A 72,089-nucleotide genomic window follows, 5' to 3' on the forward strand; every position below is an offset into this window, starting at 1 on the left:
AAAATTTTAGTCAAGGGAAAGTCAACCAACCTAATTTTCTTTCAGTTAAATAAAATACTTTTTTTTTTTTTTTAACTGAGTTTCAGGTTTCTTTTTGCTTTTGTTCTGAGTTATGGAGGGTCAAATAGTATCCATGGAACTCTGGTGGTGATGGTAGTGGGGCTTCTAATCCTTAATCATTACTACATATTATCTTTTAAATATATGCCTTTCCTGTTGGCTCCAGATGTCGGCAACTGCCTCCTTGGAGTCCACTAAAGACACTCATGATCAGCATCTTTTCTCTGGTTGATCAGGTCTTTGCATGTGTAACTTTTTCACCAAGACACTGTTAAGATAGGTCAACTTTTCTTCACACACATCTGAGGCCCTTCAGGCTAGGCAAGAGAAACTCACATACCCTCCTTACTAGAGTAGTTAGATTCAGCAATTAAAAATGAGTAGAACATTTATAGTCTTCCAGTGAGAATGTCAAGGCTTCTGGACAATTCCTCATGCCCAGCGACTTCTTACTCAACTAAAACCCAGGTGTAGTATAAGTACCTAACAATAAGCTTTTAGGGTTGTAAAGCAAATGCCTGACAGTAGGCTTTGGATTGCAGAGGCATCCATTTCAAAGACACAGATGCCAAACAAACAAATTGCCTGCTGCATGACACAGTTACTAGCTAAAGAACCAGATGAGAAACGAGGCTGCCCCAAGCCATGAAGTTTTCTTTTTAGGAAGTTCTGGGTACCATGTTAGATAAATATATGTTATCTACCTTGTTATTAAATGTTCCTTGAAAAATAAATTATAATGGTTTAATAATTTCTTCTAATGGATGTAATTTATCCAATAGTTCCCTACACTGTTACACTTACAAGTTTTTCTGCTAATATAAATACTGAAAGTAACTTAAATTTTTGAAATCATCTCTGTTTTAGTATAAATTCCTGTGAATAAAACTATTGGATCACTGGAACTTTTAATGCTTTCAAAGTAGCTGTGCTAAAAAGCTCCTCAGAAAAGTTTAGTGAACACAAAGATGGGTGAGGTAGAGGTAAGGGCGTTGAATAGCTCAAAGTATGAAGCAGGGAAAATAGAAATCAAGGAGGCAGAGGTAAAAAGACCTTTCAAGCATGGGGCCTAAGGGATAGGAGATTTTCAGTGGACCATGTTTTCACACCCCTGCACCTTTGCTCATGCTGAAGTATTCATCCCAGACCCTCCAGTGCCCTCTTTCTCTCACCTGTTTCCACAAAATTTTTTTTTTTTTTTTTAAAGATTTATTTATTTATTTATTTGTCAGAGAGAGAGAGAGAGGAGCGAGAGTGAGCACAAGCAGACAGAGTGGCAGGCAGAGGGAGAAGCAGGCTCCCTGCCGAGCAAGGAGCCCGATGTGGGACTCGATCCCAGGACGCTGGGATCATGACCTGAGCCGAAGGCAGCTGCTTAACCAACTGAGCCACCCAGGCGTCCCCACAAAATTGTTTTTATAGTCTATATATCTTTGTAGTCTTTGGCCATGAATTTGTGTTTTGCAAAGCTTTGTATTTTTGAGGACTTGACAATTGCATAAAATAAGTGTGCAATAAATGTTAAGTTGAAACCTTAAAAAGGAAGCAAGCAAGCAAGCTCTGTGTAACCCAGATTACAGATTAATTGAGTGACTCTGCACCCTAATTCCCACTCTTATGTTTTAAATTTACCAATAGAGAGTGAACCCATGAAACCCTAAGCCCCCATCGTAAGTTCCAATAAAAGCAGAATTAAAGGTATGTGCTTTCTTTCTCTTTCTCCCTGCAACCACACCATCTGTCCCCTGGCATGCCTGTACTGTCTAAAACTGGTGAGTAATATCTTTGATTTCTCAAAGTTCCTTCATGGTTGTTGCTTAGATATGTCTTATAATCGTAATGAGAACTGCCAGGGCTAGTCCAGTAAGAACACTGGCTCTAGTTAGAGAAGGTTTTGTGGGGGCTCAGCCATAAGTAGTGGGGGCCCAGGTGAATGCCTCAAGCATTCCTGGCAGGTAGCCTCACTGTGAGTAGGCTGAGACCTTCACGAAACCACAAGCCTAACAGGCCATTAGCCCTAGAGACTGACTACTCCTGCTCCTACTTATCTGTGTTCTCCCATCCTCAGACATCTGAAACTGTATGTATACCCTGATCCTCCATGGCTTCCAGAATCTCCATAAAATGATGTTGGCAACCAGCAAGAGATAGAACAGGTCTTTCTCCAAACTTCTTCTGTGTGAAGCACCCTGCAAATATGGTAGCTGAACTCAATCTCAGAATAAAATTCTGTTTCTCTGGATGAAAATTCTAACAACTTCAGCAGACCCAGTAGGCTGTCTCTGGCTTAAAACAACATTTCATTATTTATCATGATTTGTGAGTCAGGAATTCAAGCAGAATTTGGTTGGCAATTTTTCTACTTACTGTGCCAGTGACTGACTAGCAGTTGCTCATTATTTTCACCTTATGGCTGTGCTCATGTGGATGATTCAAGGCTCCGTTCAAATGCCCAGTACTTTGGCAAGGATGCCTGGAAAGCTGGGTTCAGCTAAGAAGAAGATCCTTTCTCCATGCAGACTCAGGGCCAATCTCCACATATTTGCCTGTTTGTTTTCACCACAGGAAAGGTGGAGTTCTTACATAAAGGCTATCTTTGTGTACATTGTGGATTCTTTTTTGACACAGAAGTTATTTTGAACGCTTAAGTTTCAAACATTTGGGAACTTCAAAATTGTTTTCTGTTAAATTTGTTATGTTGTTTGATTTTTTTTAATCTTTTCTGTGCTCAGAGACATCATCTGTAGGATTTTGATATTTTGAAATTTTTCGAGGTTTGTTTTATTTCCCAGCATATGATTTACTTGTAGTTAAAAACTGATTAAATATAACCTATGGATAGTTAAAAGATCATGTATTCTCACATTGTTCAGTGCATTGTATATATATGTGAATTATTTATATAGTTAATTGTATGTTACTTATACAAAGCTGGGTTATAATTGGCAGTAACGGCATTTGCTTACTTTTGCATTACATATTTCCAAGCTTTGTTATTTGGGGTATAAAAAGTAAATATTGTTTTAGCTTCTTCTTGGATTGGTATTTTCTAACATTAGGAAACTTTCTTCTATCTCTTGATATACACCTTGCCTTAAAGTCTCCTTTGGTGTTAATATCGCCATACCAAATGCCCACTAAGGAGATAGTAACTTAACTCTTAACTGCGTAACTTCTGGCTGAATAGTACCAGTCAAGACAAGTCTTTCTATAATTAAGTGTGGTATATAAAATAGTTCTGATTAATATTGTAAAATATTTTTATTAACCTGAGAGGACCTAACACTAGGTCTAATAATATCTACTAAATATTATTTTGTTGAATGCTAAAGGACTCTGTCACTCTTTTTCCAAAAATATATTACATATTTATATTTAAATTTACTGGTGATCATGCTAATGCAAATCATTAATTCTTTTTTTTTAAGATTTGTATTTATTTATTTGACAGAGAGAGATCACAAGTAGGCAGAGAGGCAGGCAGAGAGAGAAGGGGAAGCAGGCCCTCCGCTAAGCAGAGAGCCCGATGAGGGGCTCGATCCCAGGACCCTGAGACCATGACCTGAGCCGAAGGCAGAGGCTTAACCCACTGAGCCACCCAGGCACCCCAAAAAAATCATTAATTCTTTAAAGTGGCTGCCTATTTTGTGTGCTTTAAGGAATAAAAGTATAAGCATTCTACTGGAATGGGTAAATTTTTAAAAAAATGCAAAATGAAATAAAAGTGCATTCTACCCCCTAAAGTAGCTATTTGAATGTGAGACAAAAATTTACATGTTACTCATTACTTGATTTTTACTTGTTTTGCTTCTTTGTTTTTGTTTTTGTTTCTGCTTGAGTTACCCATGGTTAGAGAATAGTTAAGTTTGGATAAAAGGGACTAAGGAGGTGTTATAAATAAAGACAGTCCACTGTTTCTTAGGACATGGTTCTTGAGGTAAAATCAATAGTCTGAAACTATCACAGTTACAAAGCTTGGTTCACCAAATATTATTTTAGCATAAATACATGAATTACACATCTTTACTATAAGTGTTTAAATACTGCTGTCTTAAAACAGTGTATAAATTCTGTCAAATGAATTAGTTGGGATGCCTGGGTGGCTCAGTCTTAAATGTCTGCCCTTGGCTCAGGTCATGATCCCAGGGTCCTGGGATAAGTGGGGGGCCTGCTTCTTCCTCTGCCTGATGCTCCCACTACTTGTGCTCTCTCTTTCTCTCTCTCTGACAAATAAATTAAATCTTTTTTTAAAAAGAATTAGTTAATTTATAGTAGTTTTCAAAAATCACATATTTTCTTGATCAGAAAACAAACATTAAAAGTGAAATTACTCTCAGATAAGGATTCATGATTTTTATTTTTCCTTTGAAATTACTTCTTAAAATTAAAAAATTAAGAATTACTGGAATGAATGATCTAGTTTTGTCCTCCTACCACAGCCTGATATTTTGAAGTAGAACAATTTTAGAGCCATAAATCTTTAGACTGTATTCCTGTGTAGATATCCACATTGGCATAATTCTTTAAGCTTTGGGGAACTATGGTTTGCCACTTGTGCACTTTACATAAAAGCCCAAGCATAACAAAACATGTCTACTTAATAAAAGATATTTGGTCATGATACTAGAAAAAATACTAAAGAAAGAAGATATAGGGCACCTGGGTGGCTCAGTCATAAAGCGTGTGCCTTCGTCTCAGGTCATGGTTCCAGGGTCCTGGGATCTAGCCCCGCATCAGGCTCCCTGCTCTGTGGGAAGCCTGCTCTTCCTTCTCCCACTCACCCTGCTTGTGTTCCCTCTTTTACTGTCTCTCTGTCAAATAAATAAAGTCTTAAAAAAAAAAAAGGCTTAGGTTAAAATTTTTATTTTGTTTGATTTTTTTTCAAAATCTATGTGAATACTTGTAATTATGATTTTTTAAATAATGCAAATAGAAAAATTTAAGACTGAATAAATTCATTGAAATTGTGTAAAAATCATAACATCATCAAAAACAACAAGAACAAAAAAAAAAACAACAAGAACGATAATAATGTTAATAATGTCTGTTGAATCCCTTTTACATGTGAGGTACCATGCTGAACTTCATATATGCATTACCTCCTTAAATTATCATAATAAATAGATAAAATCAATCATGTTTTCATTCTCACTTTTAGATGAGGAAACTGAGGCATAAAGGTTTTACAAAGTCCATTTAGCCAGTAATCAGGACATTTGATCTTTGAACTTGGAAAGTCTGTCTCCAGGACCTGTTTTCTTATTCATTATCTTTTATTAAACTCTTTAAAGAGGAAATAGTGGAAGATGGAAGGGAGGAGAGGAGGCATACAGGGTGTAAGGCTGACATGCCGACTCATAGGCAAAATCAAGGGACACTATGACTTGGTAAGGAAAAATGAATTTCTTACATTTATAATTCAAGAAAGAGTAAAGTTCCAAGCAAAAGCTTAAACCTCAGAATTTAATTAGTATAATATGTTTCATCAGGAGTAACAATAAAAGATGCAGTAGTACACTATTATAAGCTGAATTCATAATGTTGCCTAGGTTTGTAAGCATGACAGAACTTGCTTAGAAGATCACCTTCAACAGTTTACAGAAAACTGAACAGAAGAAGTAAAACATGTTAGCTTTTATGAAACCAGAATTTTGGTAAAATTTATGCTATGAATTTGATTCAGACCTCACTCGCATTCCATGCATGGAAGTTAAGGGAAGTAGAATTTATCAGTAAACCTCATTTTCATCCAACTCATATCTGAGAGGATCACTGAAAATACCCATACTTTAGAAGCTACTCTTACGGGGGAGGGTTATTAAAAAATAGTTTGTTTCTACAATACTGAGCCCTGAGTGGCTACAAGGAGTTGTAAGCATGTGGCTTACACTCGTATGGACATTGCCTACTCTGAACAACATGCAGAGTGGCTCAGGGACAACAAACCCAGGTCTGTTCCTGTCTTTGCTGTTTTTTTTCTTGGCAATTCTTAACTCCTTTTCCTGCACCCTTCCCCTGATACACTCTAACAAGATGCACATGTTCTTTCTTAGTGAATTAATATAAAACATTCTAAAGTGGAGGTAGTGGATATGCAGTATATTTCAGCAAAGGAACACTACATTATCCTCTTCAAATGCAACTCAAAGTCTGCAGTTCTTCATACAAATACATTAGCATTCTACAGATAAAGAAATATCTTCTCTCTACCCTGACCTCTATTTGCAATCAATTTAAAAGGTTTAAATGATTAAGGCTTGAAATAAATGATTAAATATGCCTGTGACAAAATGTATATAGAATGAATAGATGACAGGCACATATTTTTCCATTGAAAACTGAAACAGAATTATCCTGCTAAAAGGCATAGCCTCAGTAAAGAGGGTATTAATCTACAAAGGGCCTCTATTTTGTACAACTTCAGAAAGCAGCATAAAATAAAATACAAATATCAGCTACTGAAATTGTGCAACATGACAGCTCATGACCTTACTGAAAAGATTCTTCCATTAGAGGACAAAGATCATAGTTAAAATACTTTTTTTTTTAGGTTTTACCATTTTTCCGAGAATTTTTCTGGGACTACATTTTCATGATTCCCAATTACTAAAATGGGCCTAAACTTAAAACAACAACAACAACAACAAAACATTTACCTGTCAGTTTTCTAATGTCCTCCTCCCTCCTTGCCATCTACTCTGCCTAACCAAATGCTATAAAATTTTCTTCTTTCCTTTGTTTCTTTCTTCCTTTCTTTCTTTCTTTTTGATTTTCCAGAGGAAGAGAGAGAGAAAAGAGCAGGGAGGGGCAGAGAGAATAGTAAGCAATACGGGGCTCCCTCTCACAAACCTGAGATCATGATGACTTGAGCCAAAATCTAGAACCTGCTGCTTAACCAACTGAGCTATCCAGGTGCCCCTATAAAAGTTTCTAATGCCAACTCGTCTTAATTCTTCTATGAAGCTGTCCCTTGATAATTCTATACAGTGTTAAACTTATCTGATTCTTATGAATTTCAAAGTGAATTTCAGTCTGAAAATTTTCCCCAAACCACATCTATCTGTTCAGGCTGATCATAAGAAGTCAATTTTCTCACTTAGCATACCAGATTCCAGGTGAAATTAGAGCACTAACCTGAACTATAATTTACTTTGCTGAGTCTTTATTGCTTTGCATAAGTGACATCATTTTTCAAAATAGTAAACAACTTTGATAGAGTTCCAAAAAAGTACATTTTTTCTCTCAATTTCGATAGTAGTTTCCTACCTGAGAAAAATCGGCAACTCTTAATAGCATGCCGAAAATAATTTTTTCCTTAAAGTAAAAAAAAAGATTGATTGATTGATTTGACACAGAGAGAAAGAGTGCACAAGCAGGTAAGTGGCATATAAAAGGAGAGGGAAAAACAAACTCCCCACTGAACAGAGAGTCCGAGTGGGGATGTATCCCAGGACTCTGGGATCATGACCTGAGTTGAACACAGATGCTTAGCTGACTGAGTCACCCAGCGACTCAATAACTTTTTCATCTATAAAAGTGATTTAGATCCTTGGCTCCAATAATTAAAACCATTTCCCATCTACATGATATCTGGTCAGGAATATAAAACAAAGTATAAACAAATAACGTATAAAACAAATATAACAAACAAATATAAAACAAAGTCAAGAACAAGATCATGGAGAGGTTATAATATTTGTAAAAGACTTGAGGATTATCCTTAGGATGATAGGAAACCACTGAAAACATTTAAGCCAAAGAGTAATATGATGACATTATAGTTTAGAAAATATAATTGGTCTACCATGTGCAGAATGAATTGGAGGGAGTTTCCATGGCAAACTGAAGACCTTAATTATCTAGATAAGTGGTGACTTTGATCAGAATGATCTGAAATAAGCTCTTTAGAAATTAGATTCAAGTGAATTTGGAGCTTGGTTCTAAGAAGGTAGAATAGGAGAGGAAAGCATAAAGGATAAATAACCACAGAAAAAACAAGAGAAGGATTAAGATGGAATTTATTCTTACATGTTTCATTTTCCTCTCTATATTTGAACATGTTATCTTTGAAGATATGCCTATCTTTAAAGATTTTTTTGGTTGTTATTTTCTAATTTTCCTTGAAGTTGGTTTATAAGTCATTGGAAGAGGAGACTCCATACACAAAAATTATCTACACAAGAATTTTTATTAATAAACTTACCACTTAAAATGTGATGTGTTCTAACAATAATCTGCGAGTAGTAATTTTTTTCATAAATTCCTATTAATGGAGATCAGCAACGCCCTGCCTTTTTCTCCCAGACTTTGACACTGAATTTTCTCAAGCCAACCAATTTGTAATATTTAAATATTTAACCATTTTTTATCCAATATTCATTTTTTTACTCCTCAGATTGAGGTTACTACGTGCTTTACTTTTACACATATAATGAGATATAAAAATTTAGTTCATAAGATAGCAATTTAAATGCTTAGGGTAAAGTTCTTATACCATATATTTCAAACTTTGGCATATCATAGAATCACCTAGTTTGCTTCTTAAGAAGACAAATTTCTAGGCCTCACATTCAGAATTTCTGATTGAGTAAATCTGGAGGAGAGTTCAGGAATGTGATCTATTTTTTTGTTTATTTACTTATTAATAAGCAACTTAGTTAATATAGGTGGTACTAAGATCACACTCTGATAAACAATGATATTCTATATCCAAGGAATATTTTACTATGTTCTATTCTGTCTCATATACATCAGATAAAATAGAATTAGTTGTTTCCAGGCCTATAAGTATATTAATTCTTGTAACTGTGGTCTATATTTTTCCAGAAAAATAAGTAAAGTTAGGAGATTTTTTTTTCCTATCCCTGGTTTTTCTTTTTTTCTCAAATCCTTATGTGTTAAAAATTAAATAAAGTAACCCAGATTATCCCAATAAATTGAGAATGTTTCTTGGGGTTGGGCTGTGGGGGTTGGTTAGCTAAGGAATGTGTAAGGAATTCAGTAATGCTGAGAGGTAAAAGGAGAAAGTTTCTCAGTTACCCTACTGTGGTAAATTTTGTGTCAGCCTGACTAGGCTAAGTGATGTTCAGATAGCCAGTAACACTTTATTTCTGTGTGTGTCTCTGAGGCTGTTTCTGGAAGAGATTAGATCTATTCTGAATCAATAGACCACTCAGTAAAGCTCCCCCTCACCAACCCAGGTGGGCATCATCCAACCAGCTCAGGGCCAGAATAGAACAAAAATTACTTTGGGAAGACATAACTTATATGAATGTTGATTTTTCATGTGTAAATAAAAGATGATACCTGCCCTATCTCTTGTACAAAGTTGTTGTGGTCAAATAAGAAGTATAAAAGTGATATGACTTAGTAGAGTGCAATCTACAGAAATCTTTAATATTTTATTTTTACTTAAAATATATGAATGAATGTTAATTTTCTGATCATTAATCTATGCACCATATTCAGAATGTTACTATTTCAATTTTATTTTCTTTGGAGTAGAACAAGAACAAAAGCAAACAGAGGAAGGTTGCATTTGTACTCTTTACTTGAGCTAGGATGCCCGTCTTCTCCTGGTCTCAGACATTAGCATTCTTTGTTCTAAAGCCTTCAGATTTTTGGACTGAATTACACCAACAACTTTTCTGGTTCTTCAGTATGATGATGGTAAATTGCGGGACATCTCATCCTCTATAATCAGAAAAACCAATTCCTATAATTGATTAGTTATCTTATTGGTTCTGTTTCTCTGGAGAACCTTGACTAATAGATCTGTGAATCTTACATGTAACCTTCTAAACCAGTCGCTAGTGGTCTGGACATTATTTCTGTGTCACTTCGTGATTGCAGGAACCACCTAGCATGACTAATTTTCAGCGGAAAAAAAAAACCATTTTAAAGTACCTCCTTTATTAAACGTATAGACGATAATTTCCTTTCAATATTTATCATTGAATCAACTTAAACACAATTTTCAATGCACACTTCTTTCCATTTCTTACTGGGTCACTATAATACCCTTAAATTTTTCTTTTTATGGTTCAAGAAGGAAAAGAAAAATCTGCATTTCACTTTTGGCCTTATGTAATCCAACTTTCACAACTCAATACAAGCAAAAATATCTATATGTGGGACCATTTGGAATCAACATAGACACATGGAATTTTTTTTTATTTAAAAAGAGCTTCTAAGGAAGACTTTTATTGGAGAAATGAATATAGAAGTCTGTCTGTCTTCCTTCCTTCCTTCCTTTCTTTCTTTTGGAAGTATTAAAAAAAAAAAGAATATTTATTTGAGACAGTGAGAGAGAGAGAGAATGTGCATGTGAGAGAGCACACGCAGGGGGAGTGGCAGAGAGAAAGGGAGAAGCAGGCTCCTTGCCTAGCAGGTAGCCTGATGCCAGGCTCTATCCTAGGAACCTGAGATCATGACCTAAGCTGAAGGCAGATGCTTAAGTAACTGAGCCACCCAAGTGCTCCAGAAGTATTTCCTTATTAGATGTTTTTTCTTGATTTTTAATAACAGTTTAAATAGTAAAAAGTCATTGTTTCTAGAACCGAGATAGTAGAAAAATAGGTATAGATATTATCTGTTTCCTTCTTTAAAAAGGAACAATGCCATTATAATGGCAAAGTTTTACAATGTCAGAAAAAAATAATTGGTAATTAGATATCTATAATGAGCTAATACTGATAGAAAGCGTACCTGTGATTTCTCACATATATGTCTTAGTAATTGTGTTAGTTTCCTAGGACTGCCATTGCAAATTATCACAAACTTGGTGGCTTAAAATGACAGAAATTTATCGTTAAGGTTTAAGAGTTCAGAAGCCTGAAATCAAGGTGTTGAAAGGATTGGCTCTTTCTGGATCCCCTGAAGGAGAATCTATTTCATGTTTTTCTCCTGACTTTTGGTGTCTCTGTAAATCCTTGGCATTCTTTGGTTTGTGGACACAACACCTCAATCTTTACATCCATCTTCATATGGCTAGCCCTGTGTCTCTGTGTTTTTTTCTTTTCTAAGGAAACCTATTATTGGAATAGGACCACTATAATCCAGAATGACCTTAAATTAGAATCCCTTCCTAATTACACCTGCAAATAGTTAGGTTGTGAGGTTCCAGGGAGACAAATATTTGGGAAAGACACCACTCAACTCACTAGAATAGTGATATTTTATCTCTTATTCTTTTTCATATACATACACTTCATATTCACATAACCAATTTATGCCAAATGAAATTTTCTCCCCAAAGTATTCTACTTAAAAAGAGATAGGAACAAACATTAGACTCCACTTTAAACAACCTGGGTTAAAGTTCCATCTTGGTCACATTCTAAGTGTGGTCTTTGGGAAGACATAACTTATATGAATGTTAATTTTTCATTTGTAAATAAAAGATGATGATACCGGCCCTATCTCTTGCACAAAGTTGTTGTGATCAAGTAAGAATTATAAAAGTGATGTGACTTAGTAGAGTGCAATCTACAGACATCTTTAATATTTTATTTTTACTTAAAATGTATAAATTAATGTTGATTTTCTGATCATTAATCTATGTACCATATTCAGAATGTTACTATTTCAATTTTATTTTCTTTGGAATAGAACAAGAACAAAGATGTTTATGAAGTAATCTGAGATATTTTCCTCAAGTATTTTAAAAATTTAAATATATTTAAAATAAATAGTGTAAAATACCTTAAGTTTTAAACTGAAAACAATTTCAGGGGGAGTCATTTGGCATAAAACTTCCCAGAGATTTCAACTTGATTTTTATAGATAAAATTTTTTCAATAATATTTAATTACATATTATGTAATCACAATAAAAATACTCTTGGTAAAAACAGGTTTGAAAACATACACTTGACCCCTGGTAAGCATTCAGTTCAACTACTGGATGCAGATAGGTATGGCCATTTTTTTTTTAAGATTTATTTATTTATTTATTTATTTGAGAGAGAATGAAAGGGAGATGGAGGAAAAATGAAGGTGGAGGGAGGAGCAAAGGAACAGGTTGAGAGAGAGAAAGAGAGAGAGAGAATCTCAAGCAGACTACACACTGAGCACATAGCCCATCCCAGAACTCAATCTCACAACCTTGAAGTCTTGACTTGAGCTGAAACCAAGAGTCCAACACTTAACCGACTGAGCCACCCAGGCACCCCTACATATGGCCATATTAAAGAGTAGCCTATTTATTAATGTTCAGAATATTTGGGACATTAATTAGTATGACTAATGGGAGAAAGGAGAACTTTGTTCATAAAGATATTTGGTTACCAGAGGAGGGTTTTTACTCCCAGGAAATAATTATTCCTCTTTTCCACCTTCTAAATTGTATAACAATTTATCATACTGCCAAATATTCTTTTTTGCATCTGTTTTGCTCTTTAAGAGAATCCCTTTACATTGTCTACTAGATTAAATGCTCCTTAAGAGAAGAACTGTGTCTTGTTCATCTTTGTATTTTTCTGTTCCTCCTGACATCGTCCTTGTACACATTGAGTTTTGCTGAATAAAGGAACACCACCTTAAAAGAAACAGGAATAGTTTCTTATTATATAAAAACATACCTACATTTTGGTCTTTGCTGTACTTGGAACTTTGGAGAAGTTAGGAAATGTAACTGATGAAAATAATTCATGTGATATGTAGCCCAATTTGTATTTTTTTCACCAGAAGAATGTGAGGTGAAGTAAAATTTTATCTGTGTTTTAGAAAATCTAATGTTGAGATAACTCTTAGACATTATAAATTTGTTATTTGTATTTAAATATCACAAGCTTTTATAACTTTAGTGTTCCTATTCACTACAAATTAGATAAATATATTCTACCAAAAATCTATATTTCTTGCCAAAGGTTTGCCTTTTTGTTTTTAAATAAGTCTGTATTTATGAAGAGAGGTCTTTATTGTTAATTTCAACATAAACACAAAGCAATTATCATGCTAAACTATCATTTAGGTTCATTATCAAGAACAATGAATTATGGATTTAAATCATGATGGTTATTCCAAAGCCAAGGAGATATGAAAATTATATAAAAATTTTATCTGCCTTCTGAGAGAACCATTAAAGCTGGATTTAAATTATCCAGTTCTGCGGTGCCTGGGTGGCTCATTTGGTTAAGTGTCTGCCCTGGGCTCAGGTCATGATTTCAGGGCCCACACTGAGCCCTGCAAGAGGAAGGGGCAGTCCCTGCTCAGTGGGGAGTCTGCTTCTCCCTCTGCCCTTCCCCCCTGCTCATGCTCGCTCTCTCTCTCTCTCTCTCAAATAAATAAAATCTTTTTAAAAAAAATTATCCAGTTCTTTGTGGTAGCTATCTTAGTGCCTGACATATAATAGGAGTAGGTGTTCAACAGATATTTCTAAGTATTGATTGATTGATTGATTGATTTCAACCTTGGTTGTCTTGGATGAACACAAGTTGAATTTAAAACTCTCTTCTTGTCTAAATCAAAACCTATACTATAGGGCATTCCAGAAAGACTGGCTGCTTGTTTAAAATTCCTCCAACCCGAAAATGTCAGTGAAATTTGAGCTAGATTGTATACAAGGAGAGAAAGAAATGCTTGTGGGCTTGGTACCTTCAGTTCAGTTCACTTCAGTGAAAAACAAGAATGCAGCAATGCTCAGGAGGATGTCAGCTTGGTTAAATTTTCACATGGCTTTCTCAGAGATAAGCAAGTGCATTGCTAACAATAGAATACCAAATACTACCTGAGTGTGCGTTTGTAGAGAGAGAGAAAGAAATGATAGATGGGTGGATAGATGATAGGTGATAGACAATAGATATATTAATATATGAATTTAGCATTTCCTAAAATTTCAGTAGAGTTCAGAAGGGAAAGGTGGAGATATTTTACAATGGTGTCAAAGAATGGAGATATAAGTCACTGAATAATAATGTACCTCTAATCACTCTATTTTTTATTCTTTATCTCTTTGTAAAATGTTCTGCAGTGGGGATGCCTGGGTGACTCAGTCGGTAAAGCATCCCACTCTTGGTTTCAGCTCAGGTCATGATCTCAGGGTTGTGAATCAAGTCCTATGTCAGGCTCCATGCTGGGTATGGGGCCCACTTAAGATTCTCTTTCTCCTTGTACCCCTGGCTCTCCCACCCCCGCTTGTGTGCTCTCTGTACTCTCTAAAATAAATTAATAATAATAATAATAATAATAATATATTCTGCAATCATCACATCAGAAGCCACAGACTTCCTTGGTTGTGAAGTCTGTTCTTTCCTACTCTATGGCGATGAATATTCTCAAATCACATTTCAAAAACCAAGAACATAATGTATGTGGTGATCATTGACAATTAAATAAAAATTTATTAATGTAAAACATGTGTTCCTACTTTATCTTGTACATTCCTCCCCTTTAAATTATTTACAGTTTCTGTCTCACTGCTCTCAACACTATGGAGAGAGCAGTGAGACACCACCCGGACCTAATCTGATATATATATATTTTTGTCACCTTTACATACCTGGCGCTGAGCATACTTCCAGGTAGTTAGTAGAGAGTCAGGATGTGTTATATTAATTATAAGTGACAAATGAAAATCAGTACGTATTAAATGAATTATAGGTTACAAAGGAATGGGTGAGTGATGTTAAGAATTCAAAGATGAATTATCCATCTACACTGAAGTAACATGTCCCCTATGTTTTCAAAAGGCAATGAGATATGCAATCCTTTAAAACTGAAAGTAAATCTGTTGATAAATACACTGTATTATTTATAAGCATTTTAGAGAAATATAAGAAAGAGAATGATAAATTCTAGCAGGGGTCAATAAAGTTTTGGGATCAGAAAGATCTTGGCAGAAAAACTGGTAGTTGAGTTTGGAAGGATATATTGCAATTATATCAGGTAGGAAGAAATATGAAGAGAAATTTCAGATAGAAGAAAATCATGAAAACCAAACAAACTCACTAAGGTATGAAGTGTAAGTATGCTCAGTACTTTGGGTTATAACTTTATCATTTATCATCTAAATTTTAATACCTGAGAGCATCTTATTTTCTCTCTTGAGTAAATACTATGATTTTCATCTTCCTTCTTAAAATGCATTGTGGGTAATCCTTGTGTTGATTAGCTTTCCTATAAGGACCCAGTTCACTGTTACAGGGAATCCCACTAAAGTTCACACATTATATCTTAAAAAATTCTGAAGGAGCAGTGTTCCACACTCCCAAATAAACTTAATGAAATATGATATGAAAAGTTACTTAACTACCATAAGAAACACACTATAAATCCACAGCTTTATCAAGGCTCAGAGGAGTTAATTTCTCCTGAAAGATATTAAATTACTTTTTCTGTTTGTTTGTTTACCAAGGGCTGGAAAGCAGTAAACTCTCCATTCTGTGTATCCATGATATTCTGACCTGACTCTCTACAGACAGATATCCCTACAGAAGGCTCATCTTTTTTTTTCCCCTGCCTCAAAAAATGACATTTTTTGGTAAGGCTCATCTTTTATTTCCTCAAAGCAACAGTCTATTTGGGCCCCATGTCATCAGATATCCAGTGACACATCTCAGATATCCACAAAAGACTCTTCTAGTTCTCCCTAGTGCTGCCATCATCTACCATAAACACAGTAATTCTATATCCATGACAGAGTCTCATGGCTGGATGACCAAATCTCCATTTCCTCCTTTACTTTCCCTCAACAACTTTCAGCCAGGGGTGGCTGTATGACTGAGTTCTAGATAATGACAATGACACAAGTAAAATGTGCTGCAGAGTGTCTGGGAAAGTCTTTGTTCTGTCTAACATAAATATTATCTTTTCCTCTGGAACCTCCATCCTCATTCTGTCACAGTTCCCAATGGGGTGGCTGCAGCTGCAACAGTCATCTTGGGACCATGAGGGAAAGGACCTGAGAACAGCCCTGATTTTGCTAAGCTGCTAATTCAATGCCAGTAACTACCTACTTCAACACTTTTCTCATTATATAAAACAAACCATTGTAGTACAGTACAGAATCATCTTTATCATATTTCCACACTCTGCTTATGACTACAGAGGTTCTCTAAGATGAAACAGACTTTCTCTACTGTGCTCCACATTTCTGTCTGAGCCCTCACCAGTATCTCCTTTAATGTCTATATTTCTACCAATAATCTCTTCAAGGCAATCTAGACTTTTTCTATCATGTGTCTCAAAATTTTTCTAGACTCTATTCAGTAACCACATTTTTAGGTGTTTGTTAAGGGAGAACCCCATTTCTCAGTATGAAAATCTATATTGATTTTCTGGAGCTGCTATTATAAATTACCACAAACCTGATAGCAAAAAAAAAAAAAAAAAAAAAGCATAAATTTCTTCTTTTACAGTTCTAGAGGAAAACAGTCTGGAATCAAGTCCTTGACAAGACTGTGCTCCATCCATGGGCTCTGGAAGAGAAAAAGTTATTTGGTTTTTCTAGCTTTTGGTGGCTGCCCAGCATTCCTTGGCATTCTTTGGCTTGTGGCCATATTCCTTCAATCCCTGCCTCAATATTCACACTTGACTCCCAAAGATATATAAAAAGAAGTAGAATCTGAGCTTCTATAGGTTATCACATAAGATAAAAATATGTTTATGTCCAAGAAACACTAGAATTATTGAGTATCTTTTAAATTGAATTTATGTTGTTATTTCCTTTGTCTACAAGTCAATAGAAGTTATATTTTGCGAGATCTCTATTTCTTTTTTAAAGATTTTATTTACTTATTTGACAGAGGGAGACACAACGAGAGAGGCAACACAAACACGGGGAGTGGGAGAGGGAGAAGCAGGCTTACTGCCGAGCAGGGAGCCCTAAGCGGGGCTTGATCCCAGGACCCTGGGATCATGACCTGAGCCAAAGGCAGATGCTTAATGACTGAGCCATCCAGGCACCCAAAGATCTCTATCTTGATATCATCTATGAGAAAAAAGAAAAATAATACACACTGCAAACTAATGGTCACTTCTCAAAGTCATTCAAAAATTGTGTGTAGTTTCCTCAGTGTCTACAGATTTATTTGTAGGAATAACATGATAATACTTTGTTACTTTTTACCAATGACTTTGTCATTTTTAATTGGATTCTTTCACAACAAGGTATTCAAATATTTTATTCCTCATTATGGTCTCTTCCGAAAGAGCCCATGGCCAAGGGACATTATCAGAAAAAAGCAGGACATGATTAAGTGAAAAAGTGACTTTTGTCATTTTGTCATTTTATCAATAGATAAGACTTCTTTTAGGACTGGTAGCAATCTTTGATGCTACCATTTGCCAAAAACAAACTCTAAAGCAAAAAGTCACAGTAAGTTGTGGATCTTCACCAAAGTACAAAATCAGACATTTTATCAAATGTTAGAGTTTTTCAAATGTGCGAAAAGAACAAATTTTTCTAATCACAATTTTGTGGGTTTTTCTTCTGCAGAATAATAAAAAATTTCAAGATATTGGCCATAGTTGATAATAGAAAGGAGCTCACACACTAAGAATTATTCTTTGATGTAGCTAACTAACAAATAACAGATAACAAACATGACTTAGTTGTCCTAAGATATCAGTAGACTTACTCAATTTTATATTGAAGAGATGTGCTTTGTTATTTCATAGATGCTTCAAAATTCTAAGAGATGTTTTAAAGATTTTAAAATAAATAATGAGTTCTTTATAGCGGTACCACTTCAAAGCTCACTTTCTGTTCCAAGTCAAATGTGGCCATTTTGACCCAGATTAACCTGATCATTTTCAGTTACAGGGGTTCAGCATTCACTGTCTCAAAGGAAAGTATTAGGTGAAAAAAATACAATACAAGATAAAAAAAATTAACACTCAAACAAAACACAGAGAAAATACCTCCTCTTGGACTCTGCCTTTCAAAACTTGGACCCCAATAGGAAAATTGAAAGTATCCATGACACATAAGAAAGATCTGAGAAACTCACAAACTGAAATTAAATAAGAACATATCTCCCTTTCCTCGAGTGATTTGCAATACTGCCTCTCTTTATATCCAAGTGAGCTGCATGACAAATCAGCAAGGAAACCAAGGTGTGACCAATAAGATAAAAAAGCAAAAGTACAATGAAAATTCTAAACACTATGTACTTTGTGCATTGTCGTTCATAGCACTTCCATTTGTAATAACCAAAACCTGGAAAGAACACAAACCTTCATAAACAGGTAAGTGGACAAACTGTTATGAAGCCAAATAATGTAATATTCTTCAGCAATAATATAGAATAAACTGCTGATACACACATCAACATGGATAAATCTCACATAATTATGCTGAGTGATAGAAGCCAGACAATGATTATGTACATTGTGTATGTTTCTATTTATATAATATTTTTAAAATACAAACTAACTTACAGTGGCAGAAAGCAGAAAAATGATTTCCTTGGGACAGGGGATGAGGCATGGAGAGGGTCAAGAAGGAATGATTACAAAAGAACTTTTGGGGTAATGAATACATTATCTTGAATGTGGTGATGCATGAAAATATACATATATCAAAATTTATAAGATTATATACTTTTTTGTACAGTTTACTTTATGGAAATTGCACCTCAATAAAACTGATGAAAAACAGACCAAATAAAAGAGTTAAGGCCTAGGGCGCCTGGGTGGCTCAGTGGGTTAAAACCTCTGCCTTTGGCTCAGGTTATGATCTCAGGGTCCTGGGATCGAGCCCCACATCAGGGGCTTCCCCCTCTTCTCTGCCTGCCTGTCTGCCTACTTGTGATCTCTGTCTGTCAAATAAATAAATAAAATCTTAAAAAAAAAAAAAAAAGAGTTAAGGCCTAAGTTGTCAAAACAGCAAATTCTTTTTAAAGTTTGAACTTTTTATTGCACCATTTAAATTATTTCCATCACTTTGGAATTGGAGTTTGTGCTCATCTTTTAATTGCCTAAAAATGTTCCTTACAATCTCTATTCATATAAGCTTGCAGCACACTTAAAAATAATGTGCAAACCAAATTACAGCAAGAACTTTATCATTTGTCAATATCACAACATAAAACATAAAATGCAAGCAGGTGGAAAAGGTGCTAATGGGATTTTAGACAAAACATGTGTAAAAATAACTTTAAAGCTTTGCTATTATCCTGATTATAGAAGTACAAACATTTATACAGCTGTATCAGAATGCAGTCTGTTGTTCATTTACATCTTAACAGTACTGAATATGTTTATATCTTAGTTTAGCCAGCCCAAGAGAACTTTCTGGCACTGTTTCTTTTTTCCATTCATATTAATGTATGGAAATATACATTTAGAATTTCATGTTAAAACCTAAAAATTTTGCACACAAAGCAAACACAAAGCAAAGCAAACTGCAGTCTCCCGAATGAAGCTATGAGGAATATAAGTCACATGACTCTCTTGAAACACGTAACCAGATAGCCAGAGCTATCGGAACACACTACTGAAAACCTTCCTGGTGACCAATCCATTTTTTTGTTTTTTGTTTTTTGTTTTAACGCCAGGTAACTGTGACACTTCAGGAGCTCTAAGCAGCACTTAGTGGTAGATGTCGTGATTCTTTCCCCAATGCCATTTCACTTAGCATGTAAAAAGGAAACAACCCCAAACTCTGACTGCAAAATGAGTAGAGCTCTCTTAAGTTCTGGAGGATTTCAGTTAAAAACATTCTCTCTGAACATCTTTATTAAAATATATTAATATCAGAAATATAGCATGTTTACCCAATATCAGGAGTGCTAGTTCTGTGTCGGGCATTATTCTAAGTGTTATCTGGACATGAATTCTCTCAAGCCTCATAAAAACACTATAACATAGGTAATAGTGTTTTTCCCATTTTAACAGATGTAAAAACTTTGGCTCAGGGAGGATAAGGTAAGAAGTTATTATGTACTGAATGTGTCCCCTGCCTCCAATTCATAAACTGAAGTCTTAACCTCCAACACTTTAGAGTGTAAATTTATTTAGAAATAGAGTTGTTGCAGAATTAATCAGTTATTTTAATATGAGGTCACACTGGAGTAGGGTGAGCCCCTAATCCAATATGATTGGTACCCTTACTAAAAGGGAAATGCTTTTTCCACCCTACCGAGCTATAATTGACAAAATTATAATAATTTAAAGTATACAATGTGGGGCACCTGGGTGGCTCAGTGGGTTAAAGCCTCTGCTTTTGGCTCAGGTCATGGTCCCAGGGTCCTGGGATCGAGCCCCGCACCGGGCTCCCTGCTCAAGCAGGGAGCCTGCTTCCAGCTCTCTCTCTGCCTGTCTTTCTGCCTACTTGTGATCTCTGTCTGTCAAATAAATAAATAAATAAAATCTTTAAAAAAATAAATAAAGTATATAATGCAATGATTTAATGTATATACACAGTATAAAAGGCTTCCCACCTTTAATTTAATCCACACATTAATCACCTCATATATGTACCCTGTCTTATTTGGTTTGGTTTTGTTTTATCAGAACACTTCTGTTCTACTCTCTTAGCAAATTTCAATTATATAGTAGAGTATTATCAGTTATATTCACTGTTCTATATAAGATCCTCAACTTTATTCATCTTGCAACTGAAAATCTGTACCATTTTAAGAGGGTCTCCCTATTTCCCTAGTACCCTGGTAACCACCATCCTATTCTCTGTTTCTAAGAGTTCATTTTTTTTTCAAAGTCCACATATAAATGGTACAATATAGTATTTGTCTTTCTCTGACATATTTCACTTAGCATTATGCCTTACAGCTTCATCCATGTTGTCACAAATGGCAGAAATTCCTTCTTTTTAAAGGCTAAATAATAGTCCAGTGTATGTATGTTATGTATGTATCTATGTATCTATCTATCATCTGTCTATCTCATATTTTATTTTTCCATTCATCCATTGACAGACACTAAAGTATACAGAATATATAAAATATATATAACATATATAAAATATATATAGAAGTATATAAAATATAAAATATAATATATATAAACATATATAAAAGTATATAAAGTATATAAAATAATTTCCATACTATGGTAATTATGAATAATGCTACAATGAATAGATATTTCTCAGAGATAGTGATTTAGTTCCTTTGGATATATACCCAGAAGTGAAATTGCTGGATCATGTGGTGGTTTTAATTTTAATTTCTTGAGGAAACTTTGTACTGTTTTCCATAATGGCTGTACCAGTTTACATTCCCACCAGTAGTGTACAAGGGTTCCCTTTCTCCACATCACTGTCAATGACAGTTATCTTTTGTCTTTTGGATAATAGACTCTGAACAGGTGGGAAGTATTAGCTCATTGCAGTTTCAATTTGCATTTCTTTGATGATTGGCAATGCTGAGCACCTCTTCATGTAACTACTGGGATTTGTATGTCTTCTTGGGAAAATGTCTAGTCAGGTCTTTAGCCCATGTTAATTGGATGAACATTTTTAATTGTTTACTGAGTTGTGTGAGTTCCTTCTGTATTTTGGATGTTAACCCTTTATCAATATGTGGTTTGCAAATATTTTCTCCCATTCCATATATCACCTTTTCATTTTGCTGGTAGTTTCCTTTGCTGTGAAGAGCTTTTCAGTTTGACATGGTCTCACTTACTTATTTTAGCTTTGTTTGCCTTTTGGTGTTAAATTAAAAAAGAAAATCATTGCCAAAACCAATGTCAAGGAGCTTACTCTTAATGTTTTCTTCTAGGAGTTTTATGATTTCAGGTCTTGCATTCAAGTCTATAATCTATTTGGGGTTGATTTTTGTATATGATGTAAGCTAGGGGTCCGGCTTCATTCCTCCGCATGTAGATATCCAGTATTCTCAACACCATTTATTGAAGAGACTATCCTTTCACCATTATATATTCTTGGCTCCTTTGTCATGAATTAACTGATCACATATGAATGGGTTTATTTGACAGCTCTCACTTCTGTTCCATTGGTCAATGTTTATGTCAGTATTACTGTGATTACTATAGTGTTGTAACATAGTCAACAAGTGCAGTGCTTCCAATTTTGTTCTAATTTCTTAGGATTGCCTTAGCTATTTGAGGTCTTTATGGTTCCATATAAATTGACTATAGTATGCTCTCTTTTTTAACTTCCTTAATACAATGCTCAATGGAGAGGTGCCTGGGTGGTTCAGTGGGTTAAGCATCCAACTCTTGATTTTGGCTCAGGTCATGATCCTAGGGTTGAGAGATCAAGCCCTGCACTGGACTTCCCACTTAGCAGGGAGTCTGCTTCTCTCTCTCTCTCTCTCACCCTCTGTATCTCCCCTATCATGCACATGCACCCTCTCTCAAATAAATAAATAACCCTTAAAAAAAATACAATGCCCCATGGAGAGGAGTTATGAAGTCTGACTTGTAGTCTTTCAAAAACAAACTCAATCCAAAATCCTGAATAAACCTTTTCTTTGAACCAAGTATCTGTTCTACTTTTGCATGAAAATTGAAGAACATTGGCACTGTCATCTTTGTTTTCATTGATACCTCGTTGGAGCCGTCTTTAAATAAACATCTTGCTTTAGTTTCTCAAGTTTGTGTATGGTGCTATAATACTAACAAGATGATATATCTAGAACAATAATACCCTGACCATTCTTATTCTCAAGAATCCATAATCCCTAGTGATAATCGATAATGGGTTCCAACTAGGTAATGTAATCCTCTCAAATATCAATGTAAACATATATCTCAAGGTCACTTTAGGCATTCCCTCTCTCCTCCTGCAGTATATGGCCATCCCACCTACCCCCAGGATATTCCTGAGCTAGAACAAGTCCTCAGACCTTACCTCAAACAGGTCTTTTGACCAACAGGTCTTGGGTCCGTGTCCATATTAACACGTTTAAATAATTTATAGAGACTCATTTAAAATTCTTCAAAGCATATTCCATGGACTAGTTTTCCCACAAAGTGCTAGTGGTTTTACTGCTATTGCAATTTTCAACTTCGTTTCCAAGAGCAAATATACTTTGGAAATGAAGTTAAACGAAGTTACATTTTTTTTTTTTACTTCAGATATTATTAAAACCTTTACTATGACACAGAGCAGAATAAGATGCACTTCTTAATTTTACCTTGATTAAAGGAATCAAACTTTCTTGGACACAAAGCTGACAATGGTTTAACCATGAATAAAGGAGAATAGTACCTATACTACTAGCAAATTGTCCAATCTAAAAGTATAGCTCTGCTGTAAATCCTATTTATAGTGTCTTTATTTATAGTGTCTCCTTCCACAGAAAAGAAAAAAAAATATTATTGAGTACAATTTAAGAACTATCTCTCATAGCAGAACAAAAAAAGAGACAGTATGATCAGCTGAAGTTACTTAAAATGCTTTAACCAACTTCCACATTATTGCTGACAGAGAGAACTTTAAGATCCTGAAATATCATAATTATACCAATATACAACCTTTTGTTTGAACTTCTGTTTCTAGTTTTATTTTATACAAAAAGTTTATAAAATGCCATATCTGCTCAATAAGAATAATTCTTAAGCAGACCGACATGTAATTTTTTTTATAAAAAGCTTATCTCTTTTTTAAAGCTCTAAATAATTATTTTTGGTGGCTCCGGATATTGAGGAATTAACTGCTATATTTCAGTAGCCCAAGAGGAATGAAAAAAAAGGAGATTTTATGAAGTGAAATTTTCTAGATAGAAAAACATGTATATGAAAATAGCTGCAAATATAAAATAAATTAAATTCCTATTTGGAATTCCCTAATATATAAATATACAAACAGCTCTTAAAAATTAAACTATCATAAATAATTCCCTCAATACGTGTATTATGGAACATGGTGAGTTAGAGCTAATATTTATTCATGATCAAGTTTTCTGCATTGGACTACACACAGGGAAAATGAGTTTCTTTTTAAGACTATCAGCACATAGATAAAATTACTCACTGAAGTCCTGGTGGAAATGCAGATTAATGAGAATTGGTTTCAAATGTTTCCATATAATGATTACATTAAGTGAATAGAATGTGGATGGTGGGAGTGTTTTAGATACAAAAAAAGAAAAATGAAATAAGAAAATGATCATGAGCAAAATGACAGACATCCATCACTCTAAGCTAGTACAGTTTTGATGAAAAACAACAAAAAATGAAGGTGAGAATAATTAATGTCCCACTTTGCTTTGCAGCATGGGTTCTGTAAGTCTTTGCAGTTATTTTGCTCATATCTATTGGATAATAGAAACTCCAATTCAGGGGCGCCTGGGTGGCTCAGTCCTTAAACATCTACCTTTGGCTCAGATCATGATCCCGGGGTGCTGGGATGGAGCCCCACCTTCGGCTTGCTGCTCAGCGGAAAGTCTGTTTCTCCCTCTCCCACTCCCCTGCTTGTGTTCCCTCTCTCATTGTCTCTCTCTCTCTCTCTCTCTCTCTTAAATAAATAAATAAATTCTAAAAAAAAAGAAAGAAAGAAAGAAAGAAAGAAAGAAAGAAAGAAAGAAAGAAAGAAAGGAAAAGAAACTCTAATTCACAACATATATATTTATCCAAAGGCTGTGGGACGTGACTGCTGGTGAGAAACCCACTACTAATGCTATCGGCAGTACTGAAGTCCAGCAGTCTCCAATAAAAACATAAACGTAAAGTTTTGTTTTAAAATAAGGTTATACATTTAGAAATAAAAATAAAAGATTAAGTAATGATAGAAACTCAGGTCTTGTGAGGTGAACAGAATATAAAACACTCAATTTATTCAGAAAATTTTGTTTCAAATCCCCAATCAGTTAGTTGCTAGATGTGCCTTAGGCAAATCACTAACCTTTCTGTGGTTAACTATGCAAAAATGAGTATAATGTGCTTGCCTGACTGACTTCTTAGTGCCATTAGGATAATCAATGGAGGAAATAAATATAAAGTCACTTAGTAAATTCTAAAGCAATAAAGTGCAAGTTTTTATGAGCTTTGATTAATGCTTTTGATGAGTCAGCAAATTGTTTTCTTCTGCAAAAAGGTCTGAGATATATTTTTAAAACTGACACGACAAGTGAGATGGATCTACATATTTACCCCAGAGATGTCTCAATAAATCAAATGATAAATGTGGAATGATGGAGTCTATTCCAGTGTGACAACAATTTCCTTTAGACTATTGATTTTTTTTTTTCAAGTAATTTCCTACTCTTTAGGTACAAACTAGAGTTGAGAATTTGGAATCATTTTCCTAATGATTCCTCATGAACTTGAACACCAAGTTCATGAGGGTGATACAGTCAGTATAAATAATTTTATTTTCACGTTGTTTCATTTCAAGAGAATTCTTAAAACTTGTGTTACTTTTCTTTAAAAAAATACAAAATAATGGGGCGCCTGGGTGGCTCAGTGGGTTAAGGCCTCTGCCTTTGGCTCGGGTCGTGGTCCCAGGGTCTTGGGATCGAGCCCCGCATCGGGCTCTCTGTTCGGTGGGGAGCCTGCTTCCTCCCCTCTCTCTGCCTGCCTCTCTGCCTACTTGTGATCTCTGTCTGTCAAAAAAAAAAAAAAAAAAAAAAAAAAGATACAAAATAATGGCGGAAATGAAAATAAGACTTAAGTTACATGTAATCTGATTAAGAGTACTTTAACCATTTAGCAGAAATTAGCAAAGCTTTAAAGAAATTTATCTTATATATTCTTTCCCATTAGAATGAGAGGCTTCTAATAAAAAAATGAATTCTCAATATGTATAAACATTTTAAAGTGTTAATGGTAAACTGCTATATTTGAATATTACTTGAAGTGACATTGCAAATGCTATCTTAGCTAAACTATGAAATCTCATACTTGAAATACTTTACAGACATTTTGCCATGACAGGAAAAAAAAAATTAGAAAGAAATCATGGTGATCTTATTGAAAAGTAAATTCTAGAATACCAAATAGTGAAAAAAAATGAATGTAATATCAGACTTTATTTCTTTGTTATACTATTAATCTCCAGCAGTGGCATTTTATGCTGTCACTCATGGCAACTATTATTAATGCAATATATTTAATCGCTTTATTTTTAAAGTATTTATTGCTATGTAAACATTATTCACCCATAGATAATTAATAAAAATATTTAAAATTATGATGTTTTATATGACAGGTTAAAAGAATGTTTAGGGGATTAAACTGAAATAATCAGAAGTACTGTGTTAAAATACATTTAATTCTGAAGAATTTATAAACTTAAAGGAATGCATTTCATGCTTTGAGTAGATATTATCTAAAGCAAATCAGCTATATCTTTACCAGAGAGTATCAAAGGTATCGTTTATTATAACTGGAAGAAAGAGAAGAAAAGGAAGAAGAAAAATTGACTTAGTCCTTCACTGCAAAATTCCTAGAACATAAGCTGAATACTGAAATGTTTTTTCTAAATAGTGTTTATTATTACTTAGAAATATTAAGGCTTGCTTTCCAATGACCTAACCAGTAAACAGAAGTCTTTTGTAAAGCAACAAACTTTTTGCACATAATATTGTATACCTGACCCTATGAAAAAGAATAAGTAAAAAACATGGCTCCTGTACTTCCAATTTTATGTTCCAATATGGACCAAATTAACTTCAATGCCAATGAAAATTTTGTATTAATAACCTAAAAATTAAAGAAATACACAAATATATAAAATCTTTAGAAATTATCGATTTTGGTATATTTATATTCTGTAACTGCTAAGCACCAAATTTCAAATGTGGAGCCAGAGGGTGAGGACAGACAATAGTGGAAACCTCTGGTACAGATATAAAGCCTGTGCCCATGAAGGGATGTTCTTGGGTTGGCATTGCTGGATGCAAGGTGGGTCACCAACAGAAGGATCTCACTCCTATGCTGCTTTATGGTTATAAGAAAATTACAATGAGGCAGGAAGTACCAAATTGGTCATCTAATAATAGGAACTTTGCGTCCAGAGTAGTGGCTCAAGAGGCAAAAGAGCCCTTAGGCAGGACTCCAGTCCTGGGTGAATTCATGCACCAGCACCAGAGTCAGCCAGCAGCTGACTCTAAGCCAACACAATCATGCTAAGTCACCTTCATGACAGGCAGCCTGAGGTGGGGGGTGGGACCATGATCTGGCAATAATTTTAGCCAATAGGGTTTAATTTTTTTTTTAATGAAGAATGATGATAAAATTATGTCACTTCTGAGAAATGGATGCGACCTGAGATTACAAGTCTTGATTTGTAGACTACAGTTCTTCCATCAGGATTTGTAGTAACACACCGAATGCTTACAGACACAAATGGAAAAATAATATGCCCAGTCGGGAGTGACACATCTAAAAATTAAGGACACAGAATACTTAACTTTTAAGCAGAAATTTTTTTGTGGCCCTAAGGACCATTTGGGGTTTTTTGGCAGTTATTTATTTATTTATTCTCTTCCTTCCTTCCTTCCTTCCTTTCTTTATTTCTTTCTAATTTCTTTTCCTGTTAAAATCAACATTTAAAGTACATTTATAGGAGCACATGGGTCACTCACTCAGTTGAAAAAATGGACTCTCGAGTTCAGCTCAGGTCATGATTCTCAGGATCCTGGAATCGAGCCCTGGGTCAGGTTCCCTGCTCAAGGTCTTCTCTCTCCCTTTGCCCCTCCTCCTGTTCAGGCATTCTCTCATTCTCTCTCTCTCTCTCTTAAATAAATAAATAAATAAATATTTAAAAGAACAAAATATATTTGTATTATATTTACTATTTGGTCAGCATATACAAATTATTTTGAAGAATTATAATTTAATTCAGCAAGAAGAAACAGAGTAAATTCATTCTGTCTTGATTCTTCTCTAGACTCTAGAACAAGCCTCTAGCTTCATTCATTCTATCTTCATTCATTTCTAGTATGCATTACCCTTGCACAATCAGAGACTTATGAGCACCAATTTTTTTCAAGCTTGCTCTTTCAAGTTGAGTTGTCAATGACCAATTTGATTCCAATGATAAAGTATATGTCTTTTACTCTCACTGCTTTCTTTTCATTCAAAGAGTAAAAATAAATGTATGCTTTCTATGTTATTTTGTCTATCCTAAACCTTGGGATGTAGTTCCAATGCAAGTCAGTATGCTAGAACACATCAGAACACAAAAATGCAAAAAACGTGATATTGATCTTAAAATACAAGGAATTTAATAAAATCACTTCTTGATTTTGTTAAATGTCACATATTGCAGACTGCCTTTCTACAACCTGCTCAACATACAGAATCCTATATAGACAGAAACAATGAAGCAGCTGTTTGTTCAGCTTGATCACGTATTAAAAGCATGGCATTGCAGCACATTTATAACAAAAGACAAGCCCAGTGGTGGAAAGATTGTCCCAACAGATGTAGAGATAACAGGTGTCAAAAGGACTTCATGTTGCGCCTGCTCCCTGGAATAGTCCTTATTCTGTATTGCTGGCTAACTTTTCTCAACACTCCTTTGTAGGATTAAATGTATCTTCTACAGAAGTTCTTCCTGGGGTGTCTGGGTGGCTCAGTGGGTTAAAGCCTCTGCCTTCAGCTCAGGTCATTATCCCACAGTCCTGGGATCGAGCCCCGCATTGGGCTCTCTGCTCAGCAGGGAGCCTGCTTCCTCCTCTCTCTCTCTGCCTGCCTCTCTGCCTACTTGTGATCTCTGTCAAATAAATAAAATTAAAAAAAAAAAAAAAAGAAAGAAGTTCCTCCTAGTTTCCTTTAGCTTCTCCTGTTTCTTTTTTAATAACATTTATTAAAATTTGTAACACTACATTTGTTTTGGTTAGCATTTTTATATCTATCTTCAGTAAGTTCTATCCATTCAGCTTACTATATACATCCTCACCAGTTCATTCAGCTCCTAGCAAGAGCCATGCACATTACAGACAGACCATAAATATTTTTTAACAAATAAATGAAGGTTTTAATAGTGATACTGAACATTTGAAAGGCCTTAACTAGCCTCTCAAAAGCTGGGTCTAACTCTGGCTATGTCAAGATGGAGATACTGAGTGTGGTAGGTTAAGTTGAGGAATATTATAGAAGAATTCCAGTATTAGATGAGATGTCTGTCTCCTTGCAACAGACAAAGGTTGATTCAGGGTGTGAGAATGTAACCAATATATCTTTCTGAAAGGCTGATTTTTTTATTTGATTTAGCAGACAAAACAGGATATGTCCTTCAAATGCATTGAAAAACCAAGCCCAAGAGAATTATGCCATTCTCATTTAGCCTTGTATTCTGCCCTTTTTTTTATCCTTGGAAACAGGAATATTTGAGATTGTAAAAGGATAAGAGTGTATGACTCTTCGCTGAATTCAAAGGGGCATCTTTAGGTTTTCAAGAATAGAAGCCTTCAGCAGAACTTCTTATTTATTATGTGTTAGTATTCAAAACTGGTAAACTTCTACCAACTGTACTACTTTGACTTTAATGTAATGTAAAAGCTGTTTTGCATGACAAATTACACTGTTGTAACCAATATTATAATTAGGATAGAAAGCAGATACATTAGATTCACATTTAGAGAAAAACTACAGAAGATTAATTACAGTCTATTAAAATTCTAAGTTCATCATCATTTAAAGTTTTTTTCACTTGATGCCAGAATGGAAAGATTCTAATACATTGGTGAGATGAATCTAGCATGCACTAATCTACCATGCTGAACCCATTCAAACTTAAGGACCCAAATGTGTTATAAAGCATAATTACTTGAGAGTTAAATCTTAAGCAAGACAGAAATCCAAATTAAAATTTCCAAGAATCATATGTAGACAGAGAATACAATCAAGGAGACTCTATATAAATAAGCCTTGTCTCGGGGTGCCTGGGTGGCTGAGTGGATTAAAGCCTCTGCCTTCAGCTCAGGTCATGATCCCAGGGTCCTGGGATCGAGCCCCGCATCGGGCTCTCTGCTCAGCAGGGATCCTGCTTCCTCCTCTCTCTCTACCTGCTTCGCTGCCTACTTGTGATCTCTGTCTGTCAAATAAATAAATAAAATCTTTAAAAATAAATAAATAAATAAATAAGCCTTGTCTCTAGTCCAAAATCCCCAAATTATACTATTACTGTTGCCTACTATAGTTTAACTTGGATTCTTCTGAATTGATTTTAAGGTACTGAAAGGCATACCCCTTTTCATGTGTTTAAACTTACTCATTTTATATTAGCTTTTATATTAACTGGCAGATGTCACAATAGAGTGTCACCTAAATCTCTAGTTATGCATGCAAATGAAGGGAATACAGCAAGAACATTTTTAATAATATGAGTACTTTATGTCATTTTTTGATTTTTATTAGACTAATTAATATAATTGCATACAATACCATTTGTGACATAAATTCCAAATAGCTAGCTGCCAATCATTAAACATAATGTGATAACATGTTTTAGTCGATCTCATCCAAAACCACAATTAGATTTCAGGGCTCCATTTTTTTTTTTAAGATTTATTTTATTTATTTTAAAGAGAAAGAGGGAGAGAGCACCGGGGCTGGGGACAGAGGTCGGAGCAGAGGGAGAGGGAGGGAGAGAATTTCAAGCAGATTCCCCACTGAGTGCAGAGCCTGACACAACTCTATGCAGGGCTCAATCCAGGAATCCTGATATCATGACCTGAGCTGAAGTCAAAAGCCAGACACTTAACCAACTGAGCCACCTAGATGCCCCTGTGTTTCATTTTTTTAAACAATACATCAAAGGTAATCATTAAAATCTTCCATAGGAAATATAATGTGATTAAAACAAAATGGGTCAAAACTGACGGTCATAAGCAATACTTCAACATAAAGAAAGCTGTTCTGAAATAAAATCTTCCACTAAATGTTTAGCTTTTGAAAATTCTGATTTGCTTTCTTTTTGCAAACAGAGCAGGGTCAAATTAAACCCAACCTGTCCTTCTTAGTTAAATGTAGTGAATTAAACACACACACACACCCCCACACACACAAAACCCAAAAAACTATGACATAAACCCTCATGACTTTTCTTTAATACTCATAGTCTAATTTATTTTGGAGTAATTACAGCTCAATGATTAGCTAATTAGGAAGAGTCATTATCATTTCCATAGGTTATTTGTAGAGTATTATATCTGATGATTTATCTGATGATTTATCTGATGATTTGCTGTATGAGCACTCTCTTGCAAGTAACACAAAAGCATAGCCATAGGAAGATGAAAGCAAATATTATTTCATGACCATAAAAATAACTTTATTTTTTGACCAGAGTTATGAGTCCAAGTAAAGTCATATAAAAAGCACCTGTAATCTTTAAAAACACATTATATGTATTAATGTACATTTTCTGGTTTCCTATATAGTTCTCACTGAATGTGCTTTTTTGTTTTTCTGAATATTAGAAAATTTTGACTTGTACTTTCATGCTAAATCAATCAAGGAAGTAGTTATGTGATAAAGAAAGAATTCAGAATGTTAGGAAAAAATTAGTTTGAGATCTGGCTTCACTATGTAGCAAGTAGGCAACTTTGGGTAAAATGCTTTACAATTGCACTCAATAACCTCATCTTAAAATGGGTCAAATAGTTTTTACTCTGTCTCAGCCTGGATGATCTTAATGTTCAAAGAGAAAACATGGATCCACTATACAGTTTGTAGATATGTTCTATGCACATTATATCATTTGACCCACAATCTAAAATTCAGCTAATATTGTTATATGTAAAAGAATCAATATACCATTTATCTATTAATATGCTTGGTGTTATTTTAGATCCCTGCAGAGTCTACAACCAGTAAACTCTAAAGTGAAAGTTGCAATGAAAGCTTTAGTAAGAATTAGGTGATAGACAGTGAATACCACACTTGCTTTAATTTTGATCTGAGATTTCAAATATTTTTTTTCCAGTAGACATGAATTTTTAAAAATAAATATGGACATGAAAAATCAAACACTGTGACATTTTTGGAACACCCAAATATTTATGTAGTTCAAATAAGAGTAGGTCATCATTGTCCGTCTCTATTTTCACCTGGAGACCAATCTCAGCTTATCATCAAAATAAAATGATACACATGTACACACATGCAGATGGCATTTAAAAAGGCTGATTAAAAGTATAGATATAACTGAGGGTTTCATGAGAGATGAAAGAAAAAATTATATCAATGCCAAATATTCAAATATTCTGAAATATTTATAAAAATATGTAATCATTCTCCCAATTATTCTCTCCCCCTGCCTACACCATCATTGAAAATATAGTATTGGAAATTTTCCTTAGCCATGATTTCCCCCTGTGTGATGATCCCACCTTCCTCTCTTCCAGTTTAGCTTTCTTTGAGCTCTCCCACTTTGTGTCTTTCTTCTCAGAATAAAATCATCAAACAAAAGATCTTCTTTGGAACTACCCACCTTAAAAGTCTGAGAGAATTATAAATAAAACTTCCTAAAGCTTTTGGATAGAGGTAACAGACAATTTTCTCCTTGCCCAGTGCTAATTCATAGAAATAATGTAAGTAAAAGTAGCCAAAACAATGTTAATGGCAGAAACAAAATAGAATTGATGGTGACAAGCATGAACAGGAAAGGAGGAGCAAATTCCACAAAGAAGCAATCCCTAAGGCCCGGATAGTCATCAGTCTTTAAGTAACTAACAACATAACTTTTAAACACATCAAAAACTTTAAAAAATGAAAGAACAAATTAATGAAACTATAAACATAGTGGAAGATTTTAACATAACTTTCTCGAAGAACTAATAGATTAAGTAGTTAAATAATAAGTAATCTTAAGATTTAAATTAAATAACAATTGCCCTAATCTAAATATGTAGATTTTTGTGCCAAAGAAAAGAAAAAAAGCACAATAATTACAAATTTGCATGAAAAAAACTAGCTCAGGTGCCTGAGTGGCTCAGTAGGTTGAGCATCTGCCTTTGGCTCAGGTCATGATCTCAGGGTCCTGGGATTGAGCCCCTCATCCGGCTCTCAGCTCAGCAGGGAGCCTGCTTCCTCTTCTCTCTATCTGCCTGCCTCTCTGCCTACTCGTGATCTCTATCAAATAAATAAATAAAATATTTATTAAAAAAAAAAAAGAAAAAAACTAGCTCAAAAAATAACTAGAAACAAGCTTGTATAAAACCATCTTCACAAGCCAGAATATATTAGAAATGAATTATCTATTCACACTTAATGACAATAAAGCTTGTAGGGGTACAGGTTTGATTTTTTTTCCCTCTAGAAATATTCTCTGTTAACTGTCAAGCTTTGGCCCTAGGAGGGATAAAAGAGACTGAAGAAACATGTTAATATTAGTACTAGTTTTAGAAATAGAGAAATAAGACTGTACTATGAGAATTTGGGCTGATAAGGAGAGGTAAATCAACATAAAAAAATGAACTCTGTGCAACTATGTTTTCATTTGTGAGTATTAATTTTTGTTTTTATAGTCTTCTCCTCTGAAAAGAAGAATGCCCTTGGAGCACTGTAATTTGTGTGAGTTAATTGGATTTTTTCAATATAGTATTCAGAGGACAGTGTCTTGAAAATAAATTTTTATTTAGAAGAGGCGTCTTCCAAGTGGAAAATTAAAAGTATGTAATTGAGATATAAAACTGTCATGAATAAATACACCAAAATACAGAAAAAAATGTTAATCATTTTTGTGAATCTGTTTTAAAGATGAATGTACATGACTTTGATCTGGGCTAGTCAAATATCTACCTGTTTGGTCCAAATGCCTTTTTTTTTTTTTTTTTAATTTACAAAACATTGTTTTCAAGTGATCCAAAATACACTGAATAGGTTTTAAAAAAATTCTGTTAAAATGTAAAATAATTGACTTCTGTGTTAGATATGTTTAGGTAAGAATTTAACCTTAATGGCATGAGTCAACTAAAATTAAAGGGAGAGATTAGCAGTAAACCCAGATTCTTTAAGTCTACAAGTCTTAGAGAAAAAGAAAAAAAAATTTTCTGGTTTGACTTGAAGTCATTCTTGTCTAGTTTATGAGCTGAGAGGGTAAGAAGGAGAAGGCAAAGTTCCTAAATTTTTATTTTATACACACACACACATACACACACACATATATATATATAATATACATTTACTCGTTTATTATATATTCTAGAAAGAGTGAGCATGAGTGGGAGGGGCAGAGGGAAGGGAGAGAGAGAATCTCAAGCAGACTCTGCATTGAGTTCAGGTCAGGACCTAAGCTGAAACCAAGAGCCAGGTGCTTAACTCGGTATTCCACTCAGGTGCCCATAAATAAATGAATATTTTTTAACAAGTAGTTTGTAAGAGCTATGGATTCCTTTTCAAAGGAGAACATTTTTAAAAGATGAAATAGAAGGTAATGAGAGTTGAAAATTAAGGACTCCATAAAAATCTGTTTTTTGCTCCTTTTCCAGCTTCTATTCTTGCAAGGACTTGCATCCCTACTTTAAGCATGCCTCAGAATGCACAGTCTATATCCTAGTTGTCAGGGACAAGGAATTAATGATTTCTTTAGAACAGATAGTATATAAGGAAGGACCAGGTGAGAATGACCGGACAAAGCTCTCATGTGTGTATTTAGACCAGCAGCTCTAGACATCTAGACATCAAGAACCCCGGCTCTAAGGAATAATAGCTAGGCCCTCCTCTTTGTTCAAGCTGGTTCCTGGATGCTTGAAAGGACATGTACACCTGAACACAATCTCCAGAAAAATTCCCAGACCCTGAACAAAGACAAGACTCACTCTCCTTTCCTTTCTGAGTCTACCAGATGGCCCCTCTGTTTCTGCTCTTTCTATGTCTTCAGTAAATTCTGCTCTGACTTCCTGCTGGCTCACATTTGATTCCATCCTGTGAAAAGCCAAGGACCCTCTTGGCTGGTTCCGCATGACCCTCTCTGGGTCATTAGACGTGGGCTGTCAGCATCGGTAAGTCCATGTGAAAACTACTTTTATCCGGAGCTATAGCTGTGGACACAGGAAAGGCACAGTGAAAGACCACAGCACAGTGCTGACACCTAACCCACAGCTGTGTAACCTCTGAGTATTATTCCAAATGAGCCAGAGTGTGTAAAAGTTGGCATAGCCTTCTCATGTATTGGAGATAGGTGGTTTTCTCAGAACTGACAAAATAATTATTCAGGTATAGAACCATTCAAAGCCTTAAGTAACTGATATCTCTCGTGCTTGAATACAGATGTAAATTTGACATGCAAAAATTTCACTTCTAATATTACCATCCCTCAGATAATTTGAAAGTTTCCTAGCAGTCACTTGGACGAAAGAATCTATAACTAATGGGCAATTAAGAATAAACTCTTATTCTATTCTGGCCAAAGGGGGAATAACAGGGCAGATTTTAACCTTTCACCTAAAACAATGAAGGGACAAAAAATATTATATGAATAATGACTTTCAAGATGCTAGATGTTATACAACAAACCACAACAAGCCCTCAGAAAAAGGGAAACATGGTAAGCCCTCAGATTGTCTCAACCTACTGCATGAGAGAGTTTTTAGGACACAGCGTATGGAGAAAGAAGCCAGGCAGAATCCAGCAATTTCCAAAGGTGAAATGGGAAACTGGGGAGGCCAAAGAAACTAGAATGCATAGGGCAAAGACTGAACAAGACGGAACTGGAAAGAGAAGAACTTCAGAGAACTGAACAGAATTTCCATTGAAGGTTCAGCTGGGTATGGTCAGTACACATACCTGTGGAAACTACAGGGAAAGAGTCACCTGAAGGATCAGAGGGGAACACCTTGGAGATGCTAACAATTCCCATTACCACAAGTTAGGTAGAAAATCTTGTAATTTATAGGGCATTGGGTAGAACACACAGGATGTTTTTGCTTCAGTAATGGGAAAAAATAACCTCAGACAAAAGTCTGTCCTTGTATAACCACACAAGTTAGAGAATAGAAACCTAAAAGATCAGGTGTTTCCAAGTATCTTTACTATGTTCCAGAACAAAGGTCACGAATATTTATAGTACAAAAAAGTAAAATTCACAATGACCTATCTTCAATAATAAATTGCTAAGCATGCAAAGAACCTGGAAAACAGAAGTCATAATAAGTAGAAAAATCAATAAATCTAAACTGATCCAGAATTTTCACATTTGATATAATTAACAAATGGGGACATTAAAATAGCTATTATAACTGATTTCCATATGTTTAAAAAACAAAAGGAAGACTGAATGTATAAGTAGAGCCAGGAAAGATACTAAAAATCCTCTAATTGAAATGCTAGAGGTGAGAAGTATAATATATGGAATAAAACATAAATGGGACCAATGGAAGAATAGACATTGCAGAAGAAAAGATACATGTACTTTAAATTATAGCACTAAAAACTATCAAAAATTAAATGCACAGAGAAGTCCCTTAGAAGAAAAATCACATACATTAATGATCTCTAGTAAGACTTTAAGAGGCCTGGTATACATGTACTTAGAGGGAGAGGGTAGCAAAACTAAGTTTAACAAAATAATAGTCAAAAAATGACCAGAGATGATGAGAACCTACAGAGCCAATTAGTTAAGTAAACCCCAAGCAGAAGAAGAAAAAGAAAAATTAAAAACTCTGCAGCAAAGCATATCAATCCAGTTGCTTCAAACCAGAGATAAAAAGAAAAATCTTGAAAACAGCTGGGGGAAGGGAGGAAAGATGACTACATATAGAAGAATAAAGATAAGCATGTCAGCAGATTTTTTTTTTTTTTGTCAGAACTATGCAATCCAGAAGATAAAGAGCAAGTTCTTTAAAGTACTCAAAGGAAAACAAACAAACAACTATCAATTCTATACCCAATGAAATATCTGTATAACATGAAGGCAAAAGAAATAATTTTTTCAGCATGGAAACACTGACAGACTTCATCATCAATAGACCTGTACTAAAATGTACATATAGACTAAAATCACTATTTTAGGCAGAAGGAAAATGATATAAGAAAGAAATCCAGATCTGCATAAAACGTGAGGAATACTAGAAATAGTAATGATATCAATAAACAAAAAAATGGATATTAATTGAAATTTTTTAAAAAGGTAATTGTTTAGGGGCTCCTGGGTGGCTCAGTGGGTTAAAGCCTCTGCCTTTGGCTTGGGCTATGATCCCAGGGTCCTGGAATCGAGCCCCACATCGGGCTCTCTCCTGGGGAGGGAGCCTCCTTCCCTTCCTCTCTCTCTGCCTGTCTCTCTGCCTACTTGTGATTTCTCTCTCTGTCAAATAAATAAATAAAACATTAAAAAAAAAGGTAATTGTTTAAAGAAAATAATAGAAAATAAATTGTGGAACATATTACCTACGTGGAAGTAAAATAAAATTTGTGACAAAAATAGCACAGTAGCCAGGAGGGAGGAAACAGAAATGTATCACTATATACTTGACTATATAAGAAATCATGTAGTATCACTTGAAGGCAGATTGTGATAAATGGAGGTTGCATCCTAAAAACACTAAAGCAACTACTAAATCAACAAAACAAAGCATTTTAACTAATATGTCAACAAAGGAGATAAAATGGAATCATTAAAAACATTATTTTTTAAAAAGGAAAAAATGAGAAAAGAACAGATGGAACAAATAAGAAAACAAAAAATAAGATTGTAGATATAGATGTAACTCTACCAGTGTTCACATTACACATGCATTATCTAGACACAAGTGAAATGAAAACATTATGGGATTAGATTTACAGAAAGCAAGGTTCAACTATATGCTACCTACAGAAGAAACCTCACTATCAATGTAATGATTTCAGTAAGTTAAAGCGAAAGGATAGAAAATGATATGACCCACTAACACTAATCATACACATCGGCAAAAAGCCCTTAGTAACTAAATAAATATAAAAAAATGAGATTTCAGAAGAAAGGCTACTATCATAGATTAGGAAAGTCATTTTCATAATCATGAAAAATGAACATAATAATCCTAAATGTTTATGTGCCTAATAACAGAGCTTCAAAACATATGAAGCAAAAACTGATAGGACTAAAGCCCTACAATTATAGTCAGATATTTCAGTACCCTTCTCTCAATAATTAATAGGACAAGTAAAAATTCATTAAGAGTATAAAGGAATTGATCTATACTATCAACCAGCTTGATTTAATAGACATTTGTAGAGCATATCACCTAAAAATGGCAGAATACATATTCTTTTAAAGTGCAATAAAACATTTGTCAAGACAGACCATATCCTGGGTGATAAAGCAAACCTCCATAAATTGAAAATAATTCAAGCTATATAAAGTATGTTTTCTGACAACAATGGAATTATATTACAAACAGTAAGAAGAAGAGATCTGGAAAATTTCTAAATATTTGGAAACAAAGAGAAAAAGTTCTATATAACCCATGAGTCTAAAAATTACCAAAAAAGAGAAATTTAAAAATACAAGCTGAATGAAAATGAAAACACAATGTATCAAAAATTGAAATATGCAGCTAAGTTATTATATGTAGAGAAAATTATAGCAGTAAGTATACATATTAAAAAAGGTAACTTTAGAAACCAGAAAAAGAAGAGCAAATGAAATCCAAAGTAATCAGAATGACATAAATGATAAAAATAACAGCAAAAATCAATGCAAAAAAACATAACAGTAGAGAAAATCAGTGAGACCAAAATCTGATTCTTTCAGAAGATCAATACAATTAACAAAACTCTAGCCATACTAATTTAGAAGTAACACGTGGTGATATAAATAACCAATATCAAGAATGAGAGGTTGTCATTACAGATGGATGCTGTAGCTATTAAGTGAACAACTTTATGACAATAAGTTGGATAATTTAGATGAAAAGGACACATTTCTTGAGAAATACAAGCTATCGAAGCTATTCAGGTGGAGTAAGTTGGTGTTTTCTTATTAAATATAAATAATTCCACAGTTCATCAGACAGATCCCCTCTGAGATGATGATGAATCATGACAAAAGCAATTTAAATCCTTAATCATGTCAGAACTTAGTAAGAAACATAAATATTGTTCAAATCACAAAATGGCCAAACCTCTCTCCATTGCATGAACCTGTGTCACTGCTATTATTTTACCTGAATTATAGATATAGATTATCCTGGATTTGAAATAAATTTTTTAAAGTATCTAATTAGAGACTTGTCTCTACTTATTAGGAATTAAAATAATTACCTTAGTGCCTACAAAAATTAAGTGTTAGGAGAAAATTTTATGCAAACATAAAATCTCTGTATTTTCCCTTCTAATTTTATGAGGATTTTGAGATCTTACATGTATTATTTAGAGTAGGCTAAAATATTTAAAGGTTCAAATACAATAGACCCCTATTTGCTTACATACAATTATATAGGACCATTCAGGATGCTATTAGCTCTGCCAGCATCAAATAGTATCTTTGAAGGTCTTGCTAGGTGTTGTTTCCATTATATTAGTTGAACAGGAAAAAGTGTGGAGGACCACATATAGGAAATATTTATGCTCCAAGCCATATAGTCCTGCACATCACTTCCACTCACATTCTACCAGCTAGAATGCTGTTTCACATCCATCCTTAACTATAAGCAAGACTGGGAAATTAAGTATAGTTATTCATCAGAAATAAAAGGAAATGACTTTTGCTTATCAACTCAGCAATACTAGGCATGCTACTGATTTTATTAAAAATTTTCACTTACGGATACAAAAAATCAGATTCAAAGGGATACATGCATTCTGATGTTTATAACAGCATTATCAACAACAGTCAAAATGGAAAGAGCCCAGATTTCCAATGACTGATGAATGGATAAAGAAGTTGTGGTATATGTAAAGAATGGAATATTACTCAGCCATCAAAAGGAATGAAATCTTGCCATTCATAATGATGTAAATGGAGCTAGAATGTATTATGCTGAGCAAAGTCAGTCAGTAAGAGAAAGACAAATACCACATGATTTCACTTATATGTGGAATTTAAGAAACAAAACATATGGGAGGGAGGAAAATGAGAGAGGGAAACAAACCATAAGAGGCTCTTAAAGATAGAAAACAGTTAGATAGAGCTGAGTGTTGATGGAGGGAAGTGGGTGGGGAGATGGGCTAGATGATGATGGGTATTAAGGAGTGTACTTGTTATGATGAGCACTGGGTGTTGTATGTAAATGATGAATCACTGAATAATAGTCATGAAACCAATATTGCATTGTGTTGACTAACTAGAATTTAAATTAAAAAATCAAATTAATTAATTAATTAATTAATTAAAATATTCAGTTTATTCAGAAAAGTACATAAAACAAATGTAAGGTTTAAATATGATTTTAAAGGGAATACTCAAGTAATCACTACCCAAGTGTAAAAAAAAACAAAAAATCTGTGTCACATATACCTTCTGTTTACTTCTGGACTACACCATTCTCCCTGCCCAAATACATAACCACTATCTTGTCTCCAGTGAGAATATTTTCTTTATTGATTTTTTTTTAAATGTAGGTTAATGTCTATGAATGTGTCCCAAACAATATAGCTTTGTCCAGTTTTAAACTCATCATTTCTAACCCATGTATAAACATCATAACATAAATATTATTTTATGCTTATTTTTCTCTATATTATTTTTATGAGATTCAGGCGTTTTCTGGTGAATAGTTGTCACATGTTCATTTTTATTGCTGTATTCTATGTCATATTAAGAATATAATCCACTTCATTTCATTCTATTGGTCAGCTAGTGATTGTTTCTGGTTTGAAATAATTATAAACAAAGTGGCTATGAAGTTCTTATGCGTGCCTTCTGGTACGGGGTGAAAAAGTTTCCCTACCTAAGAAAGGAATTGCTGAACCATGTGGTATATTTAATTCAGCTTTACCAAATAATGCCAAATTCGTTTTCCAAAATTATTGTAACACGCTAACTCCCACCATGGTATGAGAATTCTCATTTTGCCATATCCTTGACAACAGTATCATTAGATTTTCCTTCTAACTTTTGTGGATCTAGGGAGTGTATAACTGCAGCTTATGTGGTTTTACTGTGGACATCCCTCATCAATGTGTGTTTTCCTGATGATCAATGAAGATGAGTATCATTTGCATATATTTATTGGTCACGTGGAGTTCCTTTATATTCAAGTATTTATAAAAATAGTCCATCATTTTTCTGATGGATTTCCTTTTTCTCATTAATGTGAGGGAATCATTGTATATTGTGGGATTTCTGTTAGTGATATATGTTATAAATATTTTTCCAGTCAGTGATTTATTTCTTCTTTACCTTTTAATTTTCTTAACAACCTCTTCTGATGAACAGAAGTTTTTATTTTTGATGTAGTCAAACTCATTATTGCTTTGTGGTTAGTGCTTTTCTGAGCTCTATTCCATTCTGAGCTCTATCCCCTTCTATTTGAGGCCTTAATTATTTCAGATTTATAATAATTTTGGCAAGCTAGTAAGCAAACCCAACCAAGCTTTTATTTTCTGGGCTTTACTGGATTTGTATTAATTTTTAATTGCTAATGCTCTTATTCTCAAGCACTTTTTTGCATTTTTCAGAGGAACTTACAAAATTTTACTTTGTACCATTCTCTGTCACAATTATCCAACTGATTGCTTATGATATCTCTTGTGTGCCCCCGTCTAGCACCAATATTTTTTCTGGAAGATCTAAAATTATGGAAAGAGTCTATTACAGATGATCCATGCCCAAACACCTAAACACTTCTCCGTTATTCAGTTTGGCACAGGAGAAGACATAGCATTCTTGCTGCCAAATTCTAGAAGCTCAGCCCTTCCCTCCTGTTTTTCTAGTAGGGGCAGTTCCAACTAGTTCTGGCCTTTAGAGTTTTCTAAAGCCTAACTTCCACTCAGAATTGCAGAGAATAGATTTTATATATTTGAAGCCATTCTCTTCAAATCCATCTTGCCATATATATTTGCTTTCAGATGAAGGCCTGTTTGGGGATGAGAAAAATAGATACACATCCCTAAACTCATAGCATTCCACCAAACTCTCTAAAGAAATTTTCAGCACCAATCTTTCTTCCAGATTCCTCCCTTTGTATAACCTGGAGGTATGTGCAGGGCTACAGATCTCAAAAGCAGTTTAGGGTCGCCCAGATCTTGATAGTTTATCTGGGACCTACCTTTGGCATATAAAAATATTTAACTTCCACTTCTCTTTGGAATATCTATCCAAAACCTCAAGGCATAAAAGGTTATATTTAGCAATATACTTTTTCTGTATCATTTGAAATGTTTAATTTAAACCCTTAATGTATTACTTGAGATATAGTCAATTGAAATTAATTAAGCCTATAATAGGTCATAAGACATAATGTTCAAAATAAAAATGTTTAATATAAACATGAAAACATATCTACTAATATGAACCAATTCATTTGATTTTAATTACAGAAAAAATAAATTTGACACACTTTCATTAAATACATAGCCAGCTACTGAGTAATAAGTAATTTGAAACACTTCACAGTCAAAGTAGCTTTTGCACAAATGACTTTAAATGTTAGGTCTTGGGCGCCTGGGTGGCTCAGTGGTTAAGCCTCTGCCTTCGGCTCAGGTCATGATCTCAGGGTCCTGGGATCAAGCCCCACATCGGGCTCTCTGCTCGGCGGGGAGCCTGCTTCTCCCTCTCTGCCTGCCTCTCTGTCTACTTGTGCTCTCTCTCTCTGTCAAATAAATAAAATCTTTTAAAAAAATTAAAAAAAAATAAATGTTAGGTCTTTCTTCCTTTCTTTCTTCTTTCTTTCTTTCTTTCAAGGTTTATTTATTTATTTGAGAGAGAGAGAGAGAGAGTTCATGCATGTTTGTCAGGGGAAAGCCAGGGAATGAGGGACAGAATCCTCAAGCAGACTCCCCACTGAGCTTAAAGACCAAAACTGGGCTTGATCTCAGGACCCCAGGGTCATGACCTGAGTAAAATAAAGAGTCAGATGCTCAACCAACTGAGCCACACAGGTGCCCCTAAAATGTAAAGTCTTTTTGGTAGTATAGCTGTATTATCCAGTCAAACTAAAATAACCTGAAACCTCTATTTTTTTGTTAAAGTTATTACTTCTTTACATGAACTACACACACTATCTGGTTTTCTCTCTTTTTCCAAAATTAATATGTCCCTTTCACAACATCATAATTCTGGACATTCCTCTATCCAAAAGTCTCTTTTACTCCTTATATACTACATATTTACCTTAAATCAAGCATAGGTGTTATGGCTTCTATTGACGTTCTCCTGATTCACTAAATAAGGGTCATTTCCTCTATTGTTGATGCCATAACCCTAAATTCATTATCTATTTTAGCACATAATGGATTATATTATTAATTACAACAATTTGATTGTTCCCCCTATTATACATGGATTATATTTTCCCCAGAGCAAATCTCCTGGAACATAATTAATTATTCAGTAAATATTTAATTAATAAATGAAAGTATCATATCTCCTCTATTTGAGGGCCAGAGTTAGGGTGATTGATACTAGATTTTCAGTTCCAGGACAGGCAGCATGAGAACTTACAGCAGCTCAAAGTATTTAAAAGTGGAGAATATGGAGAAGTCTCTTTTAATTTGTGTCTTTCAGGCCACAAGGAGAAAAGGTTATTTCCAGTGATATGGTCTCTTAGCAAAGATGAAAATGTAAGAAACAAAGAAAATATATTGATTTAAACAGTTCTCACAAAGAATCAAAGCAATAGCTATTGCTTATTTGGGATTCAATAGCAATTGTAGGGGTTCGGCAGTAATTTCATTAACTCAGCTGTGGCTCTGGTGACCCAAGCCATTTGTCAAGGGGACACCTAGCCCTTACTACCCTACCAACTCCATGACCAAGCTCCTCTAACCTCTGATTTTTTTCTAAATCTGTTTCTCCATGTACTTCCTCTGCTTTAATTCTTGGTTTTCCCTAATCTGTTTTTGCATTGCTTGTGGGTTTTGTTTTGTTTTGTTTTGTTTGTACTTAAACTCTAGATTTCTTAAGATAGTTATTTATAGAATTTTTCTGATAGATTGAATGTTTCTGCCAGGTTGCTAATAGCTAATTGCTACTGGACTTCTTGCAGCAAGTCTGTAGATGGCTCCTGTCACCACATTATCAATCAATTGCTAACTAAATCAGGTTGTTGTTTTTTTTTTTTTTAAGACTTATTTATTTATTTGAGAGAGAGGAAACAAGCCAGGGGAGAAGCAAAAGGTGAGGGACAAGCAGGCTCCCCACTGAGCAGGGAGCCCCACAACCCTGGGCTCCATCCCAAGGACTCTGGGATCACCGCCTGAGTCAAAGGCAAATGCTTAACTGACTGAGCCACCCAGGTGTCCCTAATTCAATCAGTTTTGATCAATAAAGCAAGATCAAGAGACATTAAGTAAGCAGAATAAAGAAATAAAATGCCTATGTTTGTATATTTTAGAATCATTGAGTATACCATCTGAGTGTTATGTTATATATCCAGTAGCATATTTAGGCACTAGAAAATATCGAGAATAAAAATCCAAATGAGTTCTATGGTCAAGTTCAAAGGGAATGAATCCAATTGGATATGATCAGGCAGATCTGAAATAAATTGGAAAGCAAGGATCTGAGTAGCAATAAAATGAAGGATCATTGAAAATTTAATGGGAAGTAGAAAGAGCTCAGTGTATACTGTTGTTGACCATCAGGAACAAACAGCTTGAGTGAGCTCGGCACAGGGTTTGAGGGAAACTGTACTTAAAGTATAATTTTGGGGCGTTACATGTACTTATTATATCTGGGATGGCATTGTTGCTAGATCTCAGTTAATAGCTCTAGGAAGTGTGTGTATTTGTGTGTGTGTATGCATATGTGTGTGTATACATAAAGTAGATTCAAATATATTTGCCCAATTCAAATGTAATTTTACGGGACTTGAGGTTTTGGGTATTATATTTCTCTTAGCTCTTATACTAGAGACCTTATTTTCTTAAAATAAAAAAAATCAGTTACTATGTTTCACCATTAATTTATAGAGTGATATTTAAGGTTTCTCTGTGGTACTTTCTGTTCTTGGAGTACATTTGTTCTTAGAATACATTCTCCTAAGATGTACAGAGTTTCACATTCAGAAGTCACATTAAATAATTATTTTCTCTGTAATATTATTTTTAGTTATCTATTCTTGTATCACAAACTACCCTTAAGAAAGCTTAAGAAAAACAGAACAGAAAAATCATTTACTTCGCCCACAAATCTACTTATCTCTTTTCCATGCTTCATCAACAAAGGTGGCTCAGAGGACAGCTGAGCACTGATTTCTTATGAAGGTCTGATCACACTCATGTCTGGTGGTTTATGTTAGCTGTTCTCTGAGACACCTGCACAGGGCCTCTGCATTTGTTGCTTGGTTTTCTTCATGGCCTGGGACACAGAGATCCCAAAGGAGGCTGTGACAATTTCTATGATTTAGCCTCTTTTCTCCATATTCTATTTGTTAGAAGTAAGTCACCAAGGCCAACCCATATTCTAAAAGAAGTCTAATTAGACTCCACCTTTTGAAGACATCAATGCCTAATAATTTGAAAAAAAATGTAAAATTTATAAAATATGTTTAAGACAGTTATGTTACCAGTTTGATAGAATTAAATGCAATTCTTTCCACTTGCTTTCAATTTTAGGTTTGCTCTCTTTTCTCCCCCTTAGCTATTTCTTAGAGATATAAAGTAAATTGTATAAAAGTTTAAACTTTACAAAAATGTTTACTTAGAAAAGTCTTGACCCTATGACTATACCTCACATTATATTTTTCCCTCCTTTTTGTAGGTAACTTTGTTGTTTCCATTTTTGGTTTTCATTACGGTTCTTACTACTGCATAAATAGGAAAATATGTATAAAATTCCTATTACTCTTCCTTTCCTATGCAACAAGATATATACTCTATAACAAATGCCTTACCGAAAGATGATTGATTTCTATGCGAGATTAAGGAAAGTACGAAGGAAACCTAGGACACTCTGTTGTGCCAAAGCAGGGAATCACTCGGGAACTAGTGAGTGGAAGTCAAAAGAAATAAGCCCCAGCTGGGAGGGATTTTTAACAGCTACCTTTGAGACAATGTGAACACCAAACAAAAATAATAATAGCAATTAATTATAAAATATTACATAAAGCAGAAAATTTACATCCATAGTGATATTTATAAAAAGAAAAAGTAGAAGTCATTTGTCACCATTATAAGTGACTATCATATAATTCCTTTTCCAAAAGTTGGCACAGGAAAATAATTAAGAATTTAGTTGCCTTTTGAGGAAGAAAGCATTAGAAGATACGTTATGTAAAGGATGACCAATGGGATATTCAGACAGGATTCAAGTGATTAAAATTTCCCTCAATTACAGTGAGGCACCCTGACTTATGTGCCTACTGATAAATTCATAGCATCAACTATAGGTACTCTGTAAAAAGTATTTATCTTGAATCTAGTCAACGCTTTACAGTGCTTTTCTTCAGAGAAAATACAGTAGAAAGAGAAATGTCAAATGCTACTATGGGGAAACAAAAAGACATATTCAGAATTCAGGACATTCTAGCCTTGTTAGTCTTATTTTTTCAAAGAAGTCAGTGTCCTAACTAAAGGAAAGTTTGGAGAAATACAGCTGAATGTAATGCATAAAACCTGATTGAGTACTGGTTCAAAACAAAACTATTATATGACATTATTGAGACAATTGAAGACAATGTAGCAAACTGCTAATTTCTGTATATGTGATAATGAAATGTGGTTATATAAAATAATGTTTTAGAGATATGTGTGCTTAAGTAATGAGGGTTGCAAAATTTTGATGTCTGCAACTAATTTCTAACATCAGCAAAGACAGATGTGAGAGAAAGTGTGTTAATAACTGTGAATACAGAGGTGATATACACAAGTGTATTTATCAATTCATTTGCTTTCCTGTATGTTTGCATAATAAAGGAAAGGAAAAAGGGGCAAAGTTAAAGGAAAAAGACTAAACTGAATACTTCTCATGGCAATAATTTTATGAAGATTTTTTTTTCCTGTTATTTAAGATGTGGTATAAGTTTATAAAGACATGGGAAGAAACAAAAATTTTGAAGCTATTATTTCAATTTTCTCATGTCCTATATGAGTTTGGATCATTCTATTATTCATTATAAATATTGAACATTTGCTGTCTGTTCAGGATATAGCCAGCAGTAATGTGTTAATGTCTCCATCATTTTCTGAACTCCTTAGATTAGAAGTGCTTTGCAATTGAAAAGTATTATTGTAATGATGATCATCATTATTAACCTTGTATGCCACTTTATATTTGAAAATGCTTAGTAACCATTTTTATTAGTCATTATTAACATCTTTCCAAAGTGCACTCCAGATTGATTAAGCACATTCCTGACCTGACTATTCAATTTATGTTCAAGATGTGCCTCTATGTTCAGTTACAATTTATTGCTTTAAACCTTCCATTTGTTTTTTAAACCCAGAGATTTCCAAAAGTTATCTTTGAGATCAAAGTACTTTTAAGTACTTCCACTTTGTTCTCTAACACATTTTTGAAGATAGAGTTATTTTTACTTGAAGCAATAGTCATTTAGAGGTTATACAATTCTATTTGTAAAGAAAACTGCCAAATTGCGGTCACATTTTATTCATCTATTTCAAATCCATAGCCTTTTTTTGCTATTCCTGAGATGGTAGATTTAGTTTATTCACTTGTTGTTAAGTTTTTGATTACTGCTTTTACAAAAAGTCAAAGAATACAAAAGCATGTCATTGGTGTAAGGAAGTTGAATGCAGTTCCTGTACCAACCATCACTTGGCCATAGACAGGTCTGTTAATAAACCTTGAGGGGTCTGTGTTCTTATCTAAGAAAGAAAGAAAACCACTACTTCATAATTTGCTGTGATGAGGTAATGAAGACTCTATTATAAATTATTGTTATAGTACCAGATACATGGTAAGCACTTAATATATCTGATAAATAAGCACAATTTACATGTTTCTAGTTTTTTCATCCAAATTTGTGGTAGGATGATTTTACTAAACTGCAAATTTGAGAATGTTGCTTTTATTAGTTAAAATTAAAATTAAGACCTATTTGCTTTTTAGGACAGCACAGAAGTTCTCTATGCTCTTATATGAACATCACCTTCTACCATTTTTGGTTGGACTCATTTATTTTCAAAGGATTCGATTCTGAGCCCTATGAAACCAAATACTGGCAACCCTCCTGAGCAATAATCCTAAGAACTGTCCATTTTCCTAAGAACTAGATATCTTATAAAAGCTTTGCACATGTTAAATATACAGAACTTCTATAATGTCCTTGACAAAACCTTATTCATGCAGCAAAATTTAACTCAAATGTCACCCTTCAGCAAAAGCTTTTCCTGATAATTTCTCTCTCCATTGCACTCTTATGGTAACCTGACCCTATTCATCCCTTAAATTTCTATAAATGTCTCTCTTTTCCTTTCTTTCCTTCTTCCCTCAACTATGAGCTCCTGAATAATAACATTATGTTATGTCGAACTTCATTCGCCAAATATCTGTTGCAGTAGCTGTCAGTATCTAATTTCCCCAATATTTATGTGAAGGGCAAAATTTAAATGGAATCACCAGTCTCCAATTTTTTTCACAATATCTGCTTCATCAGCATGAGACAATGCTATTTTCTTTTCCGTGTTACCTGAAATTTCTAATAACCCCACTGACCAAAGTGGGGGTGTTTTCTTATTAGGACCATGCTTAAAAATGTGTTAAATGGTGCTGAAAGATCTATTTCATTTCTTACTTTTTTTCTAATCATAAATTAGTTTATAAGATTAGCCAGTTGTGACCTTAGAAGATGTGGAGAAATTAGCTCTAAATTTAGAACAAGGAATAGAACAAACATTTTTTTTTTTAATTGGGGTAGAGAAGAAATAAAAAAGAAAAATCAGTGCATATATTTTATGTACAGCAAGCTAAAGGACTTCTTAGCAATGTAGGTCAATGTTTACAGGAAGCTCACATTTTGACATTTTAGCAACATTTAGTGGAATTTTCATTATGGACAGCACAGTGGTTACAAGCATGAGCTTTGGAATAAACTAATCTATATTATAATTCTATGTTTAATGCTTACTAGACCTATAAATTGAGACAATATAATTAACCTATGATTGTCAATTTTCTAATCTACAATACATTTGTAAAAAGATGCCAATTTCATCTAGTTGTACAATTTAAATAAGACAATATGTGTAAAATATTTACTACAGAAGCAATCACATCAATCATAGTAGCTATAAGTAATGTAATTATTATTAGGTTCCCATTCAAAAATCATTAAGCAAGTGTTATTTCTCACAGGCAAGGGTATCAAATCTCAAGAAATGTTAATGAATTGCCTATTATGTAAAGCCTATATTAATTGATAGATGTAAGATTCAAACTGCTTCTCTTTACAGCACACTTAATAATAAATACTCCATGCTGCTTCTAGCTTGTGTAAGTCTCAGACAAGGGATGAAAGATCATTAGTAAGTTCCTAAAGCCAAGCATCCAAGAAAGGGAGGAAGAATAAAGCAAAATGCATATCTGTTTTCTAGATATGCCTTTTGTAACATTATCTAAAAATTGATGTTACCTAAGAATTACCCACCACTTGTAGGTTACTATGCTAAGTATGGATGTGAGAGGACAAAACAAACACAACAACAACAAAACCATGTATTCCTTAATAATTTACATCTTAGTTAAGAAATAACAAAGCAGCAAGATGGTGGAGGAGTAGCTGACTGAGATGGCATCAAGTCACAGGAGTTCAGCTAGATAGTTACCAAACCATTCCAAACACCTACAAAATCAACAGGAGATAGAAGAGAAGAGCAGCAATTCTAGGAATAGGAACAGAAAATCAACCACTTTCTGAAAGGCAGGATGTGTGGAGAAGTGAATCTGAAGTGATGGGAAGATAGACCGTGGCAGGGAGGGGTCAGCTCCTAGCAAGCAGTGAAAGAGTGGAGCACAGAATCAAAACTTTTAGAAGTTTGCTCTACAAGGGACATCGCTCCAGAGGCTAAGCAGGGGTGGAACCCATATGGGACAGTGTGGTCTCAGTTCCCACGGGGTCACAGAAAGATCGGGGGTGTCTGAGTGTGGCAGAGCTCCCAGGTATTGGAGAGGGGAAGCCAACTACAGAGACAGAGTCGAGGAGTGAGCCCCTAGGAGCTGGTTCTTCGAAAGAATTAATAAGATAGATAAATCCCTGGCTGGACTTATCAAAAAGAAAAGAGAAAGGATGCAAGTAAATAAAATCATGAATGAAAGAGGAGAAATCACAACCAACACTAAAGAAATACAAACAATTATAAGAACATATTATAGTATATGCCAGCAAATTTGAAAATCTGGAAGAAATGGATGCATTCCTAGAGATGTATAAACTACCAAAACTGAACCAGGAAGAAATAGAAAACCTGAACAGACCCATAGGTCTATAAGGAGATTAAAGAAGTCATCAAAAATCTCCAAACAAATGAGAGCCCAGGCCAGATGGCTTCCCAGGGGAATTCTACCAAACATTTAAAGAAGAATTAATACCTATGCTCCTGAAACTGTTCCAAAAAATAGAAATGGAAGGAAAACTTCCAAACTAATTTTATGAGGCCAGCATTACCTTGATCCCAAAACCTGACAAAGACCGCACCAAAAAAGAGAATTACAGACCAATATCCTTAATGAACACAGATGCCAAAATTCTCACCAAAATACTAGCCAATAGGATCCAGCAGTACATTCAAAGGATTATTCACCACGACCAAGTGGGGTTTATTCCTGGGCTGTAAGGTTGGTTCAACATCCACAGATCAATCAATGTGACACAGTACATTAATAATAGAAAGAAAAAGAAACATATGACACTCCCAATAGATGCTGAAAAAGCATTTGACAAAGTACAGCATTCTTTCTTGATCAAAACTCTTCAAAGTGTAGGGATAGAGGGTACATACCTCAATATCATCAAAGCCATCTATGAAAAACCCACAGTGAATATCATTCTCAATGGGGAAAAACTGAGAGCTTTTCTCCTAAGGTCAGGAACACAGCAGGGATGTCCACTACCACCACTGCTATTCAACATAGTACTAGAAGTCCTAGCCTCAGCAACCAGACAACAAAGAGAAATAAAAGGCATCCAAATCAGCAAAGAAGTCAAACTCTTACTGTTTGCAGATGATATGATACTTTATGAGGAAAACCCAAAAGACTCCACTCCAAATCTGCTAGAATTTCTACAGGAATTCAGTAGTGTCAGGATACAAAATCAATGCACAGAAATCATTTGCATTTCTATACACCAACAACAAGACAGAAGAAAGAGAAATTAAGGAGTTGATCCCATTTACTATTACACCAAAACCATAAGGTACCTAGGAATAAACCTAACCAAAGAAGCAAAGAATCTACTCAGGAAACTATAAAGTACTCATGAAAGAAATTAAGACACAAAGAAATGGAAAAGCATTCCATGTTCATGGAGTGGAATAACAAATATTGTGAAAATGTCTATGCTACCTAAAGTCATCTACATATTTAATGCAATCCCTGTCAAAATACCATCTATTTTTTTCAAATAAATGGAACAAATTGTCCTACAATTTATATGGAACCAGAAAAGACCTCGAATAGCCAGAGAAATGTTGAAAAAGAAAGCCAAAGTTGGTGGCATCACAATTCCAGACTTCAAGCTCTATTACAAAGCTGTCATCATCAAGACAGCATGGTACTGACACAAAAACAGACACATGGATCAATGGAACAGAATAGAGATCCTAGAAATAGACCCTCAACTCTATGGTCAACTAATCTTCAACAAAGCAGGAAAGAATGTCCAATGGAAAAAAGACAGTCTCTTCAACAAATGGTGTTGGGAAAATTGGACAGCCACATGCAGAAAAATGAAATTGGACCATTTCCTTACACCACACACAAAAATAGACTCAAAATGGGTGAAAGACCTCAATGTGAGAAAGGAATCCATCAAAATCCTTGAGGAGAATGCAGGCAGCAACCTCTTTGCCCTCAGCCACAGCAGCTTCTTCCTAGGAACATCGCCAAAGGCAATGGAAGTAAGGGCAAAAATGAACTATTGGGATTTCATCAAGATCAAAAGCTTTAAAGACAACTGACAGAATGGGAGAAGATATTCACAAACAACATATCAGATAAAGGGCTAGTATCCAAAATCTATAAAGAACTTACCAAACTCAATACCCAAAGAACAAATAATCCAATCAAGAAATAGGCAGCAGACATGAATAGACATTTCTGCAAAGAAGACATCCAGGTGGCCAACAGACACATGAAAAAGGGCTCCACATCACTCGGCATCAGGGAAATGCAAATCAAAACCACAATGAGATAACACCTCACACCAGTCAGAATGGCTAAAATTCACAAGTCAGGAAACAACAGATGCTGGCGAGGATGTGGAGAAAGGGGAACCCTCCTATACTGTTGGTGGGAATGCAAGCGGTGCAGCCACTCTGGAAAACAGCATGAAGGTTCCTCAGAAAGTTGAAAATAGAGCTACCCTGTGACACAGCAGTCACACTACTGGATATTTACCCTAAAGATACAAATGTAGTGATCTGAAGGGGTACGTGCACCCAAATGTTTATAGTGGCAATGTCCCCATAGTCAACCTATGGAAAGAGTCTAGATGTCCATCAACAGATGAATGGATAAAGAAGATGTGGTATATATATATACACAATGGAATATTATGCATCCATCAAAAGAAATGAAATCTTGCCATTAGCAACGACATGGATGGAACTAGAGGGTATTACGCCGAGCAAAATAAGTCAATCAGAGAAAGACAATTATCATATGATCTCCCTGATATGAGGAATTTGAGACACAGAGTGGGGGCCTTGGGGTTAGGGAAGAAAAAAATAAACAAGATGGGATCGGGAGGGAGACAAATCATAAGAGACTCTTAATCTCACAAAACAAACTGAAGGTTGCTGGGGGGAGGGGAGTATGGAGAGGGTGGTTGCATTATGGACATTGAGGAGGTATGTGCTATGATGAGTGCTATGAAGTGTGTAAGCCTGATGATTCACAGACCCGTACCCCTGAGGCAAATAATACATTATATGTTTGTAAAAATTTAAAAAAAGAAATAACAGAGCTCAAATATTAATAGAATAAATCCATAACTGCAAAATAAGTATAACCAAAGATGTTCCTATAAATTGAATAAAATTATTTTGAGTTGACATATAAAAATATTTTATGGAAAATATTTTGAAATGAGTCTCCAAATTGTTATAGAAAAAGATAAAGGAGAAAATTCTAAGGAATGTAACTATTCTTCTACTTTACTTTTCACCTTGGGGTATTACCCTTTACCTTCCAACCATCTATCTTCATTCATAGCCTGTCAGTTTTCACAGTTGGGTCTTAAAACTCAAGCAACATATGTCCTGTTCACTTTATTTTCTTAGCTATGAGGATAGGTAATAACTTCTTTTTAGAAATGACCAGATCATTCTTTTGAACAAGAACCAATTACAACAGTCACTTTCAATATACTAGCTAAATACATGTATTGCTACTATAGTGTAACAAGAATATTTTGTAGGTGTATATGTTTCCATTTCAGTTGAGAAAAATTCAAGCTATAATTATAATGAATAGTTCATTAACTAGTAGTGTTTGCCTATGATGAAAAGAAGGAAAATTACTATCTTAAATTGCAGGTTTGGTAATAAAGAGCAGAGATTCAATTACTTGCCCCCAGTCAAAGCATGAATCAGAATAGAACTAATCAGATCTCAAGATATATTAGGCCTACAAAATAGTTCGAGCTCTTAGGAGAAAAATTTTAATAAATTGAGATAATATGTTATTCTATTAAATTATGCTAATTTACTATAATTATTTTAGCTATCATCCCATTTTAAGGCAGGATTATAACCGTTCTGTGAAATTTACTAATTTCCCTTTCCATTCTCCACCCAGAATTTTGTTGAAGAAAGGAAAAATTGTATTGTTTGACTCAAAAATGTTGCAGTCTTAATTCCATATTTAACATGATGCTGGCAGATACTTCCTTTGAGGAATCTTAAATTCAAGTCTATCTGGTTAATTAGTGAAATTATCATGGGTCAATCACTATGCTAAATCCTGAGGACAAAACATTTAATAAGAGCTGTCCCATTCAATGAGAATTTTACAATCTATCAGAGAGGAAAAACACACACATAATTGAAATCCAATGCATTAAGTGTTAGAGTGTATACAAATGTCCTAGTTTAAACCTCATTGTCTCTCACCTGGAAAGCTGCTATAGTAGAATGATTGCTTCTTTCTGCCACTAGTCTCCTCCCACCAACTATTTAATCTCTTTTCTATGTTACTACCAGAATGATCTATATAATGCAAACCTCATTTAGTTACTCTAGATGTAAAGACCTTTGGTGATTCTCCATTATGAACAGAATACAGATCCAGCTCCTTAGCAGGACATAGGAAACTTTCCAAACTTAGGTAAGTTTCTCTCCAGCCCCATCTATACCATCTATTACTGATTTTCTGGTGATGAGTTCAGAAGCATCATGCTCTTTCACATCTTTCCTGTTCCTTCTTTTTGAGATGGCCTTTCCATACTTAGCTTAACTCACTTTATTTTTATTCTTCCTTCATGATTTAGTGAGGGTTTATTTCTTCTAAGAAAATTTGACAGGGGCGCCTGGCCTGGGTGGCTGAGTAGGTTAAGCCTCAGACTTTTTATTTTGGTTCTGGTCATGATCTCTGGATTGCGAGCTCAAACCTGTGGCTGGGCTCCCTGTCCAACCCAGGAGTCTGCTTAAGATTCTTTCTCTCCCTCTCCTGCTGACCCTCCCCCTTTCTCTAAAAATAAATAAATAATAAATAAATAAATAAATCTTGAAAGAAAGAAAGTAAGAAAAGAAAAGAAAAAAAGCATTGACAAACTAAAAGACTTTCTTTTACCTTTTTACAACACACTGTGGTGATCTCCATCTTACCACATTTCATAATTTACATTTGTCATGGTATGAAACTTTGCATGCAATTCCTACTCACAGAGAATAAGCTGAGTTAGACCGAGACAAAATGGAGTCACAGTGGCTAATGTCAGCTCCCATATTAGTTTTTAGTCAAAGTCTGATGCAGAACTTCGCCATGAACTGTGTGACCAGCAGATAAGTAAAACCTGTTTGGAAAGTCCGTGGCCACTTTGTCGAGCCTGAATGCACCAAGTCGATAGGCAAAGACTCTAGGGTAATTGTGTAACCATACACCCTCCTAAGCAGACCCCTTAAAAGAAGTAGCTATCTGGTGGAAGCCCCAAGGCCGATCCACCGCCCACACTGTACCTGTAGAGATGGAGTTCCAGACAGATGCTGCCAGATGCTCTGCCTGGGTCCAGGCAACCTGACGACAATCGACACCAGCCCTTGTCGCACTACCTACACGGGAACGGTGCCTTTGCTTACTTGTGACACCGCCTTTCTGGATCCTCTGTGGAACGGTTCGTTAATTCTCTCTTCTCATGGTCATGTGTGGCTGACGTGTGATAACATTGTGCAACAAATGGAGTGATATGTGATTTTAATATTGGCGCCACGTAGTTACGTGAAACGTTTTTCAATCCAGTGATTGTCACCTGGCATTGGCATGCGTCCAGCTTCAAGAATGCCGGCGAAAGTATAAAATTCCTATGGTGACTATGATCCTTTCCCACCCTTTCCAGTGTATCTTCCTGTCTTGCAGGCTTTAGGTACCTTCTGGGATTCAGAGTAGATTCTGCCAAACTTTACATTGCACTTTTGTGAAATTTGAAGGCAGATGAAGTAGAATCTGTTATCTTTATGCTTCTTCGGCTACTTACTCCTGCAAGAAAGGAGCTGCTTTGTAGCAGTGTTCAGTCTTTATCTTTGCTAGTGTTGAAAGATAGTTTAGCAGAGGCAGAGGCAGAAGCCAGACTTTACATTCCTGTGTCCAGGTACCAGTTCCATGGGACTGAGATGCAGTTGCAGCAGGATTGCAGAGGCTTCCTAATCCCAGATTCCTGATCTCTGGATCATAGCCACACTAAGTGTGTGTGAACCCATTCCTCACTTCCCTGATCTTGGCAGAATTACTAACTACTGGCAGATCAGTTCTGCATTTTTCTAGGACACATTTCAGGAGCTCTAGCCTAATGTCCATTCCTCCATCTTTTCTAATGACTTCAAAAGTGCCCAAATCCCTGTATTTTTTTTTTTTTTTTTTTTTGCATAGACTACTTAGAATTGTTTCTGTGTTCTATACTGTGCCCTGCCAGAGATTTTTATACCAGAACTGGTTCCAGACAACATATTCTCAAGAAATGGCATCTTGGATTGGTTATCTAGCTACATTAAATTTAAAAACAGTGAAAATGAGAGTACAACTGCAGAGTGGGTATTGGTGGCCCAAAGAAGACAGAAGTCAGTAACCGAAGTTCCTTGGAAGGAAGTGCCTACTGACTATAGGGGCCATTGTTTCCCAGAGTGCCTTCTGACTAGTCTCCCTTACTACAAGGAAAGACTCATTGCCATGTTCCAGCTGCAGCCCCGGCACAGAGCCTGGCATGTCGTCACGGAGCATGGAACTTAAATGAGCCACATGTTCTGCCTGGGTTCTCTTAAGCATCTCCACTAATGAATTTATATTTGACTTTGTTATGGGAGCTTTTCAGTTAAATTTCAGACAAAAGAGATAGCATTTCAGAGGAATAAAGGCTCAAAAAGATAAAGCATGCTTAGGAAATAGCAAACAGTTCAGTGTAACTTTATCAGCAGGCCTTTGAAAGACGTGGTGAGAGATAATGTTGGAAACAAAATTCGGAAGGACATAGTGTATCATACTAAATCCACTACCATTCTTAACTATTTTCATTATTTTTCCCAGAAATTTCTCCTGGTGTTTTCTAACCAACTTTTATAAATCTCCTGCTCTGTTATCGCCAATCCCGTACCAGGAATAAAACTGTAATAATGTTATTAGACCAGTATTATCCATTTCAGGACACTATCTTTCTCCTATTGTCATGATATTTCAATAAATATAAACCAAAAGAAAAATGAAAATGACAGTGTTCTCTTAAAATAAATCTCATTTAACTCATTTATGAATTATTTTTCTTAGGTAAAATACCTATATCTATTTTTACTCTTGTCCTTTTGAATTATTAAATCAGAAATGACCGCTTCCTTCTATGACTTTGAACTTTTCTCACACATACTTTCAAAGTGACTATTTTAAAACTCAGATAGGGAGTTGACTTTCACACATTTTCTTTTACCTGTTAATCATAACACCCAGCATTTCTGCAAACCAAAAGATTGATCTAAATTTAAAATAGATGATTATTTTACAAAAGATTTAGGATTAATATTCTTTTTCTACAAAGATGCAACAAAGCAAATGAAGTGTTCTAAGTTTCTAGTTTCGCCGTAAGTAAAATATTAGATGTGGTAGAAAATGAAACAGGTCTTCATCATTACTGCATCAAATCAATACCAACCCCAAAAGAAATCTATCTTTTGGTATCTTTTTATAATAATATTCACTCCTTAAGTACAAGGCTGATGAATTTCTAATGTGCACTCCCCGTGGAACTGATTCCTTGCCACTTTCCTCATTCATTCATTCACTCATTCATTTATTCAATAAATATCTATGGAGTGCCTCATGTGCACTTGGAAGCACCAGCAAATAAAACAGACAAAGATTCTCACCATATGAGCTAACATTCTAATGTGAGGAGACAGAAAATACATAAAACACATTATAAAATAAATTGCTACTGATCGTCTTAACCACTGGTTGGGATTAAGTGACAGTTTAATGAAAAGTCCCTTAGCACTTAGAGGCTAAACTATGCTATCTCCCTAATTTGGACATATAATTGCCCTGGCTGCTAAAGTATAAATACAACATATAAATGATATCTGTAGGAATGAGCCAAAGTAACAGAAGGAAACAGAATGAGTCAGAAGTAGCAGGAATCTAGTAAACTTTATGCCTCATCAGTAGTAGTCATGTTTATCAGATGCTACATGTTAGCCATTTTACATGCATTTTATTATTTAAGAAAACATTTTTACCAATATAAATAAGGCTAATTACTATACCCAATTATCGAAGAGGAATGCAAGGAATGGAGAAGATTCCCATATTTCAGAATTTAAGAAGTGGTTTGGAAGGCACTAGAACTCAGGCTATCTAATCTTAAAGGTGATAGATTTAACTGTGGGTAGAATGCAGTAACATATTCATTAAAAAAATAATTACTGTGCTTATCATAAAGAAACACTGAGAGTTTTGGAAGCCTAAAAAAGTGAAACAACTATTGCAGTGCACATTTAAATGCTCTTTAGGAGAAAGAAAGCCTTAAACAAGGAAACTGAAGTCCCATTCACATGATCATTCCAGTGTGGATGATGCCTCAGGTTACTTGGATGTGATGAGAAATATTTGATTCATCTAATTAACTCTCCTTGCTCCAATTTGTTTATCAATCGACTTTCTGTTTATTATTTGGGGTTTCAAGTTTAACATCCAGAAAGAAGGTACTGGCCATGTCAATGTGAATTTTATGATGCATATGACATATATAGTTCCTTTGAATATGATAAATTTGATTCTAGTTTTATTCATCTGTCTCATGAGCTTAGCTAAAAACTAATAGTATTTCATGAGCTTTTTGATGTACAAAGCTCTATGCTAAATATCTTATATGCCCTAAAACTTTTTTGCCACAAGTGTTTATTGAATGAATTTATCCTCACCATTGCTGGATAGATAGACTTCTATACTTAAACTTTGCAAAAACCCTACAAGTTAAAAACTATTATTATAATCATTTTGCAGATAAAGAGAAAAAAACTGAGACTTAAAGGAACCTGGCTTCACCGTCTGAATATTTAATAGCCCCTCCACTTGGAGTATCCTCCCAGATTTCTGTTTGGTTTACATCCTTAAATTAACTATAGTAGTGAGAAGTTCCTTGACCAATCTTATAAAATAGCCACTATCCTAAGGCATGTCATATCTACCTTACCCTGCCCAATTTTTCTGCATAGCACTTATCACTATTGATAATTACTTCTTTGCTTATTTTTGTCTATTCACCTCCCCTTTTTGTTTGTTTGTTTAGCACTGTATTCCCAGGGCCCAGAAAAATAAATAAAATATTAGACTGACTATTACATTACTAGATCTACTGGGAGTAACCAACAAGTCAAGCTTCTGAAACTGCATCATTTTAGAGACATAAGAACACCACTGAGAAAATCCTTGAAAAACAGACAGTTAGCTATTCTATTTCAGTGGTTGCTACAAGCATCTTGCTTTTCTAAACTTTCACAAATCTCCCTTTAAATGTTGTCACTTCTATAGGTAAAAGGCCAAGTTTTAAAGACTTCATTTAAGGATAAATGCTTTTAAACAATAATTGACTGCTTTGCTAGAATTTAGATTCATGCTATACATTTATTTCCCTGTCAGATACAGTTTCAAAAGAGCCCAGAATAAAACTAGGATCAGTAGATATTTTAGCAAAAGGAAAGAAATATTTTTAAAAGGTTTATTCTTTTACCAGATAGTTCATTTAGTTTCACTGTTCTTGACAGATTTAAGAAAAAATCTCACTGACAGATCAACAAAACACTTCAGAGGAAAAAAATTATCACTTGCTTAAAATATATTCAGTAAACAAAATGATTCTGTTAAATACCTCGATGTATTCTGTTTACTAGTTATATTCTGACTCATAAATGAAAGTTTCTGAAAATTTATATTGTCGATGGCATACGATTTTGATGGAAATTTTCATTTTGCAAAGGAGTTTACCATACTTTTGCTAAAACTTACCTTTAGGATCAGCACTAAAACTAATGTTTGCTCAAAATAACTTTTGCTTTCTATTTTTGTATTAGTTTCCTGTAACTGCTGTTACAAATTACCACAAACTTGGTGACTTAAAACAACAGAAATTTATTCTCTCACATTCTAAAGGCCAGAAGTCTGGAATCGATACCACTGGGCCAAAACCAAGGCGTCAGCAGGGACCTCACTCCCCTTGGGGGCTGTAGGTAAAATTTCCTTCCTTAACTCTTCTAGGTTCTGGTTGCTGCCAACATCCCTTTATGCATTCTTCTGATGGATAAGGTTCTTATGGCAATATGCAAATCACTGCTCTGTTCCAAGGACATATATGGAGTCTATAGATTTTTCAATACCACTCTAAATTATATTTCAGACTGTATAATATTTGGGAAAATTTGGGATGTTTATAACTTTAATATACATTTTGCTGTTATTACTATCGTATTGAAAATAAAATGTTCTTTTTTTTTTTGCAGGTTTTTACTGAAGCTTAGAAGCAACTACTAGATTTGTTTTTATGATAGCCGTAAAAACACAATGCTTAGATCTCCTGCTATAGGGAAAACCATTCACTGATGACCTCAACTATGGCCTCTGTGGATCCAACACTGTTTGTGTTGATCCACACTCTCCAGCGACTGCTCCCAGACAATGACTGGACAGGATAGGTATATTAATGCTGATCCATTCCTGTCAAACAGAGAACTGCTCAACTACTTTGGCTCCTCATTGGTCTGGCTGAACTTTGCTGGGAACTTGCTATGGGCTAAAATGGGCACCCCAGTATTCATATGTTGAAGTCCTAACCTCCAGGACTTCAGAATGTGACTGTATTTGTATATACAGGCTTGAAAGAAATAATTAAGGTAAAATCAGGTCATGTGGAGTCCTAATTCAGTATCATTGGAGTCCTTAAAAGAAGAGGAAGTTAGGACACAGATGTGCAGACACAAGAAAAAAGACTGCCATCAGGCACCTGGGTGGCTCAGTTGGTTAAGTGTGTGATTCTTGATTTTGGCTCAGGTCATGATCTCAGGGTTGTGAGATGAAGCCTCACATTAGGCTTCATGCTGGGTGTGGAACCTGCTTAATATTCCCTCTCTCTCTCTCCCTCTGCCCTTTCCCCACCTCCCTTCCCCACCTAAAAAAAGGTGGGGGGGGGGGGACTTCCATCTACAAGCAAAAGAAAGAAGCTCTGGAAGAAAACAACCATGGGACCCCTGGGTAGCTTGATTAAGCGACTGTCTTCAGCTCAAGTCATGATCTCAGGGTCCTGGGATGGAGCCCTGCGTTGGGCTCCCTGCTGAGCAGGGAGCTTCTCCCTCTGCCTGCCACTTCCCCTGCATGTGCTCTCTCTCACTCTCTGTGTCAAATAAATAAATAAAATCATAAAAAAAAAAAAAAAAAGAAGAAGAAGAAGAAGAAGAAGAAGAAACCAATTCTGCTGACATCTTGATCTTAGATTTCTAGCCTCCTGAACTGTTAAGAAAGAACTTTCTATTGTTTAAGTCACGCTCCCTGTGGTACTGTGTTATGGCAGCCCTAGAAAACTAATACAGAACTACACTGCAGTTCAGTACTCTTCTTAACCCTCCTTCTGTCTCCTCTTCCCCTGGTATCAGACCTGAATCATGGTCTGAATTCTCACCCCACAGCTTTTGCTCCCTCTCATTTATCCTCCACAGATTTCCCCCTAAGTGTGTCTTTTGCTGGTGCAATTCTGTTTTGCCTTCTGCTCCTCAATGAAATAAAACTAATACAATTTACTATATAAAATAGGGTAAAACATTATTTCTAGTTCATGTAACAGAGGCATTAACTTTACATTATCATTGTTCAAGAGTTCTTTTCATAACTCCAGTTAAATTTGCATCTCTATTTGTTCTAAAAGTTTATGACAAAAATTATTCCCTATAAATATTATTAAAAACACTTTACAGCACATTCCTTTATTTTGGAATTTTTTTCCCTCAAAATTAAAAAAAAAAAACCCAAGAAATTATTTTTATTGTAAACTTGCACATATTGGCTGGCATTTTATGATAACTCCTATGTTAGTCATCTTTAAAATAACTGAATCAGATGACATTGAATAGCAAGAAAAATATACCTGTTCAAGAAACAATTAAAAACCCTAAACACTCCACCAGAAAACTACTAGAACTGATAAATGAATTCCATAAAGTCATAGGACATAAAATCAATGTACGGAAATCTGTTGCATTCCTATACACTAGCAATGAAGAAGCAGAAAGTGAAATTAAGAAAACAATCCCATTTATAATTGCACTAAAAGCCATAAAATATCTAGGAATAAACTTAACCCAAGAGGTGTAAGACCTATACTCTCAAAACCTTAAAACAATGATAAAAGAAATTCAAGAAAATGCAAGGAATGGAAAGACATTTCTTGCCATGGGATGAAAGAACAAATACTGTTAAGATGTCTATACTACCCAAAGTAACCTGCACATTTAATGCCATCCCTATCAAAATATCAAATTTTTTTAATAGAACTAGAACAAACAATCCTAAACTTTGTATAGACCCACAAAGATGTCAAATAGTCAAAGCAATCTTGAAAAACAAAATTGGAGGTGTCACATTTCCAGATTTCAAGTTAAATTACAAAGCAGTAGTAATTAAAAGAGTATGGCATTGGCATAAAAATAGGCTCCTAGGCCAGTGCAATACAACAGAAAATGCGAAAATAAACCCAAAATTATATGGTCAATTAATCTTCAACAAGGAGGAATGACTATATAAAGGGAAAAAGTCTCTTTAGCAAATGGTGTTAGGAAAACTGGATGGCCACATGCAAAAGATTGAAAATGGATCACTTTCTTACACCATACACAAAAATAAATTCAGAATAGGTTAAAGACCTAAATGTTAGACCTGAAACCAATAATCCTTGAAGAGAACAGGGAGTAATTTCTCTGACATTCACCATAGCAAATTTTTCTAGATATGTCTTTTGAGATAAAGGAAATAAAAGCAAAAATAAACTATCAGGACTACCTCAAAATAAAAAGTTTCTGGACAGCATGGAAACGATCAACAAAACTAAAAAGCAACCTACTGAATGGGAGAAGATATTTGTAAATGACACGTCTGATAAAGGGTTAGTATTCAAAATATATAAAGAACTGATACTACTCAATACCCAAAAAACAAATAATCCAGTTAAAAAATGGGCAGAAGAAATGAATAAACATTTCTCCAAAGAAGACACACATAGCCATCAGACACATGAAAAGATGCTCAACATCACTCATCATCAGGAAAAACCAAATCTAAACTACAATGAAATATCACCTCAAACCTGTCAGAATGACTACAATCAACAAAAGAAGAAATAACAAGTGTTTGCAAGGATGTGGAGAAAAAACCCTCGTGCACTGTAGGTGAGAATGCAAACTGGTGCAGCCACTACAACTCGTATAGAGTTGCTTCAAAAAGTTAAAAATAGAACTACCTTAAGATCCAGTAATCATGTTACTAAGTATTTACCCCCAAAGTACAAAAACATTGATTCAAAAGGATACATGCACCCCACGTTTATTGAAGCATTTTTTATAATAGCCCAACTATGGAAGCAGCTCAAGTGTCTATCCACAGATGAATGAGTAAAGATGTGGAGTGTGTGTGTGTATGTATGTGTGTGTAATGGAATATTTGTCAGCCATAAAAAAGAATGAAATCTTGCCATTTACAACAATGTGGATGGATCTACAGGGTATAATGCTGAGTGAAATAAGTCAGTTCAGAGAAGGACAAATACTTTGTGACTTCACACATATATGGAATTTAAGAAACAAAACAAATGAGCAAAGGGAAAAGGAGAGACAGAGAGAGACAAACCAAGAAACAGATTCCTAACTTCGGAGAACAAACTCAGGTTACTAGACAGAACTTTGGTGGAAAGATGGGGGAATTTGGGGATGGGGATTAAAGGTTGCATTTACCATGATGAAATATATAAAATAAAATAAAAAATAAAATAGTAAAATCATAAAATAAAATAATATTATACAATGAAATAACTTCCTAAAAAAAAAAATTAAATTGAGCACATTCATTTTTAAGGCTTTAGCTAAGGACACACAAAAAGAGAACTAAGTATATATGTATCTGCACAACTGTGCCCAGAAAACTGCCTGATGAATACTCAGGTAACTATCCAAATATAAGATTAATAAGTAGCCTATCAATTATTAAAATCAAAATACTTATAAAATGGCTGACACTTTACTGTGTTATTATTTACAGAAAATTACTAATGATTTTCAATGTTACAATTTCAAGAGAAAGATGTTGAGTTATCTAGATTTTTTTATTAACCCCTAAAACAATTTCTAAAAGGTATATGAAATTTTATTACATTCCATTAACAGATGTTCAGGGAGATATCCTTTTAAAAAATTCATTTTAATTGATTTTTTCAGTAAAATATGTTGTAAAATGAGTGGGAAGTGAGTTTGAGACTGAAACTACAGTACTTCTTTATATAAAAAATATTTATTGTAAAACAATTTGATGTAAAGTTTTCAGTGACGAGTGCTACATAGGAAATATAGCAGGAATTAAATTAGTGAACTGAAAAAACATGGAAAACATTTTTATCATTACAAATTTTTAAACACCACCTAAAATATTTGCCAGTGCTGTGTTACTAACAGAAAATTTTAATGAGAAAGGTCAGGCTTATAAATATTCTGTTTCCAAAATACCTATGCTAGAACAAATCAGAAATTTTGAAATATATTCGAACTTTCCAACTCTGGAATTCCGTATGATCACAGAATTTTATTCTTTGAATGATATTATGACTTTATTAGTACATTTTCAGATTTTGGTTGTATTGTAAAAGGTGTCAAAAAAATTAAAGTGGACATACCTTCCCCCACATTCACATCCAATATTTATCAAACAAGAAGTATCTCTCTGCCATCAAATCTCCACACCTACTGCAACCACATTCACTAGCTTATCTCCCACGGAGAGCCAAAGGACAGGTGCACCACTTATTTAAATGCTTCTCTCATCTATTCTGGGTCCTTTACCCCCCCCCCAAAATTATCATCTAATTTTTTTCAACGACTTCCTTTCTGTTCCTGTCTATTGACTCTTTTCTAGCATTTTAAAATGTTCAAGTATCTTTCATTAGGAAAAACAACAACAACAACAACAAAAACCTATTCTCCCAAATCCTTGCCAAAATCACCTCTCTCCTCTCTTCACGGTGTTCCAAACTGTTGTCTCTATCAGGAATCATGAAACTTTTCTGTAAAGAGCCAGTGTGTAAATATTTAAGACTTTGTAAACTATATCGTTTCTGTTTCAACTACTCTTTGCCATTGTAGGTTGAAGAGTCATAGATAGTACATAACAAAGTGAGTGTGGCTGTGTTCCAATGAAACTCTATCAGTGGACACTGATATTTGAATTTAATGTAATTTTCACATTTCAAAGATACTATTTTCTTTGTTTTTTAAGCTTTAAATAAATGTTCTTTCTATGCACCAGATTCTTCAAGCCAAAACTCTATGAGCCAGCTCTTTCTCACAACTCTTCCCACTCCCACATTCAGCAAGTCTGCATCAAGTGTTAAGACTTCTGGAACCCATGTACTTTCCAAGCCACTACAGGCATTCTAGCCTAAATCATCATTGTCTTTTACTTCCAAATGCTCTCTCTTGCCCCATAATCCAATCTCCACTAAGCAGAATGTTTTCTTTTCTTTTCTTTTCTCTTTTTAAAGATTTTATTTATTTGTTTGTCAGAGAGGGACCCAGTGAGAAAGGGAACACAAGCATGGGGAGTGGGAGAGGGAGAAGCTGGCTTCCTGCAGAGCAGGGAGCTCAATGCATGGCTTGATCCCAGGACCCTGGGATCATGACCTAAGCCAAAGGCAGAGACTTAACAACTGAGCCACCCAGACACCCCAAAGCAGAGTGTTTTCTTAAAACATAAATTCAGTTGAATAATTTTTCAACTTAAAACTCCCCAATAGATCCCTTTCACATTTAGAATAAAATCAACATTCTTTACATCAGCTTACAAAGGGCCAAGTGATCTGGTCCCTGCTCACCTCTGCATTATTTTAGCTCATCTACCATCATATCATTGCTTTTTGCCACCATTCTGATTTTCTTTCTAATTCCTTGCTTCTACCTTAAAGTAGTTCAGCTAGCTTTTCCTTCTCTCTTTGATTCTTTCTCCTGATCTTAATATGGCAAGCTCCACCTAATAGCTTAACTGTCATTTCTTTGGGATCTGTACTGGTCCAGATGCACGAATCTAATGTAGCTAACCCATACAATGCACAGCATTTATAACTACCAGATACACTCTTGTTTATGCATTGAGTTGTTTCCACTCTGGAAGCCAGTATCTACTCTGATCATATAGTTTATCATCCAAACTGGAATAATTTGGGAATATAGAGGAAGTTATTAATAGTTATCCTAGAACAAGCATAAAATAGGGCTGTCCCAAACAAAGATAATAATGACTCTACAAAGACGTGGGGTCTGGCAGCAAATGTTTTGAATAAATAAACTCTCTCCCTCTCTCCCAGGGCGCTTGGGTAGCTCAGTCATTAGGCATCTGCCTTAGGCTCAGGTAATGATCCCAGGGTCCTGGGATTTAGCCCCAGGCTACCTGCCCAGTGAGAAGCCTGCTTCTTCCCCCACCCCCTTGTGTTCCCTCTCCTGCTGGTCTCTCTCTGTCAAATAAGTAGATTAAATCTTAAAATAAATAAATAAATAAACTCTCTGCTTAATTTCCTTAGGAAACTTCATATTCTGATATATATATGAACTTAGGTTATTCTGATTGTAATATATAGTGAAGTTTCATTTTATGGAAAATAAGCTTAATGCATGTTCTTATGTTCATAACCATAATCTTTGTTACAAACACTAATTGTTACATTATAAAGAAAACTAGAAAACAAGATTAAAGAAACTATCTTTAATGACCAACTCTGTCTTATAAAGAGAAAGTAGGCTTTGAAATTGAGATTTTTTAACATACAGATGTTAATTTCATTATAAACAAATATTTTAATAATATGATTTATGTGACAAAGCTTAAGAACAATATGCAAAAGTTTCAAATGTTTAATTTACCTTATTGTACCAAACTTCCAATTATCAATAGATGTATTTCAGTTACTTTCTTTGATATACAATTTAAGTGGTCATTTAAAAATTCAGTAGGACAGTACAAATTGATCACAAAAAAATTTACTCTCCCACTTACAGTCATTATTCCTTTGTCTTCCATATTCTATAGTTATATCTTGTTTAAAAATTATATAAAAACTTTGATTCAAGATTAATCTCACAAAATTATTTATAAAAGAGCAAAAACTGAAAAAGAAAACTAGAGAATTTATTTTTCATGGTCTGTTCCTTGAGTAGGCCTGCTGCTATTTGATTGTAAAATAGCTCAATTTTTCTGTGCCTCTCAGTCACCTGTATATTCACACATTTTTACATATTACATTTGTTTCACTGTCGTAGTTATTAAAATTTTAAAGCTTAAATGGTAATAGCCAAGCTCTATAATTTATGAAATCGAGTTCTTTTTCCTCTTTCTACCAAAAGAATGACTTAAAAAATATGATTTTATAATTATTTTTCACTGCTAACTTCTAATTATAACATGAAGTCATCTTTATATAATATGGAACAATGGAGAATACACCCTAGAAAAATATTTAACAGCACTCCTAAAACAAACAAAATCTTTTTTTAAGGCTAACAGTCTGAGTCCTTCATAAAATGGAACCTGAGTCTTGTGGCCTTTGTGTCATTACTTTACTGGGGAATCCCACTCAAGGAAAAAGCAGTGGAAGCGAAGGGAGTGTGATAATAGATGAGGGAGGGATACATTATTTAATTGAGGACTCTATAAATGACTGTTCCCTCCTGTGGGATCATCACCCTGAAATATAAATTGAATTGCAGGTATCTTCAGAATTATTAAGGAGAATAGAATGTATCCAGTAGTTTCCAGATCTTTCTGGTCAGAGGTTTGCCTCATGGGCATTTAGTTCTCTGCCTGCTGGCCTTAACAGCACCAGTAGGCAAACCCTAGTGGGAGGGGTTGCCTCTTCCAACGGTGTGGTTGAAGCTCACACTATGGTTGTCATCACAGCCACAGTTGGAATGGGAGACAAGTAAAACCAAGCAGTAACGTGATTTTTTTCTCTTAACATTTTTAGTGTTACAACATTTTATTTCAAAAAATAAATTTTGAAAACAGTGACTAACAAAAGGTACTTGATTTATCTTTCCTTTTGTATAGCTCCTCATAGTTCTTTTCTGTCTGCTAGATAGGAATGCTGCCTGATTCATGAATTATTGAATAAAGCCAATGAGGTCTTTAAAATTTATTCAGCTGAATTTTATTTTTGAACATTATGAAACTATAAATTAAATAAGAGTATACTACTGACACAAGAACTGAACAAAGTATAGAAACAGGTTCAAGTATAGATAATATTAATTTATATGATAAATTTATATGATAAATTTTTTTCAGGTGCAGGCTAAAGACAGATTATTAAATTAATCATATGTTTACCACTAGCTAATCTTTCTACGAAAAAAACTAAGCCCTTAACTTACATCAAAATTGATTTCACGTGAACCATAGATTTACAAGTAGTGAAAAAAGAAAGTACAAAAATACTAGAGGAAAATCGAATAAACATTTGTGATATTGTAATTTATAATAAATAAATATTTGGTTTTCATCCCCATTTCTGGCACAGAGCTTCTAAAACTCTTGGAATTCCTTGGTGATGAAAGCAACAAAGTATCTTTTGTTATGTTAATGATGTGACTTCAAAAAACACCCAAAGATGGGGGCTGGTTGCCAGGGGAACGAACCATGTGATTAGAGGGTTGGGATTTTTATTATCATCCCCCAGACCCCTCCCTAGCTTCCCAGGACGGTGAGAGGGCCTGAAGGTTGAATCAATTGCCAATGGCCTATGACTAAATCAATTGTAACTATGTAACGAAGCCTCCACAAACATCCAAAAGGGCAGGGTGTAGAGAGCTTCTGGGTTGGTGAACACACACGGAGATGTGGGGACAGTGATGCTCAGAGAGGGATGGAAGCTCCATGCTCTTCCCACATACCTTGCCCTATGCATCTGGCTGCTCCTGAGTTATGTTTTAATATAACAAATTAGTTACCTAGAAAATAAATTAGTTTCAAGTCCTGTGAGCCATTCTAGCAAACTAAAATTGAACCCAAGAAGGAGGTATGTTGTTGGAATCTCTGATTTCTAGCCTGCATCAGCCAGAAGCCCAGGAGACAAACTGGACTTGTGATTGGCATCTGAAGTGAGGGCAATCTTGTAGGAACGAACCCTTAATTTGGTAAATCTGATGTTCTCTCCATAGACATAATGAGAGATGAGTTCAGTTGTAGGACACCTAGGTGGTGTCAGAAAATTGCTTATTGACAGTGTAGGGAAATACTTCCCCCCATATACACACATAGGTATTATGATTAGAATGTAGTAATATTCATATAATAAATGTAATGCCTTTATATTATCACACAGAAATGAGATTATTTGTGGATTAAAAATTCGAGAAAGACATTTGAATTAGTTTATACTTATCTCTCTACTATTCCTGACTAGTACAAAATATGAAAAAGCTTTTTCTAGTGGTTGGGAAAACTTCCCCTCAAACTAGATTCACCATCAAAAATAACAGCATTGAGGGGTTCCTGGGTGGCTCAGTTGGTTGAGTGACTGACTCTTGGTTTCAGCTCAAGTTATGGTCTCAGGGTCATAGGATCAAGCCCCATGTCAGACTCCACTCAGTGGGGAGTCTGCTTGTGATTCTTTCTCTCTCCCTCATCCTTTGCCCCTTCCCCACTCTAAAAAAGTAATAGTATTGATACACATTGTTTATAAGGTCACAACTACAAAAAATATCAGATAATTTAATTCATTTTCAATTTGCAGGAATGATTTTCTTCATATTATATAGTAGTTAGTTCATTTTATATACTTTATTTTTTTTTTGTTCTTACTAGTAATTCAAATTAGACTGATGATATATGTTTAACTTTATGGTTTTGAAATTTAAGTTTTTTTCAATGTTATGTAATATGTGTTTGTATATTTTATATGCAAAATATACAAAACATTTAGTTTAAATGATTTTTAAAATTTTTCTCAATTTTGAAAACTTTTTAAATAAATTATGGGTAGGGTGCTTGGGTGGTTCAGTCAGTTAAGTGTCTAACTCTTGATTTTATCTCAGTTCATGATCTCAGGGTCCTGAGATTGAGCCCTATATCAGATTCCCCACTCAGTATGGAGTCTGCTGCTCTCTACTCTAACTCTCTGCCCCTTTCCGGACCCCATATATCCTCTCTCAAAATAAATAAATAAATATTTAATAAATTTAAAAAAAACACAACTAATCAGTGTTAATACCATATCAATAGATTATGAAATAAATACCAAAAAAACTCTCAAGATAGAGCCATGACATAAATGTGAGAACTGAAACTATAAACATGTAAACCATAAAAATGTGAGAACTAAAACCATATATAGAGGAAAACAAAGGGCAAAAGCTGAATAACCACTGAATTTGTTAGTGTCTTCTTGGATATGACATTAAAAGTACAAACAACAGAAAGAAAAAATTGACAAATTGAACTTCATGAAAAATTTTTAAAAAACACTATCAACAGACTCTATCAAAAAACACTTTCAACAGAGTAAAAAGGCAACCCACAGAATGGGAGAAAATATTTACAAATCTTGTATCTGTTAAGGGATAAATATCTAAAATATATAGGAAATTTCTAAAATTCAGCAACAGACCATCCCCAAATGGGAAAAGGACTTGAATAAACATTTCTCCAAAGAAAATATTCAAATGATCAATATGTATATTTAAACCACAATATAAAAAATTGGAGGAAAGGGGCGCCTGGGTGGCTCAGTGGGTTAAAGACTCTGTCTTCAGCTCAGGTCATGATCTCAGCGTCCTGGGATCAAGCCCCACATGGGGCTCTCTGCTCAGCAGGGAGCCTGCTTCCCTTCCTCTCTCTCTGCCTGCCTCTCTCCTTACTTGTGATCTGTCTGTCAAATAAATAAATTTAAAAAAAAAAAATCGGAGGAAAGATACTGGGAGATTATTATAAACAACTTTATACCAACATATTTGAAAACTTAAACAAAATAGAAAAATTCTTTGAAAACTGCAAGTTTCCAAAACTAACACAATATAAAGTAGAAAATCATATAGTCTTCTATCTATTAAGGAAAGTATATTCCTTTGTAAAAACCTTTCCATCAAGAAAACTCTAGGTCTAGATTGTTTCACTTGTAGATTCTATCCCACATACAATGAAGATATAATGCAAAACTTATATAAACTCTTCCAAAATTGTGGAATGAGGAAATACTTTTCATCTGTTTTTTAAAATCTACATAACACCCAAATCACACAAGGATATTCCAAATATTTTTTTTTAAAAAGAGTCCCTTAATGTATGTGCAAAAATACTTAGCAAAATATTACTATATCAAACCCAACAAGATGTAAAATGGATAATGTGCCATAACCAAGTAAGGCATCTTATATAATGCAAAGTAATATCAATCAATATAATTCTCCATGTCAACTGGAAAAAAAAGATAAAATGTTATGATCATTTTCATAAGTGAAGAGAAAGCATTTAATAAACTGCAATTGCCATTTATGATTAAATCTTTCAGCAAACTAGTATTAGAAGGGAATTCTATAACTTAATAATGACATATGTAAACAATCTAGAGCTGACATATTTAATAGTAAAAAATTGCCTCTTTTCCCCTAAAGAAAATGCCTGTACTCACCACTTCCAATCAATATTGTACTGGAGAGCCAAACACTAGACAATAAGATAAGCCAAAAAAAAAAAAAAAAAAAAAAAAAAAAACCAAAATTTTACAGATTAAAGAGGAAGAATTAAAACTGTCTATATTTGTAAGTTATTTAATTATTGAATATGAAATCCTATGGAATCAACAAAATTATTTTGAAAGGGAATTTACCGGTTAGCAAGACCTAAATTTAATCTACAAAAGTCAATGCATTTCTATATATTAGAAAATATTTGAAAAACTGAATTTAAAAATTTACATTTATATTAACCTTAAAATACAGACAAGAATAACATTCTTAGTAATGAAC

The sequence above is a fragment of the Martes martes genome (assembly GCF_963455335.1).
Source record: "Martes martes genome assembly, chromosome: 4".
In the NCBI taxonomy this organism is placed as follows: domain Eukaryota; kingdom Metazoa; phylum Chordata; class Mammalia; order Carnivora; family Mustelidae; genus Martes; species Martes martes.